We start from the raw sequence: 72,089 nt of genomic DNA on the forward strand, positions 1-72,089 counted from the left end.
TCTTGTAGAATATAAGATGATTGTGTAAATATTATGCAATATCTTTTGTAATTGTATTAATACCTTATTCCATGAATCAGAAAGGCAACTAATTATTCTACCGTTTCTATCATGCTATCCAGAGCTTAGGTTCTTTTTCATCTCCTAAACCCTTTTTCTTTCTTCCTTGCTCCCCAAGACAACCGTCCCCCCACCATTACCACCGCCTCTCTCTCTTGCTTCTTCCTTAGCTTTTCCTAAAATTTATCCCGCCACCAACTCCTCTACGGGTATCCTTGGGCCTTGTCTAGCCCATAATTTCTTTACCAGGTCATCTTCCTCGCTAGACTACTTTTCGACGGATATCAATCAAGCTATGCATACTCTCTCTTTGTCCTCTCTGGATGAACATTTCCACATGGATACCGATGCTACTTCCCACATGACTCATTCTCAAGGTTATTTTCTTAAATATTTTCTATTGAAGCATCATAATAATCATCACATAATTGTTAGTAATGGTAATATGATTCCGGTTCAAGGTCACGGTGATTTACCCATTTCTCCTTCTAATCTTTCCCTTACTCTCAAAAATGTCTTACATGCCCCAAAACTCATTAAAAATCTCAGCTCTATTCTTAAGTTTACTCGTGATAATAAAATTACTGTTGAATTTGATCCTTTTGATTTTTCTGTGAAAGAATTGGGCACAGGAAACATCCTTCTACAATCTAATAGCCATGGTGATATCTATCCTTTTACATCCTCAACCAGAGCTTCTATCTCACCCACTATTCCTTCGACATTCACTACTCTGTCTTCTACTCTTTGGCATTCCCGTTTGGGTCATCCCCGCGATATTATTTGAGATTCTGTTCGTACTTCCAACCTTATTGATTGTAATAAAACTCGGTTATTTTGTCATTCATGTCCTTTGGACAAACATGTTAAATTGTCTTTTTCTCCGTCTATGTCTTTTAGTTCTTGCTTTTTTGAAATAACACATAGTGATTTATGGACATCTCTTGTTTCAAGTCCTTCGTGCCACAAATATTATGCTCTTTTCCTTGATGATTATAAAAATTTCTTATGGACATTTCCTTTAACGCACAAATCTCACGTCTATGGTATCTTTGTAAATTTTCAAAAACTTGTTAGTACACAATTTGGGCTTGCCATTAAATCTTTTCAAACTGATCATGGGGGTGAATTTGATGATAATCTATTTCATTAATTTTGTGTCCAACATGGCATTGTTTCTTGTTTCTCTTGTCCACAGACCTCCTCTCAAATGGCAAATCCGAGTCCAAAATTCGCAGAATCAATTATGTTATTCGTACCTTACTTTGTCATGCTTCTCTTCCTCCCATCTTTTCGCGTCACACCTTAAATACCGCTCCATATCTTCTCAATATTCTTCCTTCTAAAATTCTTAGAAATTTAACTCCTACTCATCTTCTTGATCACAAAGCTCCTTCTTATACACATCTTTGAACTTTTTGGGTGTTTATGTTTTCCTCTTATTCCCTCCGTTAAAATCATAAACTTTAACCTCGTTCATATCCATGTATTTTCTTGGGGTATCCTTTTACTCATCGGGATTACAAATGCTATGATTTATCTTCTCACAAAATTATTATTTCTCGCCATGTTATTTTTTATGAGTCTTCTTTTTCCTATTCATAATGTTTTTCTCATCCTATAAAATGATTAAATTTTTTAGATGATCCATTGCCCATTTCAATCACCCAACACATCAGCTCCTCCCCTTCTAGGCTTGCTGAACACGACCTAGAATCCATCAGCCCTAGCCTCCCTCATTCCCTTCCTTCCAGCCCCATACCCCAACCTCTGGGCCTGCTAAACATGGCCCAGTACACGAGCCGAACCACCTACTACTCCCTACTAATACTTCCCCCCATCCGTATGCTACTCATGGTCCAATTGCAATTCACTCACCCTATCCTTGCCCTATTCCAAACAACCCCATATCCTTCACTTCTAGACCTGTTAATGTAACAAAGTTGAGTCAAACTCTGGGCTTGTTTGTTGGTAAACAATCATTTCATAGCTCCATTTGTGTACAAGTAAGAAGTTTGATTGGTTAGTAAGGGTTGGTTATTGATGAGCAAGGAAAGTATATTGCTATGGACAACTATAAGAAATTGTTTGGATAAAATGGGAATCAAAGGGATACATAGAAGAAGTAAAAAAACATTAAGTGTAATAGACTTATTTTTAAGCCCCTTTTAATCTTAGCTTAAATAGCCTTGAGTATGGATTAGTGCTAACTTATACAGTTCTTTATGCTTAAGTGCCAAATATAATGAGAGTATAATATTTAAACTTTTAAGTTTGAATAAACCAAGTTTTGTTTTTTTTTAAATGTTATCATTATATTAAATTAAAGATTTCAATGTACTTAGTTTTATTAAAGTTAATTTGATTTACTAAAATAATATAAATTTTCTTCTAAATATGGTTGATTTTATAAATATATTTATTTGGTTTATTATTATAAAACTTTATAGTATTTGCAAATAATTTCATAAACTATGTTGACAAAAGCTTATATTAAGTTCTTTAATAAAAATACTTATATTTGAATTAAAATATATATATTTATGTAAATAGAATAGACTATCAAAAAGATTTTTAATGATATTTTAGTCTTTTTGGAATTTTAAAATATGTTTTGGCGATGGTTTTATATTACTTTGAAAAAAATATATCAAGCAAGGATTTCAGAATTTTGCTTAAAACTATCAAGTTACTTCTAAAACCCTTTTAAAATTATAAATGAGTATATTTTAACCCTATCTATTACCATATCATCCACATTCATGTTACTAAAGATACCTAACCACTAGATTGAGGTAGCTTGGGGTATAATGAAGGATAAGAGTATAGATTTGTACAAGTCAGATTGAATGATAAATTTACATAGTCTGAAAGATACACTAAGTTACCTAAGTTATACCTCATATAATTGAGTGCTAGCGCTTGTAAACTTTTCATAACACTCCAAGATTTCTAGGGATAGATACCTTACAGGCCTTTATATCCTTCTCGAAATAAGAGATTCCTCTCCATCTTCTTACTCCTTCATCTTAAGCGTTTCCGGCAGCTTACATGCCTTCAAAAAATCATTCTTTTTCTCCTAAAATTTTCCTAATGAGTGTCTCATATTTTAATACTCCCTCCTATTCACCTTAAGAGTCCCATTTGACTTTTCACGGATTTTAAGGAGAGTCAAAAGTGGAACCCTAAGGGTAGGAAAGAGAATGGTATTATAGGTTTTTAATGTAACGGAGGAAAATTAGTATGGGTAATGGAGGGTATAATTGAAAATAGGATAAAGCTACTAAGGGCATAAAAGTCAAGAACCCATACCAAAAATAGAAATGGGACAATTAAGGTGACTTGACCATAAAAGGAAATGGGACACATAAGCTGAATAGGAGGGAGTACTATAATATTGTAGACATCCTAAGCTTTTTATTGATATCTTAGATGCACATATAAAAGCTCTATAAGCCCCTCATCTTCAACCAAACATTCATAACTTTTTGTTCTTTTTTAATCAAATGTATAATTGAACACAATTTAAACTAATTACCCATCTTCCTCTTCATGCATGTATAAATAAACCTTATATTGGTCTTTTATGCAAAATTTCTCACATTGTAAATCCAAGAATTGCATTAATTGGAACATGAAAGTTTATACACATTACCTTCTTATTAACTCTAGTATCTACACATAAGAATTCATAAAAATAAAGAGAAACTAAGTAATACACATTACCTTCTTATCATAGCTAAAGAACTAGATTTGTTCACCTTAGAATTTTAATTATCTACATCAAGAATACTTAAGTTAGAAGTCAAGATATGCACAAAGTCAAGAATACCTAACGATGAAAATGATATGTACAATCTCTAACTAATATGTACTTGGTATGTTTAAGTGTGTTTTACATTAAAAATGATATAACAATAGTCACATATTAGTACAATGCCTTATTTCTGCAAAATTTGTAGGATCGGTCGATTTTATGAGCTGATCCTACGATCCGATTCTGTGAGCCACTTCCAATCCAAAGTAGAATCACGTTCATGACAACCTTGCATACTCATTGATTTTGATTCTTAAATTATCCATGTCATTGAAAAAAAATTAGTAATTATTCTGAGTTTGTTTCTCTTAATTATTGTTCTTTGACTTTTGCTATTGCAGAAAAAAACATTTCTTATAGTGGAATAAAAGGTAAGAATGAGAATTGCTATCCTAAGAATCCTATATTCTCTAATTTGGTAAGTGGCTATTAGAATTAAGTATGGAGTAGGAATGGGATTAGAACCCCCTTAATTCCCAAGAAAATAACACAAATTCTTGTATGAGATGGTCTCATTGCGAGATATGTTTCATATTTGGGTTAAATAGCTCAATAATAAAAACTTTTAACTTATGTGTTTCTTATTTTGAGGTCGTTTCATCGTGAGACGGTTTCAGACAAGACGGACTGAGAATATAATACCAATGAGGAGTTTGTTATAGGTGTGTGGGAATTGAAATTGATGTAAAAAGAATAATTTACCCATATTCAATAAAAAGAATCTAAACTTGTTATTTTATTTAAAAAGGCAAAATTTACCATTTTATAATTTATTACCATCTCATTATCACATATACCAAGTAAAAACTTCAGTTATATTTTAACAATTATCAACAATCAATTTCCAACCGTAATCTGTTATACGACAAACAGAAGAGCTCATCCAAAAGATTAGCCAATTAGGTGTGAGAGCCCATTTTCCTATAAATCCCACACAAATTGCACTTTACAACTGATGTGGGACAAGTCCCATACCTTGCAATGGACCATAACAATTGACCCCCCATAAGGCCAACGTCCTCGTTGGGTTACGACTAGCTTTTCCAAGCTACCTACTCCGCAAGCCACCCACTCTGCATCCCACCAACTTCGAGTTCGGCTCTGATACCATTATTATAAGACAAACAGGAGAGCTCACCCAAAAGACTAACCTATTAGGTGAGAGAGCTTATTTGTCTATAAACCCCACACTAATTGCATTTTACAACCGATATGAAACAACTTGCAATGGACTATAACATAATCCCCTACTTTAATTTCCAAATTCCTACTCCTATGTACCAAACATCCCTCGTAGGCTCATACTAGTACTTGTTGAGTTGTTTCATTGATTATTTGTTTCGTATTCGTCACCCAGAACCGGTTTTTACTATAACGTGTGTAAACCCGGCTCTTTTTACACAGCTCCCAATCTTAATAACAGTACACGACAATCTCCCGCTTCTCTTCTTCTCTCTCATCCTTCTTTATCTGCAAATTCATCATCATCAACCATGGAAGACGAAGAAGCAGAATCTCCGTCATTGATAAACCTTGATAAAGACACTACTCTTCTCTCAAAAGTAGCTGCAAACCACTTATTCCTCACTCAATTCGAAGCATTCAGAGCAACGATCCTTAGTCTCCGTCATCGGAACCCGAATCTTGCACTTTCTATACTTCAAACTATTGTCATCAATGGCGGACACTTTAGCAACATCATTTATTCTATCAATTGTTCTTCTCCTGCTCTTCTTACTTGGCTTTCTTCTCTCGAACTTTTCCAATTCGAGAATTCTACTTCGATTTGGTCAAATTCTTGTTCGTCTGCAGATTTTCTTCGTCTTCGCGTGGAGTTTTTGCTGTACATTCAGATGGTCATTTCTAGGGTTTCTGAGAGTGTTGATAGAGTTGGAGTAGAAGAAGAGTTGAAAGAATTGAAAAGTTCATTGAGGTTGTTGGATGAGGTTATGGAATCAGGTTTTAGGAGGTTGAAGGAGGATTCTGTTATTAGTTTGAATGATGATAGAGTAAATGTGGTGATTGTTAAGGAAGAGGAATTAGGATGTTTAAGAAAGGTGATTCTGGAAAATGCCGATATTTTTATGTCTTTATGCGAGAATATACAGGGACAAGTAGGAGTGGAGCTGGAGCATGATGATGATGAGCTGGCTATTACATTGAGGAGGGAGAGTAGAGCAGGGATGGTTTTAAGCAAGGAGGATCAAAGGGTGTTAAAAATAATTCAGAAATATGTTCAGATTGCTCATTTGGATGAAATGAGACAGTGTGTGGATAGGGAAGACGTGAACGGGGCTGTTTCCTGTATTCGGTATTTGCACTTTGGTTATGGAGTCCCGCAGGATGAGTACCGGTGCGTGTTTTCTGGTGGTTTGATTCTTGTAATATTTGCATTGTGCTGTATGCTTGTGTTACATATCTTTAGCATTAAACATGTTTGGCAGTATGAATTAGAGTACAAGTTTAGTATTGTGCGATCAGAGTGGAAAAAGAAGGCCATATTGTATCGGTCGTATCGTAAAGGTTTTTAAATTTACTTAAATTTACCGAACCAATATTACCCCTAGCGTAGAGGTGTGGCCATTTCCAGTGATATTTCATGGTTTAGGCCGAAATTTGATGATAAAATAACTGCATCACTACCGTTCCTGTATTACTGTATCTGTTACCGCGACTGTTACTACATTTTTGCATCATGCAGTTCGATGTTTTGTTTGATGAAATATTGGCATGTTATAATGTGAACTTTGGATGATTTATACTCTTTTGACAACATGATAAGGCTTCCTTTTAAGGAATTATTGTCTCTCGAGTCTTGTATGTCTAACGTAGGGTAGACAAATGAGGGGGATTTTGGTGAGTTTGATAGAGGCAAGCATTACAAGGGACTTATTTGGGATGTACTTTTTGTTGGATGGGAGGTTCGGTATCAAGGTGATCATTCTGTGTGTAATTAAGCTCTAATGTTCTCTCCAACCCTAGGAATTTCCTACATGTGGGAATTTGATCTCGATCTACATAGTTCTTTGTTTTCCTTTAAACTTTTATTTTCTCCTCCATCAATGGTATCGTAAATATCAATTTCAAGACCAAGAATTATTTATAATAATAATAACAATAACAATAACAATTTTGTTGAATTATCTGGAAACCATGGGTGGCAAGACCTCTTAAGCTGTAGAGGTGGTCCTATTAACTCTAGAATTAAGTAATTATAACAAAATTCCACAATTAAAGACATATGAGCCTGTGGCAATGATCATTTATAATCACAGAGTGTGGAATGGAGGAATTATCCCAATGCAAGGAGCTAAGGATAAGTATAAGCATATGCCAATGTTAAGTTGATATCTAGATCTTTAGAAAGTGCATATTTTTTTTCAACATGGTCAATCTCATCTTGAGAATGCTCCATTATTGCCATTAGAGTATGGCTAGGACTTTAATCCACTTTACTTCCCCTCATTACCACATTGTTACCGTTAAACATCAATATATTCAGATGGTTGTACCATTGATGGACTTATTGAAAGAAGTGTAAGAAAGTCACTATGGCATTACTTTATAAACAATTTCCCTTCTAGCCACATTGGATCATGATCAATGAAAAAGAAAGTTTGCTCTTTCTGTCGAATATCAATGTCAAAGTTTACTAAGCTAGTTATATTTATTGCTCCCATTATTCATCTAAATGGCTTCTAGCATACACCTTATGAGACTTTTTGAGTGTAGGTATCCCTAGTCTTATTACTTCACAGCTTATATGATAAAAATATTCATTTATGAGTCAATTTATTATTTAAGCTAGTAATTGCACCAAGAGGCTATGCTCCATTTCAAAATAAAGTAGTGGACAACAAATGCTAAAGCATATTCATGCTAACAAGTTGAAAGTGTCAGTAATGAAAATACTCTCTACATTCATGATAACCTTCACCTTAAAGTATAGACATCTAAAATATTGGGGTGATACATGTCAAGAATATTATGGAGAGTATTGTAGAGAAGGAGACTTTAAGTGGTTTTATGTGAAACATCGTATTCGCTTTCATGTTAGCATGGTTAGTGTTTTGGAAATTTAATTTGTCCTTCTCCTTCTCTTTTATCATTAGGAGGCTGCTTGAAGATGTGTGATATGTTTTTTGAAACAAAGCTACTTGAGAAATGAAAAGGACATCAACAAGGGTTCGAAAATTTTTCATTTATGTTCACTAGTTCCTTTATCTTCAAAATGACGATGGAGCCCAATTCTATTAGTAGGAGAGGGCTTGGATCTCAGTGAGCTTGCACAATTCTCGGATTCACAAATGCAACAAGTACATCGGGATGAAAATTTCTTGAGTAGTTATAGGTGATGGGCTTTTGGATTCTGGTAACCTGGATGTTGATGAAAATCTATAAATAAGGAGTCCATCAAGCGTTTAAGTCTTAAGGTGTCAAGTAATCTTTATTTGTAGTTCGTCTCTGACCTTTCATATTTAGCATGCCATGATCTTGATGCAACGTCTTACAAATATTTGAGTGCCTTTGATTTTTAGAGTTAATGGATTGGATCAAATCGACAATTAGATTTAGAAGGCATTTTGTGTTGAAATAAATGCATTGTGTGTTTAAGAGCTACAAGTTTTTGCTTAGGGTATTATAATGCATATTAAACAGGATGGCTAGAGAGAATCAGGGTTAGAGGTCAGCAAAGCTTGCTTGGATTTTGTGTAGGACTCTAGATTTATAACTTGTCAGTGCAGATACTTTCAAATTGAGAGAGAAGGGCATTTCCAATAAACATAACCAGTGCTTGGTTGATTATCAACTGATGAAACATACTCCGGTCTATTCATAGTTTTCATTTGAGTCCGCTTCATGATCGTTTTATAGCTCATTCCTTATTCCATGTTTTTGTGTTGTTCTTTTTACTCTTTCCTGACCTATTACCCACCATTTTCTCCTTACCATCTCTCTCCCGTCAATTGTGCCAAAAGTGACCTAAAAAGCTAGGTAACATAGAATGAGAAAGTTACATTCTTTAAAGCAGTATGATGACGAGTTTTGGGTGTTTCCTCTTTGCCATAGGACAGGGATGTAGTGGACTCTGTTTGGTGTTTTAGAATATCGCTAGATTGTCTCAAAGACGCAACTTATAAAACACAAGTACTGATGAGCTAGCTCTTTCTTGCCTCTTGGTGAATCATGAGACACGACATACGAATGACCTTCAATAGGTTGCCTGCCTCAAAACCCATTAAAAAGGAGAACTAAAGTTTTGATTGAAGAGAAAACAACTCTTATATTAGCTGCCCATGAAACATAAGATGAAATGCCCTTAATACACAATGACATGCTATTACCCTAATGCAAAGTGGCTTGGGGTTGTATCTACGCAACCTTACGCACAATGCATTACTAAAATATTTCAAGTTTGGATTTCTGAAAAATGGGTGGATCTGAACCAGTCACTAAAACTGTAAAATTGTTGAATAGGTTTACATTTTTGTCTTCCATTTTGCTGTGTTATGTTTGTGTTGTTGGTTAGTGTTTTCTTGAAGTAGCCTATGTTTAGAACTTTCAATTTCAAGTGGTTAGTTTCATTGCTGTGTTAGGGTCATTTGAATTTCAGCTTATCGATATTACTTGTCCTGTATATTACTCTTCATCCTCTAACGTTCAGTCAAAAACCATGTTTCTTTTGATTTCTCTGGTAGAGTGGTTCTTCAAGATTTGCTCCAAAAGGTACTTTCAAGAGAAGAGGGATCAAATGTTGGTTCGCGCACAACACTTGATATGTTATTGTATATTTATCGAGAAGCTTTATCATCAAAATGCACAGAGCTTGTCCAAATGCTACAGGTTTAGATTTGTCATTTCTTTCACCTTTATATGTTATGTGTTTGGATGATTATAGTTTTCTTGTTGGTCGATCATTTCAAAATTTTCAAGATGGCTTGAATATATGATTTTGTGGCGCGCTACTGATAGGTTATATGTGAATGGTACTTACAGATGTGCTTCTGCTATACTCTTTAATGTTGTGAAGTGTGAATGATAAAGTTGTGTGAACAAAGGATCAACTTTGAAGATGGGGTGTTGATATTGCTCGAATAGCTTCATTCTCAAGAGATATGGCTAATTGTTGACTTACATTAGTAGTGCAGTTTTTTTTGCAAACTTTGTTTATATTGTTTACTTTTAAACCTTATCTCAATATCTTTTACCTTCAAGGACATGTGCAAATTTGTGTTGAATTTCTTTGTCTTATTTGATGAAGTTGACATGCCTGTCATGATTTTTCTCCATCATTGTTTGAATTGAGTCATTAAATTACGTGCACTTTTTGTCTAAGTGAAGTTGCAAATCAGGCCGACTTTTCTATATGGGATGGAATGTTGACCTCTTAAGAAGTCCTTGAAATAAAAGATAGATGTAGCAGAGAAGCGTATGTTGAAGTGGATGTTTGGGCTTACGAGGATGGACTGGATTAGGAACCAGGAAGTGAGAGATAGGCTAGGGGTTGCCCCATTATCTGCGAAGTTGCACGGAAATAGGTTGAGGTGGTTCGGATATGTGAAGAGTAATGACACACCCGTAAGAATGTTGGAGAGCCTCATAGTAGAGTGTAAGAGAAGTCGGGGTAGAGGAACAATTAAAAATTGACAGGGGTGGGCTGCACCTCTCCGAGGCCCTGACGAGTGATAGCAGTAGTTGGAGGCGTAGAATTCGTGTGCCAGACTTTTGATAGTGTCCTTTCATTAAACTCTTTCTGCCCAATGCAATTTTGCTTATTTATGTTTTTGTTTTTATTTTCTAACGGCCTATCTTAGTCCAAGTTGTTTTGTGCCTTGCCGATTACTTCTCCTACGCTATCTTGGTGCTATCGATCTCTCATGTTGTAGGAATCTTACTACCTGGGGCTTTCATTTGATTGCGCACATTTCTCATGTCCTCTCCCTTGAGGGGATACGAGTATGATTTGTTCGCTATCTCTCCCTCAGACCTCGACTTTGTGTGGGATGTTGGGTTGATAACCATGACCATGACCAAGTAGCAAATGATATTCGCTACTAAGAGTCAATTGGTTTGGTTGCAACCTCTTTGTTTTCACTAGCAAGGTTAAGTTTGCGTACATCCGAGCCACTAATGATATCGTGTTAATGAAATGTTGTTGTCCGTAAATGGGGACAATGGAAACTGGATGGTGCAAGTTATAGGGATGATAGGTGAAGTGATATCAGTTTAAATTGTGGGTTATGGGCTGCCAAATTGTGTATTTGTGAATTCCTACTTTGGTGCAGCTCTTGAGAAGTATAAACCACTTGGGTCCTTGAAGAGTTCTATTGATGAATTAATTGTCAGATAGAGCTCTTTACCTTATTTTGTATTATTGGTCAGGCTTCAGGCAAAGCAATTATCTTTTATGATCTTTTTAGCTATGTAAGCTAGAATTAGCTTTATATTATTGTATACCTGAAAAGAAATTTTGTGCAGCTTGTTTTCTCGGTTTCTTTGACTTCATTTTAGGTTAACTTTGTGAGCTGCATAATTTTGGGACAATAGTTTTCTTGGTAGTGTAGTCTATGAACATAGTTTAAAGTCTTTTTTATTTGAATGCTACTTGCTTAATTTTTCGTAAATTTCAGCCTATTTGAGGCATGAGTGTTGTACCATTTTATCAATGTTTGTGATTGAAAAGGTGGAAAGTATCCCATGCAAAATGGTGTTATGCTATCTTGCTAGTTCAAACTTGGGTCAGATTCTAAATCAAGAGTTCAATTAAATTTTAGGTTTAAGGTGAGTCCCATAGTGTAAAAATGTTCAAGGTAATGGAACAGCGATGCGGTTATCTTAACACCTAAAAATATTGGTCGAAACCATAAGATTCCCTTGATACTGCCCAAAACGCGGTCGTTTTTATAACTTTACAACGCGGGACACATCGGTTCATTTATTTTTGAAAACCTTTACAACACGACCAAGGCGATGCAATGCAGCCTTGTTTTGTTGAGTCATATTGTGATTGTGGTAATAGTGGAATAGTGATTTAAAATCTAAAAAGATTTGTATAGAACAGAGTCCAAGACAATGATAATTAAGGTTAAAGGGGTTTCGTTGAACTGATACAACTCAGGGAAAGTCAATTGTGAATTACATGAAGATATGTTGAGGTCTGCATATGCATCATTTAATTTTGTTACTTTGTCAAGTTTTTTTTTGGTGGTACTCACCACTCAGGTGTAGTAGATGAGTAATTTGATGTTTTTCCCTCATTTAATAAAGTTGCATTATTTTTCCTGGCATGTTTGATCTTGTAATGGTCTGGAGATATGTTAATCTACTGCAATCTGCTGCAATATATTGCAGGTTTTATGTTACTTGGATAGTGACTGATGCAATTTAGTTTTTCATTGTGAATTACTTTTCCCTTTACCCCTTTCAACATATTTGTCTTTGTTATTGGAAACGGGTTCTAGCCTTTTACTTTAATTTATCAAGCTTTTCTGTATTGGCTACTATGCTTGACAACTTGAGTAATCTGTAGGTGCATTTTTATCCTAATAGGTGGTGTGTTTTATCGAGACTATTACATGATATTTAGAAATCTCATCAATATTACTATTTTTCCAGGCTGTTCAAGATCAACTTCTGTTAGAAGAGATTAAAGTGCTCAGGGCTTCTGGAAACCAAATTCTGCCTCCCTTAAAGCAACTTAAAAACCGGATGCAAGAGAAGAAGCAAGGGAAATACAATCATGATAATTTTTTATCTTTTAATTCGGACATAACTACTTGCAGACGAGATCTATACCATTATGCTCGTGTTGCTGGACTCCATGTTTATGAGTGCATAATGGAAACTGCTCTGTCTGCTATCAAGAACCTGCAGCTGGAAGAAGCAAGTTATGTAAGCTTTCTATATATTGTATAGTTGAAATTTTTTTGCTTGATTGATGGGAAACTTTTTGATTAATGTTTTGGCACCTTTCGCATATTTGTATCTTCTATTTTTATTTTTCTTCCTGGCTAAGTTGCTTTCTTACTTTACAGGTTGTGTCATTGTTTCCACGGCTTCGACCTCTAATTGGTGTCATGGGCTGGGATTTATTGCCTGGTAACACAGCTGCTCGTAGAAAACTAATGAAACTAATTTGGGGATCTAATATGTTCCGACTTGATGAATCCCCTTTTTGTGCAAATGAATGGGATGAGGTATTATGTTCTACTTGTATATCGACACACTTATTGTCCAACTTGTGTCTTTTTGAATTTATGTTAACTTATCTGATCTATATTTCTCCATTTTTGACAGAGATCTTGTGTGACATTTCTTTGTGACTCCTTGTGTTACCGGCTTGACCTTGCTTCTTTTGTTGCTTGTGTTAATTCCGGTCAAGTGTGGGATATTAAGTCCTCTTTGTTCTTTTCTGGTAATAGACAAGTAGACTTCCAAGAAGCGAATACTCATTTGGATCCTTTTGTAGAGAACTTTGTTCTAGAAAGGTTATCATCTCAAAGTCCTCTACGGGTAAGATAATTTGGGTTCAAGCGTTCAATTTATATTTATATGAAGTTTCATGATTCATCAATTTCAACCTCAGCTTGCTGTTGCTACGAAGTGATGTGACAGACCTTTTAGTGTTGTTCCTTGTCTTCTACAATTAATGTACATGCTCTAATTTGTTGTATAGGATTCCATGGCTCCCTGTCCTATAATATACATTTTTACCTATCGTTTTGTCCTCTAAATGTTTTATGAAATGAATATTCAAGTATTCTGGCATATGTTTTATGATTGCAATTTATTAGTTTTTTTTAAACATCATTGTGTATGAACATCAATGGTAAAATTCCTTATGTATTGTGGAATGTCATCAAGTCATAGTCTAGACCATATCACTTAGACTACATTTTTTTGTTAAAAAAATAGGTAAAATATGTTTTCCATATGACCATTGTTCTGTTACCTCATGACCTTTTTATGCGATAGGGTGGTAAGTGTTTTTCATGCTAACAAATACAGATTACGGGGGACTCCTAGTGTATACTGTGTTTTATCAGAATATGAGGCAACTTCAATATCACTTTCTTATATGTATAATTTTGCAGAACTACCTTTGGAGTTCTATATATTTATTTTTATCACCGTATGCCATGATCAGATTGTGAAAGTGGCCTACAAATAAGTTGTCAATTTGACTTGAGTCTTTTACATTGATTACCTTATCTGGTTAATTTTGCTTCTCATTTTGTGAAAAGTTGTTCTACATAAGACATCACAAACTCTTCTTACTTGGCCAAGTATAGATTTATTTTTAGGAAGAAAGTGAGTGTTCAATCTGGCTGATTTAATATTTATATTTTGCTTATGAAAATAATCACCATCACGTGAAGTATCACAACTCTTGCTGCTAGTTTCATTAATTTTTTCCCATGTTCTTGGGATCCTTATGAATTATATTTTTATGTTTATTTAGTGATTTTCTTTTCTAAAAAAATAAGAAATAAATAAATGAAATTGCCTTGCTCAGCCTACAATGACATGGCTTCTAACTAGAACATCTTTCCTCAGGTCTTATTTGATGTTGTTCCAGCCATTAAATATGAAGATGCCATTAAATTGATTAGCATGCAGCCTACAGATTCTACTGCATCAGATTGGAAAAGGTGTGGCACCTTTATTTGCTGTATTTAAATTGTGAAGCACATTATATAATGCCCTGGCCTTCCAGAAGTAGAACACAAAAAGATAAAAAATGGCACAAGCATGGTAGAGGAAACAATAGTGTTTCTTGGTAAACAGTAGTTACTCTTGCTCCTTCATACTTTGTTGCATGACATTAGATGGAAAATAAATTTCTAGAATTACATATACGCGTTACACATATGATACTCTATATTCAGTTATAACTTAAGAAAGTCTATTGCTGTCAAACTTGCTTTTATCGTTACACACCTTAGTAATAATTGTTTTGGCCAAAATTATCTAGTACTTTTGGATTATGGATCTTTCCGATTAACAACTTAATAGAACTTTTTTCGAAAACCGCTACCTATTAGTCTAATGTGAATTTTTCTTTTTTGATAACCATACCAATTGTCGGAGATGGTTGCATATGCCAATGAGAGGGATCGCTAGTTTGGCTCTCAAGTTGGCTAGTTTCACAATTTCCCCTTGGCCCAAAAAAAGAGGAAATCCTTCTTTGTAAACCTTTAACATTGTTTCACTACTCTAATTTAGGTGGGGTTGGGTGTGAACTCAAAAAGTTGATTTATGTTGCTTTACCTTGTCAAGTTATTTCTCCCCTCTTTGAAAATGTCTTTCCTTGTAGATCTGATTTGACTTGAAGAGGAATAGATTATGCGGTGGAAAAAACTTATAGGATTATTTCTATTGGTGAGGTATAGATAAATATTAATACAAAATAAAAAATTTAAAATATTTTGGGTAACATTTTTTAGGAAGCATGATCTTGAACTTATTCACATGCGCTATGGCCTTGACTATGCTGTCATGGCATTGGGAGCAATGGAAAAGAGCATTTGTGATGATCAAATATGCTACCCTCAGTTGTCGCTAAGCTTAATGAAAGAGATGAGGCATCATCTAGAGACTGTCAGTAGTGTGGCACGGAAGGTAGGTTCCTGATTTCACTCACCTCTGCTTGTTCTTTTCAACATTTGTGCTCATTTTTTTTTATGATCTCTTATATTATTAATTGCAACATAGTGACACGATTCCAAATGATGCAGATTTTCATGGTGAACATTATAATTGCACTTCTACATGTTGACAGCATCCCTGTTGATTTCGAACATTGTGGCTTAGTGAGCAAGTATGAGTTAGAACAGACTGGCACGCAGCTGAATGAAGATGTCAATTTTGATGAAATAGGAAACCACATGGTCGTTTCTGTCGTAGAATTTTTACTTGATACTTTACGCGACACTCTACCATCAGAGCTTAAAGAGGAAGTTATCGACTGTAGTGGTGAAAGAGAAGCCTTAGAGTGGAGAATTTCAAATGCTAGAAGTTTCATTGAAGATTGGCAGTGGCGCTTGTTAGTTTTGCAGCAATTATTGCCCCTACCCGAGCTGAAATGGAGATGGAAGGAGGCATTGGCTATACTACGTGCAGCACCATCAAAGTTACTCAACCTGTAAGCTTCATAAACGCATGAAATGCTATTAGGTGTTTTAACAATTGCTTTCAGATGAAATTTTCTTGTCTGAACTATGTTCAATATTAGTTGTTACTGTTACTTATTATTGGCTTTCTAGACAAGTTTTTGGATGGCTATTGTCATAGTGTAGCTCCTCCCTCTATTGTACATTTTGTTTTTAGCATTAATCATGGTCTATCTATCTGCTTTCATTTTGATGTTTTTGTTTTCTTCTAGATGCATGCAAAAGGCGAAATATAACATAGGGGAGGAGGCGGTACATAGATTCTCCTTGTCGTATGAAGATAGAGCTACTCTTGCACTAGCTGAATGGGTGGATGATACTTTCAAGAGAGCATCTGTAAGCAGAGTTCTCATCTCCTGTAATACGGGTTTTACTTGTGAGGTCAAACACAATTTTTATGCTTCCTCTCTCTGTCGATATAGAATTCATTAACTTGTTATAACATTTATAACTTTCAAGTTCACATAAGTTTCGGATTACACCTAATGTCACCTAATGTCACCTAATGTCACATAAGTCTCCTATTTCGGGTGAACGCAAATTAAAAAGGTGAATTAGCCAATTAGTTAACATTGGTTTCACCAAAATAAGTACAGGGATGAAAATGGCATTTCTAAAATTAAAATTAAGATATTTCATTTTTTTTTATTATAAACAAAGATTTTTCAAAAAATTGGGATATAAAATTAAAGCAAAATACATGACGAATACTCAAGAAAAGATTTTTCTATAAATTGGATATTGTTAGTAGTTGTATCGAGGAACTCATAAAACTTAGTGAGTGTTGACTGGTGCCAGCATGTTACCCACACTGGAAAATAGCCATATAGGTCAAAAGGGTATAGGCTTTAGGAGTGTAATGACCATGGAAAACAATCGCGGTCGCAGATGCGTTTGCGGAAACTATCACGGTGTCGCGGAAAACGGGTATAATGGAGTAACAATGTGAATTGCGGCCGATGCGGTGTGATTTTTGAAAAAAAATCACAGAGGATTTTAATCTTACAATTACATTTTTGTTGTTGAACTACTATCATTATGCAATAATATGGGTATAGCTATTATAATTGCAGTATATGAGGTACTTTTAATGTGAACTAATTAAATTATTTGTTGGTAAATTATTTTGCTTGTCAACTAAAATTATGAGTGACTATAATTTAAGCAATCGTGATAATTAAAGTTAATGGGTAGTAATGAAATTTATTACGCAGACAAATAACATTGTAAAGGTTAAATATCATTATAGGGGTAAAGTTATGAGTAATGCGGCATTCTGGCCATGAAAATTCATGTAATGTTATATAACGGGATGTAACGTCGCATCGACCCTCAAATATCTCACATAATGTGTTACGTAATGTAACGGGAAAGTTTTTATTCCATGGTAATGATACGAATTAATAGAAACTTTGTATTAATGCTGTTCCCCTTTTCTTTTGTTTTGTATTATAGTCATTTCGCTTTTTTTTTTTCGCTGAAATGTATAACAATAGAGCCGCTGAAATGTATAACAATAGAGATATGAAGATTTGTGGAGCCAATAGGCTTAAAAATGGCATTTCCCTTTTTCAGAGAACTATTTGGGTTGGGGTGAACATGCAAGTTTTTTTTCCGTCCCTAAAATGTCCATGAAATAAATTTAGCCACCTCTTGTTTGTATCTGTGTTATATGAAATGTTTCTGGGACGTTCCCAAGGTATCCCCATGTTGTCTCCATCCCAGACTCCGTGCTGCATATCCTGTGATGGTGCGTGTGTGATGAAGAGAAGTATAGAAGGAGGTAGAGTATTACAGAAAAGAAGGAATAAGAAATACAGGAAAAAAAGAAATTACAGGAGAGAATTTAGAGAAAGATAGAGAAGAAGAGAGAGTATATTTCACTTTTCATGCCCAAATCAATTATTACATACTGATATTTATAGCTACACATGTCATATCTTGCTGCTACTAAGTTGGTTATAAAAAGATTCTCTTTCTAGAATATTGTATAACAAATTTCTACATCATGCTTATTCATTCCCCCTATAATATTCGGCCACCTCAGCCTTTTTCTTACTTTTGTGATAGACTAAAAGGTCCTTCTTGGTATTTCCTTCAAGTATGACAGCGTGTTTCATAGGATAAAATGTACATGCGATTTCTATTGGAGTTTTATGGAATCTTGTTCATGTATAATGTGCACCCCATTGGGAGATATTGCTCCTACACGCATGAAGGTCTTGCATAATGTTAATAGTAATTGAGCAACTGGTCTTGGACGAGACGACCTCATAATAAGACTGCCAATTTGGGTCGGCCCAATTCGCACGTGTAACAACCTGGGCATTTTTTTCAATTTCTAGGCATTTTTCAATTTTGATCTTAAAGGTATCAATTTTGACCTTAAAGGTATCATTTTTCAAAATTGATACCATTAAGGTCAAAATTGATAAATGTCTAGAAAATTGAAATGTTGTTACATGCGCGAATTGGGCCAGCCCAAATTGACGGTTTCATAATGGGACCGTCTCGTCTAGTTTTTGTGGTTATTGAATTATGCCTTCTATACAAAGCTGATGGCTTTATTCTCTAGTTCACATTTACTTTTCCCACATGGTAACATTGAAGCATTTTTGCATGTTCTATTTCATGGGATTGTAATTACCTTTTTTTACAGCTGGACAATACATGGCTGATGCCTTTTTTTTTTCCTCCCAACCTTGTATCTTGTTATTCTTTCTCTTGCAGTTTTTTTCTTCCTTATTTCCCTCGTTTGTTAGGGGTGTTTTTGGAAAGCAAAAACATATTTTCATTCTCCTGAGTCAAAGGGTCAGGGTCATGTCTTTCCATTGCTATGTGAGCTATTGCTATTGATGCATCTCATTATACTTTTTCTAAAGTTTTCTTTTATGTCAATAAAAAGCAATCGCCAATGTGTTTGTTACTTCTTGCTTGATCATACTGATCAGTGATAATTCAGTTGCTTTGTATTATCTTACCGCTCCTTGAAACACTTTCTTCCTAGGTTGAGGATGCTGTGTCTCGTGCTACGGATGAAACAGTGACACTGCAAGAGATTGATTTTTCATCTTTGCGTTCACAAATTGGTCCTATCGCCGCAGTGAGTACAAAATTGTGCTTGTTCTTGATAATGAATTTGCACATGGATGAGATTCATATGCTTGTCCTTTAATATCATTTTTAATTTTGCCTGCAGATCCTTCTTTGCATTGACGTTGCTGCTGCTTCTGCAAGGTCTGTAAACATATCTGAGCGGCTTCTAGATCAGGTATTTGTAGGTTGAAATGGGATGTAACTATGATTAAAACTGAAATTGCTTATACTGAGTTGGCAGTTTAGCCTTTGAAATTCCAGTTTTGGTTGCTAATGCAAAACCCATGACTGTAAAATCATGTCCTCTAACATGGGATTTGGACTAAAATTCCTTCCAATTTCTACTTCATCTATGGTTTCTTTAGGCCTGCTGCTTCGTCGAGCTTTTACTAACCTGAGATTGTTTGTACTGAATAACTTGATTTCATTCATAAATATTAGTTTCCATTGACTGAGTTGGTTTCAAGAATTCTCTAATTATTTAATAATTGCAGTTTATTGGTTTGTAGGGATTAAAACCTTAAATCTTAATTTGCTGAACAAGTTTGTTTCTTTAAGGATCTTTCTCTCAGGAGTCAAAGAAAACTGGACCATAAATTGGCATGTATCACCATTTGTTTAAATACTGGTGACACTTTGGGTAAAATTAACACATTTATGTTAGGTTTTGAAAAGCTCAGATGCCTTTTCTCAAACCCTTATTGGGAATTTATAATAAACAAGTAAAGTGCTTTGAGAAAAATTTCATCAAATTTGTAGCTTTAAAAAAACAGAAATTTTCAATGTCTATTACTCTCTCATATTCATTGATTTAGGGACATTTCCCTTTTGCACTAAAAACTAGGAAGGGTGGGGGACCACTTAAAAGTGGGTGGAAAACTCACTTTTTCCATAAAGGGCATTGGTATTATGTATTGTTATAGGAAGGGTAAAAGGGTAAAAAAGAATGACAAAAATATAAATGGGACATAATTAATGAATTGACCCAATAAAGAAATGTCCCTAAATCAATGATTAGGAGGGAGTATTAATTTTAAAGAAGCCAACAACAATGCCATAACGTTTATCCTAATGTATGACATCAGCTACATGAACAAAACAAATCAACTTGTGGAGCTTATAATGTTATGCATGAATTTTCTTGGTAAGAAGTCAATAACTAGGAGGGAGTATTAATTTCAAAAAAGATCATTTGTGGAGTTGTTGCCGTGAAGGTGACAATTTTGATCAAAGTAGATTGTTTTGCGGTTATCACAGCCTAATTTACGGTCACACTAACCTCAAAAATTTTTATAATATTGTCATACTGAGGTGATGCAACCAATATTGTTAGAAGGAAGAATTAAAATACAAGCTTCTATAAATCAATCTTCTTTATGTGATGTGGCTGTTATGTCTCATTCAGGGCAGTATACCCTTGGCCTAGTTTTAGGTGAAATGACTTTGTTACATCTAGCATGATGGATGAATTTGAAGGATTAGTAGAGGCATGTTAGGGTTATTAAATTGTGTTCCATGTCATCTTCTATGTTTTTCCTTGAACATAATAATTGATAAAAGATAGGACAACAAAAAGAACCATGTTATAAAAGACATGTCACTAATCATAACTCATTGAGCCAATTACATTGACTCACTACTGTTTTGTGTTGTTTTCCTGCAGAATAGGAAAAATGGGAAATGCGAATTAGATAGAACATGAAAGTTTAGGAAAGTAAATAGATTTTTATGATGGGGAAGGCGAATATATGTTTCCTGAATTCAATATTGAAAATAAGACAATATAATCTATTTTTTTTTCTTGAGCATGGTTTTAGAATTAATCATAATTATAAACATTTCAAACGCAAATTTCTCATATCATATTTTCTGATGACACTTTTAATTTCAAAATTTTTTGAATATTTAAACTTTTGGATGAAAAGTTATCTGGTGGGAGTCGAGGCGATGAGCACTATCTTCGCACCATTTAGTTGGAGTTTCATATGTGTTGCCCACATGGTGGTTATTGTTTCTGTTGGGTCTTATGACTAATTTTCTTAAAGCATTATCTCCTCTCACCTTAGATGAGCTGTATTCCTAGGCTTGAAAATTTCAACTTTAAAGCTTCATAATTTTTGTATTATGCATTTTTCAAGGGTTTTGCTATATGCATCCTATGGGATATATTTAATTATTGAGTGTAATTTGTTTATAAACAAGATTGCATATAAATGTGTTGTCAATTCTTTATATTCCACTTTTGGCATCTTAATATCAGCCTGCTGCATATAGCATTACCTTTTTGAATAAGGCAAGAAGAGTAGGAAAGCATTGGGTTTTTTGTATAACATCCATGAACATAGGAGTAAAGAAAAACAGCGTTTTCATTTTGTGAATGACATCCTTCCGCATCAGCAGCTAGTTTAATAGATTTATCACATTCCTTATGTACAATCAAGAAATGCATTCTATATTTCTCTATTCTGAATGAATGATCTTGAGTTAAAGGTTTTAAGCCTAACCTTTCTAATTTTTGACAGTCAAGTTTAAAGAATTTTTATTTATAAATTTGAATTTGTACAAATTATTCATTTATATGATCAGTCACTAAAGAGAATTTAGAAGTGATATTTGTGAAAAAGCACCTTATAGAACATATACTGAAATTACCCACCTTTCATCATAGTTTAGTTTAAATACACTTTGTTTAACATCTTCTTTGTAAAACACCACTATGAAAAGAATCCCTTTTGACTCTCGATTGGATTCATACTGTTCTAATTGCACATAAAGGGTATTTCACATTATCTTTTTTCCTTCAGTTGACGAAATGGTGAGAAATAGTGACACATTAGATTCTGCTGTGGCATAGAGGTGATGGTTTACCAGTTAATTTTCTTATAAGGTGTATTTGGTAAAAAGATGTGAAAGGTTGTTTTCAGTCATTGAATATAATAGGTTGACATTTTGATTTTGATATTCATATTTTTTCTCTTCTATTTAGAAAAGTCTTATTTGTATATGTAGGCTCAAACCATGTTGTCTGAAATATATCCGGGAGGGTCTCCAAAGATTGGGTCTACTTATTGGGATCAGATCCAAGAAGTTGCATTGGTTTCTGTTGCAAAACATCTTCTTAAGCGTCTACATGAATGCTTAGAGCAGGTGCGCTCCTCTTTAATAAATCGAGAATCTATTATTCACTCATTGCAGGTACATGTTGAAGGTTCAAGGAACATTTTCTGAGTCCATTTTATGATATTTAAGTTAAAAGAAAAGTGATGCTAGAACTTTATTAAGTTCCTTCTAGAAAACACTGTACTTTGCAAATTTAATTGAAAATGTGGAATTAAAATCTGTCAGAGATATATTTTTTAGACCACGGGTGGATGCTGTTTATTTTATTTGGCCTAATTTTATAGACTGAACTTCATTGGGTTTGGGTAGGCTGTTTTTTTCCGTGATGCTAAGCTTGATTGATCTTGTACATTTTTTCATTGCATTGTATTCGATAACTTGAAGAGCACTTTAGGATGATTAGTAACAATAAATCAGCAGTCAAAGCCTGGACCTGAACGCTAAGTACTTCTGTGGCCTCAAGGATTACCAAGCAAGGTCTTCTTTGTGACGCCTTTGCTTTACTTATTGAGAAATCCCTATAACACCTACGGTGTGAAAGCAAAGGTTTAGATTGAATGCAATCAATTACGAAGTACTAGAAATAACATAGGCTTGATCTTTATAACAGCTACGGTGTGAAAGCAAAGGTTTAGATTGTTGTGGTACATTAAGGTTGGATAGTATATAGGTGCTTCAAGAATTAGGTATGAAATATAACTTATTCATAGTAACAGAGAAGGGAGGTCTATAAAGATTTGCAAAACTGTGATAGACAAGATTTTGGTGATTGGAGGTAGCTAATTTGACTTCCCCAATAAAGTTATTGAATTACGTCTTCTTGCAAGTTGGTCTAGTTTAAACGTGAAGCTGTTGGGCTGAGGAATTGGGTGCGTAATAACTCGTGGAATCTTGATGGACGTTATGCCCTATATTGAGGATTTAACTAGCCAAGTTTTTGCTGAAATTAAGAGTTCTACCACTGTGTTTTTCAATGTTGCTATATCTTGATTCCAATGACTGTATTTTTCTGCATAATGCATTTGTTATGGTCCATGAGGGGTAGGGAGGAGAAAAAAGATTGTGAAAGATTAGTAATAAAAAAACATAAATGCGTGGAACGTGAGGTGAGAAAAATGGGTTTGGGGATAGATGTATGACAGAAAAGGAAAAAGGTAAGAAGTGGTCATAGAAAAGAAATGGATCTAAATGGAAAGGACAGGTGTATGAACAATAATGTAGGGAGGCAGAGAAGATGTACAAATTATAGATTCTATTGCAGTGCTTATATAAGAATTTAATTACAATAAGCTTTCATATGAGGGGTAAGCCTCTCCATCAAAAAAGGTAAATGAAGTCTCATTCTCTCAATGCTTATTCTGCTTTTCCATGTCACCTTTTATTATATTTTGTATTTCTCTTGCAATCTTTTTTGGTACTTTTTCCCTTTTGCATTTTTTTTTATCATATATGAAGTCTCATTCTCACAAGCTATTTTATACATTCAACAAAATATTTTTTTTTGGTACTTTTTCCCTTTTGCATTTTTCTACCATATATGACACATAGGAGTTTAGGATGCTGACCCATAACAGGGGCCAAGTCAAAGCAGATTGTGAGAACATTGTTGGGCTAAAAACATACAAGTTCAAGCTATTTTCCAATTTTGACCACTTATTTCAGGACTCTGGGCTTGATCTCCTGAACTTACTTTTAGTTCTATTCTATTATGTTCCATTCCATTTAGCATAGTTTAACACATCACTTCCATTCACATTGTCACTACTTTTTCAGTTCACCCCAGTTCCATTCAATGGGGCTCAGTTCCCTGTAGTTTAATTTAGCTCTGTTGAGCTGGGTAGAACAACTCTTCAATTATATTGGGATTAGATTGACTATTGAAATAGAATGTTTTCTATAAACAGTTAAACTTTATCTTTTATTTTCTGTGAACTCATGCTTTAGTAAGTTGGCTGATGCATATGAATGTTGGCATTGAGGTTAAGGAATGTTGTGTTGTTATGTTTTACGAAGATAATTGGATGTTGTATTTTTACTTGTCTTGGAAGTATCTAAGGAGTCTCCTTATGCTATTTAGGGCGTTGAGGAATTTGTCCATCAAATCTACAAGTGTTACTGTTCCAGTAGCTTTTAGATTTTTTTTTTTTTTGTTTTTTTTTTGCCTAATGTAAGCTGTACGTAATAGTAATCTATTTATGGCTGGCTTTTTTTTTTGTTTTTTTGTTTTTTTGTTTTTTTTTTTTTTTTTTTTTTTTGTTTTGAGTTTGCAATCAGGCATGGCTGGTAAAAGCTATGGAATATTTCCTTGTGTCTGCTTTATATGAATGATAACTGCTTGAAAGACATACTTAGCTCAGTCTGTGCGTTTGTTGCCTAAGTTACTTTATTATATTGTGTTTTGAAAATGCATCACTCTTCTTAATAACATTGATGTATTCTTATGCTCTGTTTCGGAGATGTAGTCTGTGTAACATATATTTGTACTTTCATTGAACAGTTAAAAATGATTGGGGTCATTTGGTGTTTTTTTTGGTGTATCCATAGTTTTTTCAGTTGACTGCAGCTCTTGTCTTAACTGTTGTATCCAATAATGAAAATTTTCTTTATATGACACATTCCTCGAGTAATGATAAACTGAGCATTTTGAAATAAAAATCTCTTTTGTAGGCTGTATTTTGGTTATTAATTATTGGCCATTTATACTTCCAGGAAAATCCTGCTACCCTTCAGGCTATTTTATCAGGGGAGATAAACATTGCTTCTTCTCATCTGCAAGGACACCGTGATCGTGCCCTTGCATTGCTACACCAGGTGATTGAAGATGCTCATATGGGAAAGCGACAGTTTTTGAGTGGTACAATATTCTATGCTAATACGTTGATAAACTTTTATGTTTAAAAGTGCCTGGATCACAATTTGTTTTGTATCTAGTACGTAATATCATAAATGATTCTTGAGCTTATGCATATGCTGTTGTATTAGGTTCCTTAATATCTCCGTTATGCTTGGGCTATTATAGGTGTTTGAGTGATTCATGGCTGTCATACATTGCTGTTTTGAAATTTTATATGTGGAATAGCGGCTAAAAGTCTTGTGAGCAACTTCTAATAACTCATCAATAATTAAAAAGTGCTGCAGTTCATAATAGTACTATTGGTAACGAGAGGGAATCTTTTATCCTGTATTAAGCAAACTTTTATCAAATGAATTACAATATGTTCTGAATGGACCACGGATCCTTAAGAAAGCCGATAAGAACACTCAAATTTTTTTATCAGGCAAGAGAGAGAAAGAGTTTGCTAAAAGGACCTTCTTCACTTATAGCTTTTGTTTGGTTTTTGGAATTTAGAGATCAAATTTAGTTAATTAAATTATGTACCATCTCTTCGTGTCTAGATCCAAATTCTGGGCTGTGTTCTCTTTTCTTTTTGAAAAATGCTCTTACCTAATACAGTGTTTAAAACTCCAAAATTATGGACCATGAGCTTCTAGATACCCAAATAAGGCGCACACACAAATGCTGTAACTTATCTTCTATCCTCTAGATTATTATGAAAAAATATTCGCTCGTATAGAGAGTTAAGAGTTTGAGACTTGAGATATTGTAGGGACTGGTTCAAATATTTATGTTGTTTTTGTGGTTGTAGATTAATGTTATGTCAGTTTAATTTGAAATTTGTCTCAGGTAATATTCATAGTTGTAGATCAATGTTATGTTATTTCTATTCAAAAACTGTCTCAGGTAAGCTTCACAATCTTGCAAGAGCGTTAAATGATGAAGAAACAGGGATAGACTTTCAAAAAGTTGATGGCTGGGAGTCGAAATCTCGTTTAGATTTAGACAGGTATAGTTTCGTGGGTCTTGGGCTCAAAACTGCTAAACAGGGATCCTTCATTTCTGCTACTGGAGAAAGCAATGCACAACCTTTAGCGTATGACACAAAAGATGCTGAAAAGCGGTTGTTCAGTCCTTTAAGTGCGAAACCATCTACTTATCTATCACAATTTATTCTTCATGTTGCTGCAATTGGTGATATTGTTGATGGAACGGATACAACACATGACTTCAATTACTTTTCTTTGATATACGAGTGGCCTAAAGACGTAAGTCAATTAATTTTTGGCTTGAATTGATTTGTCTTTTGTTATGGCCATGTCCAAAAGGTGGCCACTTTTCAACCTAAAGAATCGTGTGGGGTTTCTACGATGTTAATTAATGTGAACAAGACCATTTTAAAAATAATCTTCTGAAATTTGCGTTCATTTATGATATTTACTATTAGCTTACAAACTTTTAGATGTTATCTAGCTTTGTATTAGTCACCAAAAATGGACCCAAGTTTTTTTCATAGTTTTATGGAATTTAATTATGAAGTGGAATTAAGAAAAATTGCAGGAGTTTTGTTGATGAAGTCTCAGATTCTAACAGCCTAGTATTATGCTAGATCACTAAAAAGGGAAAAAGCTTGAATATTACAACAACAATGCCAAAATCTTAATCCTAATTACATTAACCAATAAAATCAGTTGCAAACTTCCACATGAATTATTCTTCTCCATTAACTTTGATTTTTTGTCATCTTGACCTTTTTGTCTAAATCTTTGATATCATTTGCCAATCCTACCCTTTGCATCATCATCTGTTTTCCTCGCCCTCTTTTTAGTCTTTCATGTTTTAACTTTTTATCTTTCTTACCTATCCACTAATAGTTTGTCTTTGCACATGCTCAAACTACAATTGTCTTTCATTTTATTCTCAATATTTGTGGCTTCATTTTGAAATTCTAACCCTCAAGGTATGGTCACTCGTCCATTCAAGCATTTGCATTTTAACTACTCCCATCTTCCTACTATGATCCTTTTAAAAGCCTAACGTTCTGATCCATGTAGTAGCGTTCATTTAATAGTCATCTGATACTTTCCCAACCTAATACCCTAACTAGTTTGATTTTTGAATTCGCCAACTAAATTAAACCAAAACCAACCATAATCTGCTTTTCCTAATTCATGATTAGTGAGGAGATTAGAGAATTATGCGACACTATGGACTGAATCCGGGGGTAAAAACAATGATATTATCAACAACGAAGAGGCCTATCAAGAACTCAGGCTATAGTCTTGAAAAACCCCCAAACAATCACCCAACGTGTGTTCGTATTGCAAATGAAGAACATGACTATGGAGGATTGTTTCTTTGAATTGATTGACTTGAATGATTAATTCAAAGCAATCAATTCCCTTCCTATAACCAGATACTACTCCCAGTTATAACGAGGTTTTTGTTCTCGTGATGCCTCACAATAACACTTGAATGATCACACACACTCAAGGAGAAGAAAGGATAAATCCAATACTTGTTTAAAACTGAAGACTCTTTTTACAATGGAGCCTATGCCTATTTATAGATTTTTTTGGGGGAACAAAAAGGCGGGAAAAACGGGGTACCTGAACATCAGGTTAACAAAACTAAAAAAAAGACAAGAGTTACAACTAGGATTATTACATGCGTTTTTCAGGACGCATCGTCCTGATTCTTTCATCCTGCAGGGTCTTATTCTCATCCTAAAGGGACTTCTCTTCAACCTGCAGGGATTTCTTCGACCCGCAGGATTGTTTTAGATCCTTTAATTTGCGGCCCATGCAACTTGCTCCAGTCCTGCTTGAGCTCCTTGTCATCTTTACATGGCAGGGTGTCACTTCTAGTCCATGATCAGCTTCCTCTATCACCCTGCTGAGCTCTATGTCAGTTCCCAGGGCGACCTGGTAAATATTTATGCGTCCTGTCTCTGCTGATGCTGAGATTATGCGTCCTGCTGGAGCTATTACCCGACCTGCTGGTGCTGGATTCTTGTCCTGAGTTGTTGTTGCGATCCTTTATCATGGGCTTAGCATTGTTTTCTTGTTTAGTGTTCTCTGAACCATTGGGAATTGGTTCACACTGCTTTAGGGGCATATCTCAATCACATAATATTCCTGTACCCGCTCTCTATTTTGTTACCCCACACTTATTTCTGTGACCCATCTTTTTTGATATCCCCATTAGTCTGAAAGATGGACTCAAGGTATTTAAAGCATCCATTTGGAGCACTTTTCTTTTTCTTCAAACTCTATAGTGTCTCTACTTATGTCATTGTTGCTAAAGTGACACATCTTGTACGCCGTCTTACTCTGACTTAGTTCAAACTCTCGTGACTCCGACTCTTGTCTCCATCATTCTAGCTTTAGCATTTACCCCACGTGCGGTCTACCAAAATAATGTGTCAGCAAAACACATGGATCAACGAACATCTCCTTAAAACGATCGAATTATCTCATCTAGGATCACTGTAAAGAGAAAAGAGCTTAGGGTCAAACCTTGGTGGAGGCTAAGTGTAACTTTAACCCCTTCACATGTCCTAAAATTGAATATTGTTGATACAATTGTGAAGTTTGCCACTTGATGGCTATTAGTCTTTTCATCTTTCATGAGCTCTCGCTCTACCAGATTTCTTGCTGATATAAGTTATAACCCCCATAAATGACAATTAGGGGTGTAAATTCGGTTTTTGGTTTGGATTTGATACAAATCCAAACTAAACCAAATTAAATTCGGGGTTAATTTTTCCAATCCAAATTCAAATCATATTTTTAAAAATCCAAATTGAACCGAACCAAATTAATATTTGACAATCCAAATTGCACCGAAAAAACCAATTTTACTGAAATTTCAAATTACACTAAATTCCAAAATGAACCAAAAATAAAATAAAAAACATGAGTAAACGAAAAAAATGCATTAACAAAATTACACTAAAATGAAATAGAATAAAACACTAAAATAAAAGAAAGAAAAAAAAATCAAGAACTAAAAACTAAAAATTCAGAAAAATATAATAAAACCAAATTATTAATTTGGTTTGGTTCAATTTGGTTTTCCGTTATTCATCAAATTACTTGCACCCGACAATGATAGCTAACTCTTCAGTTCCAAGGATAAATGGGAAAAATTCTTCTTGAATATTGATCACTGTCTTCAAGTTGATTTTTGAGCCTTTATAAATTACATCTAGCTCGGAAATTTCTGTTTTTAGCATTGTTTGAAGGAAATATTATATAAGTTAAGCCATTATAAAAAAGTAGAATCTGTTTTCATGGAGTTACAATGGCTGTTGGAAATAGTCTCACTTGCTTATAATTAGTGATGTATGTTAAGTTGTAATAAAGTTATTGACGGCTATGAACCAATCTATGTCTGCATTTCATGGCGCTTCTATACTTTTAAGCTATAACGTCTTACTTGAAAGGATCATAGTCTTTCATATTCAAATAAGATTTGGAAACTCCTTATAGTTTAAGACAAAGTTTCAGCAGCTTAGTATTGTGTTATTTTTTCTAATGAATCCACCTAATGCTTAGAATTATCAACCATTGATTGTTATCTCTTCCCAGTCATCAGAAAATCTTGGTACAGTGTGGTCAAAAATACTTCTAATTATTCGAAAGGATCATACAATCTTAATCAGATTCTAAAACTCCATATAGTTTAAGACAAAGTCTAAGCAACTCAATATTGTTTTTTTTCTAATGAATCCACCTAATGGTTAGACTTTATCAAGCCGTTGATTGTTTTCTCTTCCGAATCATTAAAAAATCTTGAAACAGTTAGGTCAAAAATGCTTTTGATTGATTTCTGCAGGGATATCGTCCTGTCTGCTTAAAAGTTGCACATTAAGCAGTTGATGGCCGAATTTCAATCATACTTGAAGTGATTTCTTGTATTGTACTTTTGTGTCTCTCAAGCACTTGATAATTGGTACTTTCATGCTACAGTAGTGAGTAGACTTCTTAATAAAATCACAATAGGATGATTAAGCTGTACTACACCCAAAATTTTACTTTCAAATTTACTACGAAGGCCCTCTTTAATATCACTAACAAGTGTATAACAAGGATATGGTTGCGTACATCCAATCCCCCACTCCCTAGGATTCTTCATGCCTAATGCTCAAATCAAAGGAAATTGTAATTATGCCTCATGTGAGCAATTTGGTTTTGTTGTAATGACACCTCTCTTCTGTCATGATTTTAATACAGCTTGTAACTCGTCTAGTTTTTGAACGAGGCAGCACTGAAGCGGCAGAAAAGGTGGCAGATATTATGTCTGCCGATTTTGTTCATGAAGTGATCTCAGCTTGTGTACCTCCTGTCCATCCTTCACGGTGTACCCATGGTTGGGCTTGCATTCCTTTTGTTGCTTCTGGTGCTAAGCTTAGTTCTGATGGTCATTTACCGACATCTATTGGAGGGATTTATCAAAGTCAAGTCAGCAGTTTGGTGTCTTCTTCTGGCATTGCTCAATACCACCTCCAGTTGGACATAATAAAGCATCTTGTTAAAATTTCACCAGTAAGAGCTGTACTGGCATGCGTCTTTGGAAGCAATATATTATACAGTAGTAATGAATCATCCATATTGAATTCCTTGAACGAAGAATTATTGCAATCACCTGATGCAGACAGGATGTTTTATGAATTTGCTCTTGATCAGTCGGAGAGGTAAGCTTAATTGTTTTATCCCAGTGACAGGTGCAGTTCCTTTCTGGCACAATAGTGATTTTTTTTTTCCAGCAGATTTCCAACTTTGAACCGATGGATACAGATGCAGACTAACCTTCATCGGTTTTCTGAGGTTGCTGTAACATCCAAGGATACAAATGATGCTGAAGAGATACAAAACAACAGAAGATCCTTTAAAAAAAGACCTCGAGAACATGACATCAACACAGAGTCAGAAATTGATGATTGTGTTGGAGGTAACCCTGTAACACCTATACCAGAAATCGCTCAAGCGACAACTCAAGCTGTGGAAGACAGTTCTACTACATTTCTTACTTTTGACTGGGCAAACGAAGAGCCATATGAAAGAGCTGTTAAACGGTATCTTCCAGCATTCCCTGAAAAAATCATTTTAATTGTTTTTATGGTTTTTCCTTTTTTTTTTATAATTTGGGATAGGCTAGAAAGTTCCTACTGGATTGGGTGGGGGATGGGGGGAGGGGAGGAAATTAACCTTTCGTGTAGATGGTGGGAATCGAAGCGTAGTCACAAGGATGAAAGAAAAAGCTCGCAACCTCTAGGTTTTTCGAATTAAAATTGTCAATGTGTTAAACCTGATTAATTAATTGTTAACAAACGGTCTATCTCCCAAGACCTTTACTTACATTTTGCTGCTTTATTGTATCTCTGTAGTGTAATTATTATATCTTTCAGTTTCTTCATCATAGTATGTTGCTTCACCTTTTTGTTTCCATGTAGTGCCAAATTTGGTCTTTAATCTAAGTTTTCTTTTTATAGATTGATTGAAGAAGAAAATTTAATGGACGCGCTCGCTCTCTCTGATCGTTTTTTGCGTGGTGGGGCATCAGATCAGTTGCTTAGACTTCTTATTGAACGTGAAGAAAGCTATCAAATCGTTGGAAGTAGTAGTTGGCAATATTGTCTCAGGTTGAAGGACAAACAATTAGCAGCCCAGCTAGCCCTACGGTATGGTATTCTCTGAAAATGTGTAGCAAGCCTTAATCTTAGGTTTAAATTGGAACCTATCTTGTGTTAGGAATGCGGTGACTGCATTGCTACCGTGATATTTTCCAGGATTGACCTAACATAATAAAAGCGTGAGAGAGGGGAATAGGAAGAAAGATGAAGTAACAAAGAAATTTATTAAGCAAAGAAAGAATAGGGGAATAGGATCTAAGTTTTCTACTCGTGCACATGCATACATTATATGTATATATTTGTACTGATGCATATATGTGGAGTGAGAGATTATGGGGATAGGAAGAGAGCTGGAGCAATGAAAGAAATTTATTAAGCAAAGAAAGAATAATATCTGTAGGATACAAGGATTGTTAAAAAATTTATAGGAAGAAAGGACACTTATAAATAGTTGCTAAAAGAAGTGTGGACTTGTATATAATGAGTAGAAAATTTCATTGTAATCAGAAACTTTTTCCATTATAGCTGACTTTTTCGTTTTGAATATCACTATTCTTTGTGTGTTGCGTGTGTGTGTATGTTTGTGGTTGAAGATGGGGGGGCCTTTGCTATTGATTATAACAAAACTAGAGTCTTATTTTTTTTTGTGGTATTCATTCTTAGCTGAGAGGCTGAGACTGATTTCTCGATAAAGGCCCCAGCATTGAGTATATCTTGTAGTTTGATCCAACTGTTTTGTTTTTTCCTTCAATAAAATTTCTCACTTATTCTGCAGGTATATGCATAGTTGGGAATTAGATGCTGCCTTAGATGTGCTCACTATGTGTAGCTGCCATCTGCATCAGAGTGAACCTATAATGAATGAGGTAGTTTCTGTCTCTTTTAGTTTATGCAGTCCTCCCCAAGTATATCAATATGTGTTACTTAAAGGTATTTTAGAACCAGAGTTAATCGGTGAACATAAAGAGTGACCCTTTTGGAAGTGTTTTCATGGAAGCTGGAGATTGAAAGGGTTTATTTCTCTTCATGGAATCCTATGACTATGCTTCAATAGCACCCTCGAATTTCTCTAAGGTTATGGGACTTGGAAATTAGGTCGTGCAAGCCTGAAAGCAAATACTCTGAGAAAACTAGGGCTGTAAGTGTTGTATTCTAATTAGTTAGCTAGCAAGACTACCATCCTCCCAATGCCACTTAGTGGTTCCCACTTTGGCAAGCAAGACAAAACTTGAAAAATAGAATACAAAAAAACTAAAATAAAGGTAAAGGAAATGAATAAAGTGGAGAAAAGGAATGGTTTTTAACTCATTCTCTTTCTTCATCAGAAGTGTTTGGTTTAGAAAATTCAAAGGGTAAGGGTAGTAAAGCTAAGATTTTATTTCCATTTCTTTATCAAAGTTTTGGATCTCTTGTTCACAACACAAAGGTCTTCTTCATTATCTCTCTCCATCTTGCAAACCACCAATCACACTTTTCTCTCTCCACCTTGCAAACCACCAGGTTTGTGGCATTTTCTCTTCCCGCTTCCTTCTGCCCTCTTCCAACAATATCTATTATCTATCATTAATTAATGAAAAACACCTTTTAAATGGTCGATTTTGAGATAAATATACTAGCTAGATCTGGAATCTTAGTCCTATAATTTCCCATAAATGGTGATAATTGTGGTCAAAGTCAAACACCTTAACTTGCATTTTTTTTTTATCATTTCTAATAGTGCAAATTTGGTCAAAATTCCCATAAATGGTGATAATCTGGAATCTTATTTCTTATTTCTAATTATTGTTGGTTGATGGTGTTCACCGGTGGTGGAGGCAACGATTTTGTGGTAGAGAATGTTGAGGTGGTGTCACAGTGGTGGTGGTCATGAGTGATGGAAGTGGAGTGGGAACTGGGAACTTAACAACAATGGTGTTGTATTTTTGTCGCGGTAAGTTTTTGCAAATTGATTGTGAAGCTGGTGGTTTGTAGGGTGGTTGATGGTGAGAGAATAAGGCTGATTGTATAAGGGATAAAGATTAATTGTTTCACCGACTCACAAACCGTGAGTTATGGCCGGCTGTATGGCGTGTGGAAGTTACCACATGTGACCGGTCATAACCACTTGGTAACTACCCATTTCGTGAGTAACTTCTCGTGTAACTTCCGTCCTATTATTGCCAATTACAAAACCAACAAATAACTTCCTAAATTTCAGAAATTAACTCCTAATTACTAGCATAAAAACCGAAAAGTAACCACCCTAATTCTGAAAATAACTCCTTAAAACCAAAAAAACTACTCTAATTTTTCCGATTTTTTTGATTGCTTACATGAGAATAACTACCTAGGTACTTGTACTAAAAGGACTTCAAAGACGATGACCTTCTACGTGCCTAGATTGGCTCGACTTTTGTTGAAATTAACTTCCCTGCTTTGACTTGATATCCGTCTTTGATTTCTTCTTGACTTAAATGACTTCCGTGCTTTAACTTGATTTCCGTCTTTGATTTCTTCGTGGCTTGTACTTCCATAGTTGCTTATTTCATACGTGCTTACGATTTTAAAATACTTAAAATACATGACCTATTTTTTTGTTTTGTTTTATTTTAATTAAAACACTAAAACATAAATGGACCGATCGTAATAAACATAAAATAACTAGAAACTAAACATTAAAATTCAGATTTGAAAGAAACAATGCTTGACTACGAATGATCTTTGAAAGGTGGATTAAATAGTGCTTATTACATGAGGGTGTGGTGCCAACAATTGCAAATAAGATTGAGTTATGGCTTGTTATAATCCACACGAAAGTTGCCCTTGTATGATGTTGATGTCTTTGGTCAAAACAAGCCATGAATAAAATTTCCCCCCAATTTTGAAATATCGGTAGACTTTGATTTGCAACATTTTAGAGGGGAGGGACAGTGAGATGTCTGCTCTTGTGACTTGAGAGTTGATACTGATTTTTTTTTTGTTGAAATTGCTTTCAATGGCCCACCTCAATGTCCTCGTCAGTTCTTTTATATAGAAGAATAGATGAAAGTTTAAGCTTACAAGTTCTCATAAATAATTAAAATGTGTATGAGGAATTTCTTTCTTTTATATACTTGCTGGATTTTCTTCTCCTCTTTTAAGTTGCCAGTAACTTTTCATTTGTTGTGGGGTAGCACTGATATGACAGCCCCCCTATTAGGAAAGTATTGACATTTGACCTTTTTATGATTAGGTCCTGCATCGTAAGCAGGCAATACAAAAGTACAAGCATATATTGTCTGCAGATGACCAATACCAAAGTTGGCAGGAGGTACCCAATACTTTGTTGAATTGGATTGATGAGCAAAAGAACACATCCAAAGTTCAATATTCTTTTCTGTTTTGTTTAATTTCAAGGTTGAAGCAGCATGCAAAGATGATCCCGAAGGATTGGCACTTAAATTAGCTGAGAAGGGAGCTGTTTCTGCTGCTTTGGAGGTCGCTGAAAGTGCTGGTTTGTCCATTGATCTCCGGAGAGAATTACAAGGAAGACAGCTTGTCAAACTTCTAACGGCAGACCCATTAAGTGGAGGAGGTCCTGCTGAAGCTTCATGTTTTCTTTCATCTTTGGGTGACTCGAATGATGCTTTACCTGTTGCAATGGGAGCCATGCAACTTTTACCCAACCTGAGATCAAAGCAACTTCTTGTAAATTACATTTTCATTTCTGGTGTTTTAATATTGTTGTTTTGAATCTCTTTAAAACTCGTAATAGCACATCTTTGCTATATTTTAAATGCCATTGTCTTATTGATCTTCCATTTCCGCTGTTGGTATTTCTTAAGGTTCACTTCTTCTTGAAGAGGAAAGATAGTAATATATCTGAGGATGAGGTAGCTAGATTAAATTCTTGGGCCTTGGGTCTTCGTGTGCTTTCTGCATTGCCATTGCCATGGCAGCATAGATGCTCATCCCTCCACGAGCACCCTCAACTGATTCTTGAGGTGCTGTTGATGAGAAAACAACTTCAATCTGCTTCTCTGGTATGTCTTTGCTCAAATTTATGATTGTACATGCTAAACTTCTGTTTGTCTTTCCTTGGTCTTTTTTGTTATAACAGTGGAGTTTATGTTGGTCTACTCTTGTACTTCAATTCCATTGATGTACCAGATAAATCTTGTGACCTTGTTTTAAGCTTTTATGGTATGCTTTCTAATTTCTTATGCAGATCCTTAAGGAGTTTCCATCACTTAGGGACAATAATGTAATTCTGAAATATTGTTCAAAGGCCATTGCTGTCAGTATCAGCTCCCCACCCAGAGAAACCCGGGTATCTGTATCTGGTTTTAAACTTAAACAGAAAACGAAAATTGTGACTCCTTCAAAACCATCTTTGACAAGTAGCTTAAGTAACTTACAAAAGGAAGCTCGGAGAGCATTTTCTTGGACTCCACGTGGAGCTGCAGATAAAGTCCCACCCAAGGAGCCACATAGAAAGAGAAAAAGCTCGGTTTTGACACCATCTGAAAAAGTTGCTTGGGAAGCAGTGACAGGAGTTCAGGAGGAGCATGCTTCCTCATTATCTTCTGATGCACAAGATAGACTCCCTACTATGTCAATAGCTGAAGAGTGGATGCTCACTGGTGACCCAAAGAAGGATGATGCTGTCCGACTTTCGCACCAATATGACAGCGCTCCTGACATCATCTTGTTTAAGGTATAATGTGTGATGGCACCAGAATATCAGGCACTATTATTAACATAATGTTTCTAACATAGTAAGAAGGGTTTAATTTTTGTTTTAACTAATTGGGGCTTCCATTTTAACTGTGTTCCTTCAATAGAACATCAATTGGTCTTTAGTGGCAGGAAGTCACCTACACAAATTTCTTTGATTTTATGTATATTAGGTCCTAAAATCATTCCTGCGTTGTTTCTATTGGATCAATTGGATGTAAGGCTATGTTGGATGAACTGATCACTTTTCCTTTTGGGGGACAAAGCTTTAGGGTTTGTGATATGAGATTGAGACAATATTTCTTTTCCAAAGATTTCCCTCTCTGCTGTTACAAGTTTCCTTAGGTTGAACTGTTATTCTAGAGTACTTTAGTTCTGCCAATTCCACTTGGGCTGTAGGCTTATAGCTTCTATCGAGGCTTTTATTTTTGTTGCAAATTTAGTCATCATTAACTACCTGTCTGAGTTTGACTCACTGAAAACAGAATTTAGCAGAGAGATGAGTGTGCAAGAGAATCTCCTACCCACAAGATAATAGAAAATGACCTACATTATATTTGGGAATGTCCTTATGTGTTCATCCTTCACTTGTAACAGTTCATCAATCCAGACCAATTAAGCTATTTAATCACTTAATTCAATTTCTGATGTAAGACTTGGTGAATTTATTTGTTTTTTCGCCAAGTATATCTGTACTACCACTTTATATCCAATTAACAAGATGAAAGTATCCAAGAAGTGTATTTGGATATGGTTGAATGGGCACACACTAATGGGGTGTTTGGATAGCATTTTAGAAAGGAAAGGAAAGGAAAGGGAGGGAAGAGTAGGGAGGGATATTATAGAGTTTACAGTCCAAATCTTTCCAATTTTGGAAGGATTTGTTTAGTGCAAAATGTAAGAGACTTCTTGCGAATTGTGAATCGAAAAAAGTAAATTGTGGTCAGTTTTGGGCTAATTTTTTGACCATTTGACGAATCGCAATTCAAAAACGTTATAGTGGTCCGAGAGTACACAAGAAGCCTATAAAAACCAATGTTGACTTAGCTGGAGTAAACAATGATATGGAGGAAATTAGTTTCCAAGATTGAGGAGTGAATATAAAAGGATGAGGGTTGTAGAAATTCGAACTAAATTTTCTCTTTTGACTATGTAGCCAACCTTGACCTTTAAATTTCAGGCTTTGGCATTGTTGTTTCTCATCCTTTTGCTTTTTGTTTTTTGGGGAATCTTTTTTTCCTTCTGTATTGTGCTCTTCGAAAATCATATTTGATCAATTGGTTACACAATATACATCTCATGCCTAAGTATGATCTTTGAAAGGAATTACATCTGATCAGTGATGTAGAATTGATGCTGTATCTTTTTTTGTCCTTGTTTCTCTATCTCCTTTTATGAAAGGTCACTTGTTGGAGGTAATTACACCAAAGCTTGTTTAATTGGAACTAAGAGCAAGCTACAGGCTTTGATCTTGTTCGAAATTTTCTCAAAGTGTGGAACGACTCATCATTTTATTGGGTGAAAATTATACTCTGAACTAGGAATAGTGACTGCCAGGAGTGAAGTGTGAAACAGTAGCCATTTGGTGGGTTGAGTATTAGCATGTCCTTTCCTTTTGCGCTCATCTCTACTTTAATTTATTTTAAGCTTTGTATTGTCTAGATTTTAGGTGTACTTTGTTTTATTCTTATTGTTTTTCCATAGATTTGATTTTTTAGTTGTAGATTGGTATTAAAATATTTTTCGCATCAGATAGCGCTATTATAATCTTGTTAGCATTGATTCATCACGCTAATTTTTTTTCTATTATGTAACCGGCCCTTTATTGTTGAGATTAAGGGTGACATTGTTATTGTTGTTTTGTTTTTCTGTAAATTACAGCTTTTACACTAATTGTTTCTCTTTTTTTCTGTAGGCACTTCTTTCCTTGTGTTCTGATGAATCTGTTTCTGCAAAAGGGGCCATAGATTTGTGTGTCAATCAAATGAAGTGCATTTTAAATTCGGAACAGCTTCCCAAGAATGCTTCCGTTGAAATTATTGGACGAGCATACCATGCAACAGAAACATTAGTAGAGGTATTGACCTTAGCATATTTTTTAGTTTTAGTGGGCTTTCCTCTCTTTAGTTCCATTGATGTTTTTGTTCATCTGTTAGCTTATATCTTATGTGGATGATAGGAGAGGGGCAAGAATTCATTGTGAAGTGTGCGGCTGTATGCTGCTCTGACCTATATCCATTTTCTGGGTATCATGGAATACTTCACCTGATGGTTGTGGTGCAATGTCTGCAGGGACTGCTCTATGCTAGATCTCTGCTTAAGAAACTTGTTGATGGTAGTGATGCACCTAGTAATTCTGAAAGAAGAAAAGATGCAGATGATGGATCTTATGAAGCTGGAAGCTCTTCTGCTGGTAATCAGATTGCAGATGAACTATCTGAGCTCTTGTCACAAGCTGATGTCTGGTTTCGACGTGCGGAGTTACTTCAGAGTCTTCTTGGATCCGGAATTTCTGTTTCTCTTGATGATATTGCTGACCAGGAGTCATCCGCATGTCTTCGTGACAGATTAATTAGTGAGGAACGTTATAGTATGGCTGTTTACACCTGCAAAAAGTGCAAGGTATTCTCCTCTTTTACTTGACAATTAACGTCCTCTCCATTTCAGCTGGATTCCACAGCTGTAAGGATTTGTAGGGGCCAGAATTTTGTAGTCTTACCATATAATAAATTAGTAAAAAGATAACTATAAAAGTGAATAATAATTGAACCTTTTGAAAAGAAACTTTCTTGTACTCATCAGGTAGGGAATAAGTTGAGAGGACATAGCAAATATATGAAATCAAGACTAAACTATTGGAGGGACTCACATCAAGTATACACCAAAATAAAGAGAAAATCAGGTAGCTTATAGGACTATAGGTTTATTGCCTAAAACCCAAGATAAAGAACAAATAGTGGCTTTCGTATTTGATTCACGGTTCACCTGCTCCTTGTGTATCCTAAAGCGCCACATATACTTATGAAGGGCCATGAGGTGGTATATCAAACTGCCTCAAACTTGCTTTAGACTTCTGTTCTTCAGTCTGCCTGTTATCCTCTTATAACACCAATACAATGATCTGTTTTCATTGTGTTTACCCTTAATATGGTCCTACATGCTAAGGCCTTAGATGATTGTTATATCTTATTGTCTATAGAGACCCTTCTTCCCTTAATGTCTAGTAAATTTGATTTCAAGCTTGTTGTAATGCTTTTATCACCATGTGTAACAACAGTGTTCATAGATATTTTGGTACTAGTTATTCTTTATCTTCTCAGTTTTTGTAGAGTTGACATGGGTAATACTTTTAAATGAAAGGATAAATATTATCTCAAAGATGGCATGAACTGTTACTTATTCCCTTGAATAAGCATTGGTTGAGTTCTCTTTCATTTGTTCTCCAGATTGATGTTTTTCCTGTGTGGATTGCATGGGGGCATGCTTTACTTCGAATGGAGCATTATTCGCAAGCCCGTGTGAAATTTATGTATGTTATTTGTATATTACTTAAAGTTCCCTGGTTTGATTATTTTTTTCTATTGAATGTTTTTTCTAGCATTTTTTTTGCTTTTGATGATATTTCCTTTGCTCAACCCTTTATTGCTGACTTGCAGACAAGCTCTTCAGTTACGAAAGAATGATCCTGATTTCCATGCCACACCAGTCATTTTGGAGATCATCAATACAATTGAAGGTGGTCCACCAGTGGATGTGTCTGCAGTTCGTTCCATGTAAGTGTGCTGGTTTTTTAACCTTTTTTTTCCCTCTCAAGGGGCTGCAATGCTGCAAACTTTTTCAGTTGATTATAGACACAATGCTTGCTAAAAAACTGATCCACTGTATTAGTTATGAGTTTATTTTGTATTTTGTTTAGAACAAATAATGTGTGCAGTTCAACACTTGATTTCTATAGTATGGTGCAGGTATGAGCATTTAGCCAAAAGTGCACCAACCATTCTAGATGATTCTCTATCAGCAGATTCATATCTCAACGTCCTGCACATGCCATCTACTTTTCCTCGTTCAGAAAGGTCAAGAGGGTCCCAAGAGACTGCAAATAGTAGCTCAATGGGTGGTACAGATTTTGATGATGGACCGCGCAGCAACCTGGACAGTATTCGCTACCTTGAATGTATTAACTATCTCCAGGATGTAAGCATCTCACATTGTTTTACCGATTAAGTTTTTGTTATGATAGGTGTGGTTTGAGTGAAAGAAAATTGTGCTGCTTTCCCCAATTTGCAAATATAATACTCCCTTCTATTCATTACAAGTGTCCCATCCAATTTGCTTTGCACCCTTGCCAATGCACTAGCTCAATCCTTAGTATTTCTTATTGTGCATGATAAAAATTATAGAGACGAATTAAACAAGATCCCAATTGACAATGTTTTAACTTATAGATTAAGAATAAAATACAAACTGAGTAATTGATTATTGAATTGTTCAAAATCCCAAATGGGACACTTGAATAGTATTTTTATCTTTTGTTAATTCTTCTATGGGTTATGATTAATCACTTCTACGAATACCAGTATTTGATTCTATGATTTTTTCTTATGGTTATTAATAGATCACACTATCTTCTCACAATTCTTTAAAGGTCTCTGCAACCTTGCTCTGCGTAGGATGAGTAATCAACAATATATTACATCTTCTGGGGCTTATATATTTTCAATCTCTTGCTTTCTTGTTGTTTTTCACAGTTTTTGCTATCTACTTTCACTTTTTGCAAACTATGGTGGTGTATATGCAACTTATATCCTCTCCTTTGCAGTATGCAAGACAAGATTTGCTAGAATTTATGTTCAGGCATGGACACTATAATGATGGCTGCTTGTTGTTTTTTCCGCCTGACGGTGTGCCTCCACCTCCTCAACCATCATCTGTCGGGACAGTCACGTCATCTTTATCTCCACAGAGACCAGATCTTTTGTTAACTGATTACGGGACCATTGATAGTTTATGTGAATTATGTGTCGGATATGGTGCAATGTCAGTTCTTGAAGAAGTTATTTCTGTAAAGATATCATCTTCTGCCTCTATAGATGATGCTTCAAATAAGTATTTGGAGGCGGCATTGGCCAAGATTTGCAGCTACTGCGAAACTCACAAACATTTCAATTACCTCTACAAGTTTTTGGTAAATGAGACTTTCATATATAATTGTTAGATTTAGAATTATATCACATTGAAATAGTGAATGGCTTTTAATTCTTGTAATCAGTTATCACTCAGTCTTACATAATCAATTAATGTTTATGTGCCTTGTAAGCTAATTATTTGTCCTGACAATGCCAATTTCAATGTTATGTCTCATAAAATATAGAATATTCAATTTTTCATGCTCATGCCTTTTTAATGCTTCCTCTTTTCCTTAAAAGATCTCTGATTTGAATTTGGGAAAATATTAAGGATATAAAATTACAAATAAAATTGTTCGTGGATAGACTAGGGAGAACAAAAAGTGAGAGAAAGTGTTGTGATAGAGATAAAAGAGAAGGGTTTACTTGGAACTGAAGTCTGTTAGTCTGAAATGTTTTTAACTTAAAATCATAAAAGAAAAAGTGAAATAAGAGATGGCCAAAAATATGGAAAACAGTTTTGTTACTCTAAGAGGCTTTGATTTCGTCTTGCTTCATTTAGCGCTCTCCTTCTTTGCTACCCGAACTCTTCACTTCACCCCAAGTTTGTCGGACCCTTGATACTCAGACATGGATATGACACTTACACTTCCATTTTCGTTCAAAGTTTTGAAATTTTTTCATAAAATAGCCAAGTCGTGCATTGGACATGTATTTGAGTCGGACATGTGCATAAGAGTCCAGGTAACATAGTTCTTCTATGTAATTGTACAAGTCTTCAAATTCGTTTAAAGCTTAAAATTGATAACTTCTGAAGTCAGAATGCTTTCTCTCATTTTGTTTTCATATTTTATTTTTCCCTTCATTCTTACCTTAATTTCGCTATAAATTGGTCGTTAATGTGATTTGTGTTTTTGCTTTCTACTTGTATATTTTTTCAAGCAATGCAACCTCTAAATTACCGCCATTTGTAATTGTTATATTATTTCAGGTGACTAAAAGAGATAATGTTTTTCATATGATTTGTGTTTCTGCTTTCTAGCTGTATTTTTTTTTAAGCAATGCAACCTCTAACTGGCCTTCATTTGTCCTTGTTATATTATTTCAGGTGATTAAAAGAGATCATGTTGCTGCTGGTCTTTGTTGTATACAATTATTTATGAATTCTATGTCTCAAGAAGCAGCAGTGAAACATTTGGAGAATGCTAAGGTACTTTTTTCATTCTTAAATTATGGTAAATGCCAATAAAATGTGTATTTCTTCTCTCTGGGGTATATCAAAATCTAACATAATGGTGCTTTTGGTGTTGGCTTATGAAGACTTGAGCTTATGAATTGAGTAGGTTATAACATATATGAATGATGAAAAATTGTATAGCTTTCAGTATGATCACAGTACTCCCATCAGAATTGACTATTAATACTGTTTTGACTTGTGACTACATTTTAGATGACTCCTTTATCTGGAGTTTCTTTTTAACTTGCAAACTAGGGTTTCACTTTAAATATCTGCTTCAATTCTAGATATTATAGTAGTGGATTTCACTTCATGTAATTTTCTGATTGTTTTATTTTCCATTATAGTGCGGACAAACATAGGGCGTCTACTTTTGTGGTCATCTCTTACACTAGATACATGATCGTGTGAGTTCTAGATTATTTCAGTGCTGGATAACCTTATTACTCAGAAATTTTTAAAGAATTTGGAATCTGTTTTATCTACGTATTTCTACCGGAAAACTAGCTATTACTAGTGGAATTCAAACAATAAGAAAAAAAGGTAGTAAATTTGAGGGTTAAGGGATAGGCAACAATGTAGTAAATATCAGTTGGAAACTGTCCTTTGGACAATAATGTTCCCAGCCCATTTAAAGCCTAAAGGCTTTCTCTTAATTTTGCATATTGCTGCAGTAAATATATATATCGGTGCACATTCGACCCAACCACTCCCTCCCTAAACACATGTAGAGTTAAGCTTGCTTATCCATATTGCATGTGTATTTGGAATCCATAATGGAAAGATTATGTGTTGTTACTTATAGTATATTACTATTGGAAACCTACACATCTGTATCTGCATATGTTATAGTCATGTAGTTCAAGAGAAGAATTTGATTGATGCCACATATCAACTTAGCAATGGTACCAGTCAGATTCTCCAAGCAGAGCTCCTTCCTAAGTGTCTTTGTAAAATTGTCCTGGTTCAAAATTATAAATTTCTGTTCTACATGATGCCAACTTTAGGAAGTTCAAAACGTGTTTTATTATTGCAAATTCATCATGTGCTTGTTCAAGTGAAGTTGCTCACTACTGATCTATTCAGAAGGATCGATTTGCAACTACCAACTATCCTCTTTTACAGATAATTCTCTCTTGCTATTCTGTACGAGCTTACTCTTTGTCTTCCTTTTTTACCTTGAATTTTTATTCTTTATGTCTTTTTGCTATAGATCTGAAACATACTTCATAGTTGACTGTATTTCTATGAAGAAATTTAGTTTACTTGCATGAATGAATCACAGTACCATGTCCAATATTCATTTTTTGTGAGCGCAGACACATTTTGAAAATGGGCGACAAGCTCGTCAGGCAACAAAACCTGTTGGCAAAATCCGAGGTAAAAGTGCTTCCGAGAAACTTACTGAGGAGGGACTCATCAAACTTTCAACTCGGGCTGCTCTCCAGGTAATGGCAGGATACATCTGTAGAATTAATATATTCTCTAGAAGTTTTTATGATTCTTAAGCGTCAATCTTTTAGTATTTATCTTTAGAATTAATATATCCTTGTCTTTGATGAGAATCGGGTGTTGTCTCAACTGGAGAGCAATAACCACTCTTCCTGGTAAGGTCCTGGGTTCGATTCTCACCTAGCCCTCCCTTTCCCTCAGCCTACCCTTTAATTCAAAAAAAAAAAAAAAAATCTAGTCTTTGATATATTCATCTTCTAAGTTACCGGGAATGATAAAGTTTCTAACATTTATTTGGCAAATGTTTATTCCATTAAATTCATTGATTATACTGTTTAACATTGCATGGTTGATTCTTAAACTATTCCTTCCATTGAGCTGCTTTATATTTCAAATGCTAGCAAATTATTCACTTGTACTTCATTGTCAAACTGACAGTCAAATATATACAGTCAACGTTGTTGACAAAAAGTACATTGCTATTGCAAATAGAGACCTAAAATTGACCCATAATCCTCAGTGTTTTAAGATTTTCTTTTTTTTTTTAGTTCATTTCTAAGCAAATATTACATCATAAAATGTTGGTTAAAGTCCGATGAGATAGTAAGATTAATTGAAACTATAAAGGTTTAAACTTTAAAATGAATCAAAGAGGGTGGCAGCAGATCATTTTGGTCCAATGATAATGTGCTTTCTTGCAACTTTATCTACAAAGTATTTATAAGGGACTTTTTTTATGTAATTTTATTTGGAATCCTATTTCCCCAAAGCAAGTTACGCTTTCGCGTGTAAGCTATGTTGAGAACTTAAAACTAACGACATGCTGAAGGTCTGCACCCATCTGTTTCTTTATTATATTCTGCCTATTGTTTGTGTATTCTGTTTTTCTTGTGGTTTGGTACGTGCCTCTCATTTTTGCTACAAGTTGATTTCCTTTTGCGGGACCAGCTTCAGGTATATTGCTGAGTCTTAGAGCCATTTTTGAGTATTTTAAGCCAAAATCCAGGGCACAAGGTTTTGCGGTAGTCATTCTATTATGTTATTTCGTGGGTGATTTGATCGAGGACTGTTGAAGTAAATGGTGACTTGAGTGCACCAAATCAAGTCTCTGCATTGATGTGTGCATAGAGATGTGGAATTTGTGACACACCCAAATCTTTGAAACCTGCATACAACAAAATGAGTGCACAAGACCGAATACGAAAGAAAGAAACACACACAAACACGAATTCAAGCACTTTTAAACTCCTGAATGCCTTCTCTTTATTTGATTTCTTGACTAACTATTACAATGTGTTATTTGTCTTTATATAGACTTGTGCAAGGACACCTCAGCATATCAACTAACCAACAAAACAGAAAACATTTACAACCAAATATTTTCCCACTTAAACATAGGAAAGCAGCCTACCCAGACCCCCCCCTACTGTCCAGATCTGTCTACTGTTCAGCTTCTGTCTCCTCCCCTGCCTCCCTTGTCTTCCCTCTTCATCGTCTCTGATATGTCTTGAGTAAAGGTACCACTTTAAGTGTGACTTAAAGTGGTGTTCATGGAGGAATTTAAGTATGACTTAAACATAAGAATTATGGAGCATGATGAATGAGATTAATGAGGAAGTGCAATAGTTTTTTGATTCTGTACGAGGTGCCTTGAACAAGGCACTTAAAGAATGAACATGCCTAAACGAGCAGCAAGATAAGAAGGATCCACAAAGTGCTGGATGAGCAGGAACGAGCAGCTGATATGCTCGAACGAGCACTTAATGCAGAGGAAGTCAGAAGTTGTTGCTTGCTGAAATGTATGCTAAGATCGATAAGGTTCGAAGTACGTTGATGAACAATAATAAATTTCAATGACTTAACAATGTTTGAAAGAAAATAAAATGCAAAACTGACAATAACTCTTACTTGGATGCCTCGTTCAAGGCAATAACTCTTACTTGGATACCTCGTTCAAGGCATCTTTAACTAGTACATGAAACTGTTGCAATTCCTTCATAACTCCGTTCATCAAGCATCATAATTCATCATGTTTAAGTTACATATTCAATTCCCTCATTACTTCATGAATTAAACATAAACTTAAACACCATCATAATCATCTACATTCAACACCATATTAAGTCATCATCTTAATCACCCATTTTAATACTCATAGGATTTCATCCCACAATTTGCTCATGAATGCACAAATCAATTGATGCACTGAAGTCACCATTAATCTCAACACGGGGCTGCTCGTTCGTTTCTGTCAGAAGCCCTTGGATTCTGTTTCTGAACGTTTCTTGGTCTTCAATAGCATTAGTGTCGTATTATTTTGTGGCTCTTCGTATTTAACTCATCAAGGTAATTAGCTCTATAAATAGAGAGGTTATATGCTGATGTGTAATCATCAAACACAAACCCCTTAGCCTAAACACATAGCCTATAATCTCTTACTCTCAATTGTAATTCTTTGTTGTAAGAGTTCTTGAACTCCATTTTTCTAGTATAAACAAAAAAACTACACACCTCCGAGGACGTAGCCTACATTGGGTGAACCTCGTAAATACATGTTTTCATTGTTTGCATTGTTGATTTCCTTCAAACATTGTCATTTTCATTGAAATTATGATTTGTTCATCAAATTACTTCATACTTTCGATCTTGTGATATTAGAGTTTGAGAATTGTTTCTTAGACTTAATCTAGCTCTCATTAAAGGGACGAATGGTCAAACATTCCAAAATTTCTTAGATGGGTGATACATTTGGTCCTCTATTAGTTTGATGCTTATAAAGCTCTCTTAGAATTTCTGTTAGGTCTTAGTTGTAATATGGGGTTCGACCGTGCTAGTCTGCAGCTGTACTTGATAGTTTCTAGAAGAATTTGTGGTCTAGTTGTGATAATCAGCCGCAGTGAGCCAGAGTTAGGGTTTTTTTTCTCAGCTCAGCTCATAACACTATAATGAGCTCCATCATTTTTTTGTCTGCTGCCTGCTGTACTTCAATAGTTTCTAGAAGGCTGATGTTGATCAACTTCTGGATTGTTTTATCTCATGTTCATTATGTGCTTATATATTTGGAGCATCAGAATTTCATGTCTTTGCTTTGTTGTGTTCTGTTTGGTATTTGTAAATATGAGTGTAAATTAATGTGCTCCTGGTGATTTTCAATCCTGGTAGGTTGATATTGTGAGATGCTTTAATGATGCAGAAGGTCCACAGTGGAAGCATTCTATGTTTGGCAATCCAAATGATCCTGAAACATTCAGGTCTGTGACAGTTTGGTGGCAACCAAATAATTATTTATCTGTTAAATTAAAGTATTAATTATCCAAAATTTACTCACTTCTGCAATAACCAGCTCTATTATCCCATTGTATAACCACAAGTACCTGATACTCTGGAATAAATATGTCAATTTTGATTCTTTTGCAGGAGAAGATGTCAAATTGCTGAAACACTTGCAGAGAAAAACTTTGGCTTAGCTTTTCAAGTTGTCAATGAATTTGATCTTCCTGGTAGCCTTTTTATCTGCTCTCATTGATTAAAAGCATATTGCTTTTATTTTTTTTGGTTGAGCTTCTAATGTGAGGTTTTAATTCTACCTCTTAAAGCTGTGGATATATATGCTGCGGTTGCTGCATCACTCGCAGAAAGGAAAAAGGGTAACCAGTTGAATGAGTTCTTAAGGAACATCAAGGGGACCATTCATGACGATGAGTGGGATGAGGTATTTCTTTTGAATTACACTGCTTCAAGATCAATGACTTGATTATAGTGCCTGTTATCTTATCAAAAAAATTGAGTGTGCGTTTCTTGCTCTTTTCTAAACCTTGATGTAGAATATCTTCATTTTGAAATCTAAAAATTACCCAAAATAATCCAATTTTTCATTGATTTCATTAAAATAATCCCTACTTTTGATTAAACATAAATAATCTCATCTATAGGGGATGCTTGCTAAGAATGCACTACTATTTTTCATAATAAATCTAAAAAGTAAATACAAAATTAAAATATAAAAAAATTGAAAAATTTTTAAAAATCAAAAAGAGAAATCAATTTAGTTTATTTTATTTTTTTAACTTTTAATTCTTAATATTTTTGGTTTTTTTTTCTTTTTTTGGTAGCATCTACTTGCAAAAACTAGTCACCATTTGGGTAATAATATTCCTGCGTAAGTGATCCTAAATTTGGGATTATTCATGTTCAATCAAAAGTTGAGAATATTGTAGGAAAATCAGTAAAAGGTTGGATTATTCTAGGTAATTTCTTTTGAAACCAATGTTAGAAGATGTAGGCCTCTAGAACGGTGGACAAGAGCTTATAGAAGTTGGAACTTCAAGATTGACATTAGTTTCTTTTTCTACTTTTGAACTTTGTATTGAGTAATCTTGGATCAGTATCTGAGTTTATTCACTATGTTAATGAGTAATTCATTTCCGGTTTAGTATTTTGTCCAATCGTTTGGGAAATCCCAAAAGTTTGGAAACTAATTCCACCTATTTTCACGACATATTTAACATGGCATAGATAAGGAATTTGAAATCCTAGCCAAAATTATATCATTTTCTAGTTCTATCAACCGCATCTTTTTTGCTCTCCTTATTTAACAATCTCTCTTTGCCATCCTACAAAATCATCTTTTTATAATTTTAAGTCGTCATTGTGTTTTTTATTTCTCTTCTCTTACCTCTCATTATTGAACTTTTCTTCCCTCCCTATTGTTTCCCCAATTCTTCACACTTTCGTCTCTTTTTCTACATCCTAACAGTGTTTGTGAATCAATTACTATTTTTAATCTTTCGTCGCAATATGTGCTCCTTCAACATTCCGATAAACTAACTTTAATAAATCAATTACTATTTGTTGTTGTAGCTAAATTGTTAATTTTTTTCGTTTTAGAAATCAACAAATTGAAAATTAAATTTTGGAACTCCTAATTCTTATGGAATTTGCGAGTAGATTCAAAACAGGGATTTGAGTTTCCAAAATTTAAATCATGGAGCTGAAATTGATTAACCGCATTGGGGTAATGGAATGTTATAGTTGAAATCGATTGCATGATAGATTGTCAATGATTAATTTGCCGTTGGTCCTACACAAATAGGTCCAACAAAGAAGATTTTGTCCACATAAAATTGATGGGTTTCCATTCTGAAAACCAATTGTTAAGATGGAGTAGTCAACTAGATTATACATTGTTCATACTTTCTACTTCTTCTATGTCAAATGAGTAGTTTTCTAATAGGTGAAAACATAATATAATAAGCTGGATCAAACGACCTGTGTTATTTTATTCTTAATGAACAACAATTGGCATAAGGAAATTATTCGTTATGTTTTTTTTATAGCTAACCCCATCTCTTACGATTGATTTCCTTGGCATTGTTGTTGATTTTTTATTTGATCTTTTCATCCCATGAATAAAAGTACGAACTAAACGCCATTTCAAACAAGATAGAATTCTGACCTGTTACTTAGTTAGAACTTGTCAACTAGCACAGAGATCTGATAGAATTAGACCTGTCAGGCTGTCACCTTTTAAGAGCTTTTAAAGCAGCAAGGTGATCTTGGATCCTAAAATTGGTATCTACAAAATTTTGTATGCACGGTTATTGCTGTTCATATCAATTGGTTCTGAAATAAATCAAGTGGATTGGATTGATTACGTTGGATTCTTCACAAGTTAGAACTTGTCAACATGCTCTTGATTATGTATGCTGAATGTGTAAGATAGATACCTTGTTATCAGACTTCTGATGATTACCTATTTATTATGCAATCATTGCTTTATTAATCGGGGGTATCTGGTTGCCATTGTTCTCGTTCATTTAATATCTGTCTTTTAAGTTTTTACTATTTGATTTTTAACTAAATAGTGCTTAAACTTTATGGTGCTTCAGGTTTTGGGGGCTGCTATAAGTGTCTACGCAAACAAACACAAGGAACGTCCTGATCGTCTAATAGACATGTTGATTAGTACCCACAGGTAATGAACCATGAGCTTCATGTTTGTTACATCTGATGTATGTAACGGTGTATTGGCTACAAGCTTCACACTTTTTTCTAATGATTGTGTGGTATCGGATATGATCCTTTTACCCAATGGCTCTGTCCTCGTATAATTGTATGCTGTGCTAAACAAATCACAATATGGACCCTTAGTCAACTCAAAATCTAAGTGATGTTTGTAAATGTTAGTTCAAGATCTCTTTTAAATGATGCCTACCTGATTCAAGATGTGTATACAGTAGAAAAGGCCAAAAGGCTCTTGGTCTTCAAAATTTTTTTATTGTTTACTGTAGCATGTTTCTGTTAATGATGTGTTGTGCTAAACAAATCATAATATGGACCCTTAGTCAACTCAAAATCTAAGTGATGCTTGTAAATGCTAGTTCAAGATCTCTTTTAAATGATGCCTACCTGATTCAAGATGTGTATACAGTAGAAAAGGCCAAAGGGCTCTTGGTCTTCAACATTTTTTTATTGTTTACTGTAGCATGTTTCGGTTAACGATGTGTTGTGATTCAAAAGAGCTTGTTCCTCTATCACGATAATGGTATATAGATTCAAGAAGATATATAGATACCTTAATGTGGGCGGTTCTCATTTTTTTCTTGGTACTTGAGCTGTTGAACGATGCATAAAGGTGGCATTCGATAAATAACAATTTCATTATTTGATTGAAACCCGCATAATTGACGAGACTCTAGCAATGTATGAAGGTGGCGTGTAAAATGAAGAGACTTTCTATCGAAATGCGTGTAATGAGATATGTTTGTAAATAAGTGGCGGATTTTTAAATTGGTGCTGCAGTTTTAGGTTTTTACCCAAAGCATCCAGAGTCATTTCTTTTATTCTTAACAATCTTGGTGTTGCCAGAGTGTTTATATAGTTGTTCACTGCAAATTTAAATTTGGAGTTCTTTTGTTATAGGAACAGTAAAGGAATGTGAAACCTTCTATGGGTAAGGTTTTGCAGTATCCATTTGGATTTTGAAATGCAGTTTTCCTTCCTTTTTGAGGGAGCAGAAGTATTTTCTTTCGTAGCTTTCATCTACGCCAATCAGTCTCAACTCAAGAATAACTAGAAACTTTGTTTTCTTTTGGTATCAGATCATTAAATATGGACTTTGTCTATGCAGGAAAGTGTTGGCATGTGTTGTCTGTGGTCGTCTAAAAAGTGCCTTCCAAATTGCCTCTAGAAGTGGTAGTGTTGCTGATGTTCAATATGTGGCACATCAGGTTTAATTTTCTCGAAAGCCTATTTTATCTGATAAAGCATCACTTACTTTGACATGTGTCTTGTCATTCTGCAAGCCATATCTAAATACACTTTTCATCCAACATGCTATTACATCTGCGGACAATGTGCCTAGCAAATGACTTACATTTTCTTGTTAGTTTACATGTATAGATTCTGGGTTTCCTCTTTCTAAGGTTACAGCTCTGAAAATCGGACTGCCTCCAAGCCCACCTAGGAGGGAGCCAATATAGTGGCATCAGTGTAATGTGGAGAAAACCGAACATTTTACTATTCTAATTTGTGCATCTTTTGGTCTGTACTAAAATGACTCTCTCCTAGGTATAACTTATTAGGAGCACATGATAAATGGAAAAGAATAGAGAAGAATACATATAGAAGTTTAATAGAATTGATCTTCTTAGTTGCAGCCATGGTGTAAAAGTGTGGTCGCAATCGTGAACATGGCCGCGATTGCTGGTTGCAAGAATGGAAACAATGCGGTTATCACGCAACCGATCATGATTTTATTATATTTTTGAAATATAACTTTCATGTATAAATTGAAAGAATTTAGAATTAAAATTTATCTATTTACATAAACACCTTAGTATTTTCTTAATGACATTAAAACTCTAGAATGCTAGGAGTAGTAGTGAAGTATTGTACTTCCTAAATTGTAAATTATAATAATCCCATTAATACTCTAGAATGCGGTTATCCTTCAAGGTATGCCCATTCATCCATCAAAACATTCTCATTTTCTTTATTTTCGTCTTTCTTCTGCGATCCTTTCTAAAAGTCTAACATTTTGATCCATAATATAGTAGGTCTGATCTTATGTCGTTAAATAAAACTTGTCTTTTAACTTTAAGGGCACACCTCGTTCACTTCAGTGACCGCTCTCTATTGTTGCCGTTCACTTAATTCTATTAGTCACATCTTATTGATTGTCCCACATGGAGCAATTTCTTCAGCTCAAGTGTCTTGTTATCTTTTTTGTGCTAACGTTACGCTCCAAATACTTTATCTTGCTTGGACTTAATTTGAAACCTTGACTCTAACTCTTATCTCCATCGTTCTAAGTTAGCATTTACCCCTCACCCCCGCTTGGTCTCATCTACCAAAACAATGCCATTAGCTAACAACATGCACTAAGGCAAATCTCATTGTATTGATCGAGTTATCTTATCTAGGACCGCTACACAACGAAAGGGGATTAAGGCTGAGCCTTGATAAAAATCAATTGAGTTTGGAAAACCCTTTGTTGCCCCTCCACGTGTCTTAACATTCGTCTTTACTTCCCAATATATATCTTGTTAGTATTTAACTTAAATTAGTATTCCTTGAAACACATGTTAAATCCATTAAATAATATATAATAATATCATAATCAACACACCATGTTTATATGGGACAAGCTTTGACAGCCCGGTCCGGTCCAGCCCGGTCCGGTCCAACCCGGTCCGTTTTCATCACTAAAATTTATTGTAATCCCCATTGATCAATTTACAATGATTAAATTATCATTTAAAATAATTTAATTGTAGAAATGTTAATATCCCCATTGGCATTGGCATTTATTATAATTAAATTATCCATCAATTACGCTATTTACAAAGGCCTGTTTTTGACCCTTATTAAGTCTTTTTATGGCCCACTTCATTTAAATTATAGTAGAGCTCGTTCATCCACTTCTTTTCTCCCAACAATAAGCGATTAGCAGTTAACATGCAGAGTTTATTTTTTGTGTCAGATTGCTTATATAAATTACTACTTATCTAAAGAAACATTAAATTTTGGCCAAATTTAAATTTGACTGTCAAACGACAATTTGACATTTCTAAGTTTTGTATATTCACCCTATTTATTGATGGCAACTGAACATAAATTTACTAATTAAACGGTGTATATTTACTAATTGCTAAACTTTCGTTTATAGGATATTGATTTTGTTGATTCTGGCTTTTTTGAACCGGCTTAATATAAAGTCGAACGTGCTAGTAGTTGTACTTGCTCAAATTTTTTATCAAACAAATTAACATTATCCTACACATTTGCGCAGGCTCTACATGCTAATGCGTTGCCAGTTCTTGACATGTGCAAACAATGGCTGGCTCAGTATATGTAATTCTTCTGGGTTGATCAAACTAGATGGAAATGGCAAGTGTCTTGATCATCCGTTTGCCGATTTCCATTTGTAACTTAACCTTACAAGAAAGGTGATATTTGGCGGCTGGCGCTATATCCTTGATGAGAACAAATGCCTTACAGCTCATTGTGGATGATATTCTTTCAGTTAAAACTTTGATCGGCATGCTTTATTTCAACACAAGACAGACTTTGGAATATTCACAAATTTGATTGGCATGTCTTCTGGAAGCAGCAGGCCTCTGCATTTTGTTCTAGTCACTACAAATTACAGCATTACAAACAACAGGTTTGTATAAATACAAGAGCATAATAAAGCAATTTTGTATAGAACACTTTGAGCTTGTACATAATCAGCCGTGAGACTAGTACCTTTTGAGGCCTATACATAGGTACAAATAAGAGTAAAATACTATTGGCATGTACTTTTTTGTTGGCAGCCAGAAAGAGAGGTTGCCCAAATGTTTTATTAGATTCTCATTAAATGTAACATTGAGGGCGTATCTAAAGGAACAGACGAATAAGTATGATACAAATTTGCCTTGTTAGTGAAAACTGACAATTTTGACCGTTGATCCTTGCATTTGTGCTAAAAAAAAAGGGCATTGTAGTGTTGTATTATTCTCTTATAGACGACTACATTAAATGAGAAGCTGTAGAAGCTGGAAAAAAATAATTACGGCAATAGTTAAGTTCCAAACATGGTTTCATCTTATTGGTTCAAGGATTGACTAAATCTGATAGAAACTAGAATTGCTATGAACATACAGTGAAATTATTAACTACTTCTGTATATTAATTATCATATACACAATCTTAATGTATAGTTTCAATTTCTTACAGAGTTCGTGATCCCAAACTATCAGCAGCTCCGCCAATTATATTATATATATCAATATCCATATTACTATGTTGCACTTGCGAATTCACATCAGTACTCGGAGCCACTTTCCAGAAACATCCTGTTGCATGCAAAAATCAAGTTTATGTAATCTTGTACTGATTTAGTAATAACACTTGCACAACCTACCACTTCCTTTACTTTTTTATGTGGTTTTACATTCCCCTAATAAATGGAAAATTTTCAGGAAGTACTCATGACACATTTATACAAAATCTAATCTTCAATAAAGCAAAAGTTTGATGCTAGGATCCTTACTGTTTGTTGTCTGCAATGTTGAGCACATCTAAAACAGCATATGCAGCTTTCTGAAAACATTCCTTCTCCTGCTCAATGGCCTTCCTCCTCTCCATGGCAGATTGTTTGCACCTCTCCATTTCTTCAGTTACTTCTGCAGATTGTACATCGATTTCTCTGTACAAGTAATAATTGTACATTAATATGGGTATACTTTGTAGCAACGACTTTCATATTGCAGCTAAACAAAAGAATGATATTTTAACACTGTCATCCGACTTTTTTTTCATAGTTCCTATGCGATTATGAATTTACTTAATCGTATTAAGCAGGTCTTCCATTGTTCCTTGTACTTGCTGGGAAAGATCTGCATCGGAAATAAAAGTTCAATTTTAGGACCTCAACATGAAAGTAATCAGAAAAGTTGGGTATTGCTAATTTAAATGAAAGTAAAAAGCATAATCTAGAGTGCAAAGTGTAGGAAAGTTTGGATTATCCTAGTTTACATTGATGATATTTTGTTACCTAGTTTACATTGATGATATGAGATAACTATTAGCGTGATTTTAGTAGGCAATCTTTGTCTGCTTAAAATAAACATTCTCGCACTTGTATAAATATTGGATGTAATTCTTCAAGTCATTGAACTCTCAACAGTCAACATGGTTATTTGTTTCTTCTACATAATATTGACCTTAATTTTTAGATTATTGGAAGTTTTTCGGTCCTTTAAATATTTCTTCACTATTTGTTTTTCTAAATTTGTCATTCCTTATAAATTGATTGTTATCAACATGTACTTCTTTTCATACTAAGTAAATATAATTATCCTATTACATTTAATATTCTATAAAACTCGTGGAGGTCGAAAGAGAATCAATTCGCAGTGACAACTTTTACGGTCCCTTAGAGCAATAACAAGTTCAAATTCTCCGGCAAATGAATCTCAGGAAATCAAGTATTGTACTAGCTCAAATTGCGCTTCAAAAATAGCAATTAGGAGAAAACTGTAATATGTAATAATTTCAATTTTAATCAAGAGGAAATTTTTTTTGAATTTTTGAGCGAATTTGAGATTTTATTCAACGTACTACGTAGATGATCGACGAAGCAACTTGAAGAAAAGCAAGTATACAAATATAAAACAGTAAAGCTATTGTTCTAGCATGATATCAAAGTATTCAAGACATATTGATTTGGCAGCGAAAGAAACTAGATATTGATTCAAAATTTGAAACAGGACTTGGCGAAATTAATCAAGATTAAAATATCTAGATAAATTCGGACACTAACTAGCTAAATTTGCAGTTGAAAAAGGAAAAAATGTCGAAATTACAGAGAAATAGTTGATTATATTAATTTGAATTTTAGATTATAACATAAACAAGATCATCAAATTGCGAATAAATTAACGATCGCAAAGATAAAAACAAATTTAAACAATTCCAACAAGATGAAAATCTCAAGATTCTTCCTCGAAAAAACGATTTGATAGCACGCAAACAATTTATTGGAGCAAAACACTTCTACAAGAACAAATTGTAGTTTGAAAAAATAGTGCGATACATAAAATCCTAAATCAAATGTAGAAGCTCAAACTGAAAATTCAAACAGATTAACAGAGTAAGAAAACGAGAAAAATAACCGTAAAGAACAGAAGCGAATTGAGAATCGAATTCTAAAGTTTGATTTCCTTGCGGTGATGTAGCTACAATTGCTTGTTCTGAGGATGCCATTGTTGATGAGTGTCTGAGTGATCAACAGAGAGAGAAAATGGACTAGTTGTGTTCAGAGGTAAAAAAAAAGCAGGGAAATTTTGAATCTTTGTATCGAATCGTCTATTTTATACGCTCAGCAGAAGCCCAACGTTGTTGCTCGGCCCAATATATTATCAAGGGACATTTGAAAATCAGCTCATCTTGCTGAGTGAGAAAATTTGAAATAATTGAGATTATTTATCTACTTAATTCCAAATATAAGATTCGGGAAAACTTATGTCCCAAAATAGGCTTCCGTACGTCTAACCCTAGCCTCGGCTAAGTCGCTGTTACTAATAGCGAATTAGGGGAAAAAAAAATTAAAAAGTAAAAAGTCGCTGTTACTAATAGTGACTATCAGGTTTTTAATTTTCCAGACATCTTCTTCCTCAGTTCATTTCGCGATTTTGTTTTTCATTTGCAATCTCCCTAATTTCTCCTTCTTCATTCCAACCTTGTAAGAAACTTCAATCCTTCAACTAAAGTCATCAAATTTCAAGTTTGTACCAGTAATTAGTGTTGTAGTCTTCCTAGATCAACCTAAGGTAATTTTTTTGTGTTTTTTTTCAATATTCGAAAAATTAGGGTTTGTTGTGTTTTAATCAATTTTCACATTAATGTAGGTTGACAAGCTTGCAATTAAGTAATTCTTCTTGATCTACAGCTAATTGAAATTCGTTTTTATTATAAATTTTTTCATTTGGTGGTGATTTTAAACTGTATGTCATGCGTAGAGGGCATTTACACTTGAGCTCTACGATTATATCAAATGTAGTTGTTATTTACATTTATGCTCATTTTTAAAAGTTTGTTCCAGAATTTGTTGTTGAATGTAAAATGTATAGTGGTCATATATTTATGAACTTGATGGTGATGTTGATTTTTTCTGTGTTGTTGTAGAAATGGCTTCATTTCGTGAGACTGTTGTATGCTTTTGGAATGGTTCAATTCGATCAACTAGTAATAATGTTAAGTATGTTGGGGGAAAACGTAAACTGTTTGCATGCAAATCATACATGGATTTGATTGAATTTAAACATTTTATATGCTCTAGGATTGGCATTGACACTACAAGAAGTACTGTTAATTTAAGTTTTAAATACAATCTGAGTGGAGATTTGTTAGCTTTTCCGGTTGAGGATGAGGAGGCTATAGATGCAATGTGGGAGTATTCAAGGTCTACCCCTAGTCCTTCTTTAGAGTTATATGTAGAAGAGGTACCCCTAGGGAACGAAGATGTGAACGTTGTGGAAACAAATGCATTTATGAATATAACTTCTTCTGCCCCTTCTCATGTTCTTGCCGTTTGCATTAAACGACACTTATCCTATGAGCGTTTTGTGGACTCCTGCTACAAGACCCAGAGCTATGTTAACACATATGAATGCATATTCTTGCCGTTAATTGATAAGAGGGCATGGCCTCAAAACACCGGTGTTGAGGTGTTACACGATCCAGATCACATTCGTGGATTAGGAAGACCTAAGTCCAGGAGGACCGCGAACGAAATGGACGAAGGATCGCGGAGACGCAACGCTTGTCGACGGTGTGGTATTGACGGTCATAACACTAGAACTTGCACGCCAAGGTAAATAGTATCTATATTTGAGTATATAAACGTAAAGATTATCAAACAAACAAATAAACATTTTGAGTACTTCTTAATTATTTTTAGATTACATAAGGCTTACTTATTATTTAATTGCAGGAGCGATGGATCCAGCAGCTCCAGGCCCTCTCGATCCTAGTGTCCTTACGATGCAGGCGAATCATAGGAGCAGTGTGCTATGGGATGTTCAGGTCATTGAGCTTACCCCTTTTGAAATTATTACTTCATAATACTTTAAATTGAGGCTAACATAATATTTGATTTAGGTGTCCGATACGGAAACCATATACACCAGGCATCCCGATTCAGCTCCGTGGGCGATTGACGCACGGATCGTCCCGTACCTTCAGCTTGCGAGGTTGCATGACTTCCACCTGATCGCGTACGGGAGAGTCGATCGGGCGCTAGTCACGGCTTTAGTCGAGCGGTGGCGCCAGGAGACTCATACCTTCCACCTACCTATAGGTGAGGCTACCGTCACGTTACTTGACGTAGCTGTGCTTACACGGCTTCCCATCGAGGGACATGCCGTGTGCATCGATGCACGCCAATTCGAAAGCTGGCAAGACAAAGTCCAAAGACTATTAGGAGTCTGACCTCCGGCTGAGGTAACCAAAGAGAGTAGCCTGCGCGTAACATGGCTTGCACAAAACTTCTCGCAACTCCCTGAAGGTGCTGATGACGCCACCGTTGAGAGATACGCTAGGGCGTATCTCTTTTATCTGATTGGTGCTGTCTTGTTCTCCGACAAGACTGGTAACCGAGTACAACTATTGTACTTGACGTTGCTTGATGCGCCATGGGAGGTCATTTCCGGGTACAGCTGGGGTACGGCAGCCCTAGCGTATCTGTACAGGAGACTTTGTGAAGCTTCACGAAAGAACGTGAAGGAGATCGCTGGGCCCTTGATTATTCTACAGGTAATAATAAGCTCCACCACTCTCGCAAGGGTTGGGAACCCAAGAACTGGCTAGAGGTCAACTGGCGCCATGTCGCTCGTTGGGAGCACAGGCTAGAGCTGCTTGCCCAAGGTGCGCCGATCGACGCTGCAGGCGCACCTACTACGGCGGATTACATGCCGTGGTTCCTCTCCATTGACAGCACGAGGTATCTTGGCGGCATCCCAGTACAATCCCGCAGCACCGACGATGACGCACTTTGTAAGTATTCTTCAACATTGATTATTATCCATACAACTTACACTTTAAACATTTCATTAATAATTAAGTCTTACTGCAGGCACAGGGCATTGCATCAGTCATCGGCTCCTCCCAAGAGGAGCCCGTACGGGAGATTGCCCAAGGCATACTCCTAGGCACGCAGTTTCAACACTTCATTCCGGAAGTGACTGCGCCCCACACCACTACGTACGAGTACGAGTCATCTCCTCATCACCCCGACGTTCATCTTGAGGAGGTTGACTTAACGTGCCCGGACTACGGTGCCGGGTCCTCACAGGGTGCCACATCATCACACTATCAATCCCCTCCCCTACCCGAGCGTCATGCGACTGCATCTTACTATCGTAGGAGGCGTCGTAAACCGTCAGAATTAGACAGGGTACAGGAGGAGGATTAGCATTATACTAGTTTTGTAATTATTGAACATTTGTACATACTCATTTGTAACTGTTGGTCTTTTGTGTGTAAATTGTAACATATATGTAGATGTATATATTTTTACCGTAGTATCACACGTTTATTATGAGTGAATTGATGTTAACTACTCAGACTTTTGGGCGATGAATCATTCCGCGAACAATGCAGCATGAATTTCATCAAAAACAAACATACAATCATATTCAAATAAGGATGTTGCTATCCAACATTCAACACAATTTCAAGCAAGTTCAACAAATCCAAATCCAATTATATACTTCATGCATTAAGTTAAACTAGCGTCCGTAACTAAGAAGGCTTATTTAACTTTCTCATAATTCTTTCATTCTCTTCTTTCCTATGTGCCATATCATCCATTTGTCTCTTTAGATTAAATACCTCATCTTTAAGCTCTTGTTTTCCTTCTCAAGCCGTATTATTAAGTCTCTCTGCCATTTTGTACCCTCCGGAGCAATCCAGTGAAAGTATGTGCATCCTAATCCGTCAGCCAAGTAGAAAGGGCAAGCAACAAATTCACGCCCTGGATCGAAGTCGCTCCAATCAGTATTAATCTCAACTTCATAACCACAATCACAAAGCTCTTCAATACAATGCTCCTTTGACATCTACATAATACATATAATATAGTAACGTAAGTGAACTTTCAAAAATAATATTTACATTTATAATAATAAAACTAACAAAATACCTTATGTTAACTTTAACAATTGATTGAAAAGAAGAAGAATGATGTAGAATGGATAAAATGAAGTATGAGAAATGATGGACCTTTTTATACAACAACATTACAACGGCTATTTTCACATTCCTAACGGCTATTTTTCTAATTAACAACGGCTAGTTTAGTTTTTAAATAAAAAAAAATAAAATAAAAACCTGATAGTCGCTGTTAGTAACAGTGACTTTCAACTTTTTAATTTTTTTTTTATTTCCCCTTATTCGCTGTTAGTAACAGCGACTTACCCGAGGCTAGGCTTGGATGTACGGAAGCTTATTTTGGGACATAAGTTTTCCCGAATCTTATATTTGGAATTAAGTAGATAAATAATCTCATTTATTTCAAATTTTCGCTGAGTGATCGATCTCAAATTGAATCAATTAGAAGTTTTAAACAAAAATAAAAGGAGAAATTACCTAAAATAATTCAACTTATTTATGATTTTCCTACAATGACTTTGAGGGGTATTTTCCTAGAATAAACCCGGTGACCGGATGACTTGCTATAAAATGTTCAAACATTGTTCACAAAAGTTTATGGATTTTTTTATTATTTAGTATTTTTATGCAATTTTTCAAAATTTTTATCTAATTTTAAATTAATTTTCAGTTTACTTTTTTTTTGAATTACCTAATATAGCAGGTCATTGGGTTATCCAAGTTTACTCTAAGCAAATACCACTTAAAGTTGGGATTATTCATGATTAATCAATAAGTGAGATTATTGTAGGAAAATCACAAATAAGTTGGATTATTTTAGGTAAATTTTCCAAAACAAAATATATAAAATAGAATTAGCTAGTCTTGGGAGCGAAAATTTGAAATAGATAAGGTTATTAATCAAAAAAAAGGTAAAGTACGCAATAAGACACAGATGAACTTATTTCCATTTATAAGTGCCTCCATCCTTAGAGCTCAGGTTCGGTACAGTTCACAGTTAGTAACTTCGAACAAAGAGAAACCAGTCAAAAAAAGTTAACATCCTGTTCCCACTTACTAACTACAAACAGAGGAGACCTGGTCAAAATGGGTCAACCCTCTGTTCGCAGTTAGTAAGTGCAAATAGGTGGTTTGATTTTTTTAACTTGTTCCTTTTGTATTAGGGACGATGTTGTTCGCACTTACTAACTGCGAACATGAGATTTGGTAAAAAAAAAAGTCAACGGCCTGTTCGCAGTTAGTAACTGCAAACAACCGCTTTGGTTTTTTCTGGATAAAAACACTTGTTCGTAGTTAGTAAGTGCGAACAACCTCCTACCCTAAGGTTTGTGCATTAGACACTTACATTTGGAATTAAGTTCATCCGTGACTTATTGTGTACTTTTTTGTGATAAATATTCTTATCTATTTCAAATTTTCCTTAAGAGTGACTATCTCGGATTAAGACGGCCCATCTTCCTCCCTAGCCCGCCATCAATTAGAATTGAAAAAAAATAACAAAATATAAATATAATAACTGCCATATTACAACCAATTATTATTAGAAATATTTAAAAGCGCCAAAATTGAAATCTGAAAATTAGGAAAGAAATGAAAATAATCAGCTCATTCAATTCTTCAAAAAATCTCTGTAATTCTTCAAGAAATTATCAATAAAATTGAAATTTCGTCTGTAATCTTCAATAATTAAAGGTAATATTATGAACTACTGTATGTATAATAATAATAATGTTCAAATGAAAATTTTTGAAATTGATGAAGATAATGTTCAAATGAACTACGTATATAAAAATGATAATGTTCAAACGATAAAGATATACAAAATTAACGACTAATAATAATCAAATGATGGTGGTTTATAATTTTAATGATGAAATTAAAGAAGATAATGGCACGATTCAAATGACCGATACAAGTATGTCGATAAAACACTAATCTTCAATATTGATAATATTCAATTCTATACATATAGAATTCAATTTTGAACTAAATGTGTTGATATCTCTCTCTACAATTTCAATGCTTATTTTTAATTCAATAATTAAAACTTATAAGTTTAAAATTGAGTTATATCTTAAAACATCAATTGTTAATTTACATGTCAAAATTTTACTATTAACATATTCAATTTGATTTAAATGATGTATAATATCTCTATACAATTTGAATACTTATTTTTAAAAATGGCAACTGCAACTTATGAGATCAAAAATGAGTTAAATCATAAAATATCAATTGTCAATTTATAATTCTCAATTGTACCGTTAACATATTCAATTTAACCTGATGCCTATACGATATCTTTATACTTTGAATGCATTACACTTATATAAGAGAGACATTTCAATTGTCTAATTATATTGTTCAATTTGTACCTATTATTCTTCAATCCACGTAATAATTTTAAAATTTTAAATGCAGTGTGTGAAATAGAATGCTTCAATCGGATTAACTGAAAAAAGAAAGTTTGACATTAGAAGTTCATGAGAGGGTATGCGGGCAAGTAGTTAAGACGAACTTGAGCTATTGTAGCATGATCATGCTAGAGCAACGGGGTTGAGTGTTCGAAAGTCCACTATAAGAAAAATAGATGGTGTTGTACATGAAAAGTATTATGTCTATTCTAAACAAGGATCTACAAGGATACAAATTAAAGAAATTGAACCAAAAAATTACTCTAAAAAGCTAGTTCCAACTAAAAGATGTGGTTGTGATCCACAGGTAAGGATTAAACTAGATATATTTAGCGGTGACGTGTTTGTAAAACATGTTGAAAAATCAAGTGAGACATGCTCATATTTGAAAAATTACAAATTCTTGTATGAGAGGGTCTCACCGTGAGACATGACTCATACTTGGGGTTAGATAACCCAATAATAGAAAGTTTTAGCTTATGGGCTTCTTGTTTTGAGGTCGTCTCATCGTAACACGGTCTCATACAAGACAAGCTGTTGAAAATTTAGATGGTAGATATATTATTTTACAGTCTCTCTTATATGAGACTGTCTCACCATGAAACGACGAGTCCATATAAAACGTCCATCATGCTAAAAGTTTTTATTATTGGGCTATTTAACCATGAGACAGTCTCATACAAGAATTTGTGCTTATTTTATTGATTGATAAATTTAATGTAGGAATATGAGAGATTATAAACATGAAAAAGTATATTAAAATAAAGTTAGTGAAAAAAATATGGGAACCACTATTATTAAAAAATTATTTTAATAAAGTTAGTGGAAAACATGTGAGAGCCATAGATAATATAAAAATATTAAAATTAAAGTTAGTGAAAAATATGTGGGTAGCATAAGCATTATTAAAATATTAAAATGAGGATGAACAAAGTTAATTATGTATAATATATGTCATATAAATAGAAAATTTCTTTATGGGAACAACAAATAGAACAACCCAAAATAACAAATAATAATAACTTTAAGGAACAGAGGGAGTAAACTATTCTCAAATCACATAATCATATAAATATTATTAAAGGAATAAATACTATTAAAAAAATTATAAAATGACAAAAGATAACACTTAAAAGCTTTAATTTCATCGATGGCATATAGTTGTCCAATTGGCAAATTACCTTTCAAAAATAAAATTAAATATAAGTTGTAATATTATAGGCTTCTTGTAACTGCTAAAATTAATATTAATAATAAATACTATTAAAAGAACCGTAAAACGATAAATGACAACTCTTAAACTTTGCCAAATGTCAGGATTTTACAGGATTTAATTTCATGACATGGCATAAAGTTGTCTAGTTGACAAACTACCTTTGAGAAATAAAATTAAATGTAAATCGCAATATTTTAGGCATTTTCTAACTATTCAAATTAACAATTTATTGAAATGTAAATAGCTGTATAATATTTATTTTAAGAAAATAGAGTATAAATTGTTGTTATTGCAGTTTTACGAGACAAAGAATCAAGTGCACAATAATATTATTAAGTATAATCATACAGTTAACAAAAAAAATTGGAAAAATCCATGTGGCATACTCACAAAGATTTTCCAAATATAATAATCAAATGATACAATCATATAATACTATTAAAAGAACTGTAAAATGACAAATGACGGTTTTTAACAGCTTTGTCAAATGTTATGATTTTACAAGATTTAATTTCATTAAATAACATAAAGTTGTCTAGTTGGCAAACTAACTTTGAAGAATAAAATAAGATATAAGTTGTAATATTTTAAACATTTTATAACTGCTAAAATAAACAATGGATTAAAATTTAAATAGTTGTATGATAATTATTTCAAGTAAATAGAGCAGAGATTGATTGTTATTGCACAATTTTGCGGGGCAAGAATCAAGTGCACAATATTATTATTAAATATAATCCATACAATTAACAAAACCTATTGGAAAATCCATGTGTGGCACATTCACAAAGATTTGCCATATAGAATAATCAAATGATACAATTAACTAAAAGTATTAGAAAATTTAATGTGCCACCCTAACAAAGATTTGCCTCATAAAATAATTAAATAAGTTAATTGTATAAGATAAAGTTGATTTTATTCTATTACATATTATTATATTTTATTATGTTTTTACTACTGATTGTTATTATGTATAAAATTTACAAAATATTAAGACATTAAAAAAACAATAAATAGTTTGATTTATACTCCTATTTTTTTTTATTTTCCCATTTGGAATATGGGAAAAAATCAAGATAAACAATAATTACGCAATAGATACTATGAGAATTGGGTAAAATAATACAAAAAATAAAGATTCTATTAATTAAAGTGTAAGTGTAATAATGTCATCGAATTTCATTGCGTGTATATAAAGTAAATACATTGGAAATAAAAATGTAAGTGTAACAATTTCTTTGAATTCTATTGGTTACTAAAATAGCATGATTCTAAATGAGAACATTTTAAAATTTTCAAATGGGGAATGGGAGAAGAAAAAAGAGAACGAAGGGAGTATATCTTAATATAAAACTTAAAATAGCCGATCTTCTGAGAGACCGTCTCTTTGAGAGACGTCTCTAATGCCCAGCCCATTTAACCTTAATGTCCACTTACTGTAGCTTTAATGCCTACTTACAATATAATTAATGACCATCGAAAAAGTACTTAAAATGCATATTTACAATATTCTTAATATCTATCGAGAGACTTAGCCTGCTAGCCTACTTACCATATTCTTAATGTCTATTTACAATATACTTAATGCCCACCGAGTAAGTACTAATGTACCAACAATATTCTAAATGCCTGCTCACAATATTCTCAATGCTTATTGAAAAACTTACTTTATATTTTTCTTTTTGGGTCAGCCCAATTAAAGATCTCTCACAACAATTTTTAAACTCAAAAAATAAGACTATAAATTTTTATAAAAATACTAGTCAAACGGAGGTAAATTAGTTGTATATTTAAACTAATATTTCTATATTTTTGATTATTTATTTCTTTGTGTTTTTTGATAGTGTATTATAAAATACTCCACGTCGTATGAAATTAGTCTCACGCATATATTTCGTTCAAATCAAGAAAAAAGAGGATAATGATAAAAAAAATATAGGAAAAATTACCATGAATAATATAACCTTTTGTTGATTTCCCTACAATTATATCAACTTTTGATTAAACATGAATAATACCAACTTAATTAGGGGGCTTTTTACCTAGAGCAATACGAACTTTAGTTTATTAACTAATTTACCAATTTTTTCATATAATCTCCTATAGTTTGATTTTAAATATGTTAGAGATATTCTAGTGAAACACCCCCCTAAGATTGTATTATTTGCGATTAATCAGTAGTTGGTATTATTGTAGGGAAATAAACAAAAGACTGTATTATTCCTGTAATTTTTCTAAGAATATATTCCCTTCATCCCACTTATTTAACATTATTTGCTATCACATTCATATTATATTATTTCTATTTTGAAGAATGGACATCACTTTTTTTTTTTTTTTTTTATCTCATTCATACATGGTAATTCTCTTTTGATTTTCTTTCGCACAATGTATTTTCTCTTCAAGTACTATCAAATATCCACATTTTTTTAAAAAAATACTCAATTTCTCTTTGCCACTAATTTAAAAGTACGGTGTAGTATAATTTAAAGGAAAATGAAAACAATATGACTATCATTAATTGGGTATAATTATATTGGTTATAAAATTTTAACGTGTAAATTTCAACTTAATAAAGATAATATATAACTATATCATTATTTAAAAATCATAATAATTCTATTTCTTAGCACTAATAATTATGTATTCCACGAGTTTCTATCTAATTAAGCTTTGAAAGAAGTATTTTTCAAATTAAGTGTCAAGACACAATTTCTGTCAATGACAGAGATTTTGGACTCTCAAGGGCTGCAGGCTGGATTTCAAGAGAAAATGAGAAAAATGCTGCCAAAAACAACGATTTTACTCGAGTATAAATGTTGTCTAATATAGTGACTTTCAATGGCCAGAAACTCATCCTTATCTTGACCTTGGCTTGACTGTAAAAGTTTTTTGTCATTCGCAGCCACTAAAGACAGTGACTTTGAAGTTATTCATTTGAATTTTTATCTCTACAATGGCTTATGATTAAAATCTTGTATTAAAAATCAAATCCATATACCAATTATCATCACAATTCTTATTCAAGCACTCAGCATAAAATAATGTAAATAACTATACTTCCTCAATGCAGAGTCAATTGTCCCATTTTATTTTACTCATAATTTATATTTTATTCTTAATCTAAATGTCAAAATATACATTAGAGATCTTATTTGATTCGTTTCAATGTTAATTTTATTAAGATCAAATTTTCATAATATTAATCATGCACAATTTGAAATATATTGGATTGAACTAATGAAATGAATAGAGTATAAAAACCAAATTGCACAAACAATTGGTATAAATTGGAGGGAGTATATACAAGTTATAAATTAAGAATCAGTAATGGGACTAGGAGTATCGCCCTCATAAATGGAATCTGACTTGGATAAGCTATAGGTTGTGTATGATATCTCTCATAGGACTAATGGTAGGCTTGTTTTTCCTTATGAGATTAAGAGATTTTTTGCAAGTTATTGAAGATGCTCAGTTGATCCCTGCTCATTCTATGGGACATTGGTATTCATGGCACAATAAACCTTAGGGGAAGAATAGGATCTGCTCTAAGATCCATCATGCTTTCGGGAATGATCAGTGGATGGATAAGTTTGGTCAACCATGGTTCATTACCTGAATCATGGTGTGTCTGACCACACTCCTTTGATCTGTCAGTTAGGGCCTAAGGAGAGTAGTAGGGGGAGGCCTTTTCGTTTCAACTATTTGGCAGCTCATAAAGACTTCATAGAGATTGCTCAAGGTGTTTGACAGAGTGTTTATTCGAGGGTAGCTACGGAAAGGGTGTGGCACAAGTTGAAGGGTGTTAAGCAGAAGTTAAAACAACTTCATGTTCAGCAATTTCAGCAGGTGCACAATAACATCCTGAAGTGGCAAGAGGTTCTTAATGATACTCAATCCCAGCTGCAACAAGATCCTCTGGTTAGTGCTCTTCATGCTACTTAGAGTAATGCTTGTGTTCAACTCCAAAAGTGGAAAAAGATTGAGATGTCGACTCTTCGTCAAAAAGCTCGAATTTAGTGGCTTAAGGAGGGGGATTCCAACACTCGTTACTTTCTTAGTGTTGTGATAGCTAGGACGTCTCGCAACAAGATTGACTTTTTGCATAATGATCAGGAGAGCATTATGGTGGATAAGGAGGAAATTATTGCCACTATTTCTGATTTCTATAAGAATCTGCTTGGCTCTAGTGCTTGAGAGCTTTTAAGTGTAGATGTTCAAGTTTTGAGGGTTGGGCCTTAAATTTCTCATGCTCAGGCCTTGGAGCTCATTCAGCCGTCACTATGTTAGATGTTAAAGCAGCTCTTAAAGGCATTGATGATAGTAAAAGTCCTGGGATTGATGGGTTTAATTCTTTTTTTTTTTTTTAAGCAAGCTTGGCCTATTGTTACATTTGATATTTTTGATGTTATTGTTGTGTTTTTCTCTTTTAATTCTCTTTATTACCCTGTTAATATCACTATTATTGTTAATTCTTGTCAGGTGAAGGACTTTAGATGTAACACCCCTGAATTTGCGACCCCTTAAATAAACCAAAACCGTAAAGGACGGGAGGAAATTTGGGTGTTACATAAAAGAAAAAGGAAAAGAATTAGGATAAATGTTTAAATATTATCTTTAAAAAGGTGAGTGGAAATTTCGGCAGCATCTGCCTTAAAACTGTGCGCCTTTGTAGAAAAATAAAAGTTATTTAGAAGCTAATAAAGTAAAGACACCAACGGCCTATCAAAACAATGTCACGGCGGAATGATTCGTGGCTGGCTTCTCAAATCAGCATGTCAAGCATGGATCGTGGTTCCAGTGTCGACGTTTGCGTTTTAAAAAGACTTAACTCCTTAAAACCATACAGAGTTATAAACTGCACAGCGGAAATACAAATATACGAGGGAGGACACAAGGCCTCATAACAAAACATATACAACCAAAGTTTACAAAAGATAACAAGAGCTACAAAATCGAAAGATAGCGGCATGACACAGGTTATGCTTTGCCCTCATCACTCTCCCCAAATGCAATGCAAAAGAAGCTCCAGTACCTGCTACGCCTGTCTATGATCCTCCTGCTGCTCGACATTAGACCAAAGGCCAATGTGTCATAGCAAGACAATCATAGAAAGTAATCAACAATCAAACACAAACACGTACACGTCAGTAAACTAGCATCAAATATAATAAGGCCAACTACTAGATAGCATTATATCATAAAACATCATAAGATGATTTCATAAAACGCAAGCACAGATAGTAACCGTCTATCGGCCACTTATACTTCTTCATTTCATTACGTGCTTTCCAACTCGAACCATGTGTTCTTGGGTAGAATGCAGGTCTTCACGCTCCTCTTTTCAAACATAAACTCTTGCAAAACACGTATAGTATCAACTCGACCAAGGCATTAATAGAATACCTAACACATGACCTTATAGAGCTTGTCTATCTTAAAGTAAGTGTGATCATACACTAGTGGAAAAAACCTCATTTGTTGCGGTTTTTTGGCCATTATTTGCTACGGTTTTGGCCCCAAGCAATAGTGATAGCAGCAAATGACCTAATTTAAATGCTGCGGTTAAAAACCGCAGCAAAAAAGCTCTTTATTTGTTGCGGTTATACCCCAAAACCGCAGCAAATAAGTGCCATTATTTGCTGCGGTCATCCCCTAAAACCGCAGCAAATAGCTTTTTTTTTTTTCTTTTTTCGTTTTATTCTAATAATAATCCAATAATAATGTAGAATGTAATAACAATGATTAATCCAATAATAATCCAATGATAATCACCAATAATCTCTTTGTAATAAAAAACTGTCGATTATATAATATGATATGTACGTACATATATATACAAAAATATACATTAAAGTCTTAAAAAATCTATACTAATTACAATTTATCAAGGACAAAAATTAGCAAGATACGCGGCAATCTTGTCTTTTAATTCTCGCATCTTTCCACTTCTCAGAGGGCGTGTTTCCCTCGGAATGTCTTATAAAACCTATAATATAATATAAAATTAAAAGATTAATAAACATTAGATTTTACCAATAATAATAATTTAAGAACGTAACAAATACTTACGGCATCTATGTTTTCGACTCCAACCTCCTTCACGGATATTAATATATCGTCCATGTATTTGAGAGTGTAGCCGCAATCAACGGAATTAGAAGATTGTCGAAAGCACTAAGAGAAAATAAATGTTAGAGCCAAAGAAGCATAAAAACGCATAAAATCGCAACTTAATACGTAATTTCTAGCATACGACTATGATTTTCAATTCTAACCACTTCAACGCAATAATATAGACCAAATAGTGTTGAGTGACAAGTTTCGCCAAAATCAAACCAAGTTTGAGCTACTTTATGCGCAAAACTGCCAAAAACGCTTAAAAACGCATAAAATGGCAACTTAACACGTAATTTTTTGCATACGACAATGATTTTCCATTCTAACCACTTCAACACAATAATATATACCAAATAGTATTGTGTGCCAAGTTTCGTGCAAAACATACCAAGTTTGAGCTACTTTATGCGCAAAAGTGCCAATAACGGTTAAAAACCCTTAAAATCGCAACTTAACACCTAATTTCTACCATATGACAATGATTTTCAATTCTAACCACTTCAACAAATTAATATATACCAAATAATGTTGTATGCCAAGTTTCGTGCAACATCAAACCAAGTTTGAGCTACTTTATGCGCAAAAGTGCCAAAAACGCTTAAAAACGCATAAAATCGCAACTTAACATGTAACTTCTAGCATACGACAATGATTTTCAATTCTAACCACTTCAACACAATAATATATACCAAATAGTGTTGTGTGCCAAGTTTCGTGCAAAACATACCAAGTTTGAGCTACTTTATATGCAAAAGTGCCAAAAACGGTTAAAAACCCTTAAAATCGCAACTTAACACCTAATTTCTACCATATGACAATGATTTTCAATTTTAACCACTTCAACACAATAATATATATACCAAATAGTTTTGTGTGCCAAGTTTCGTGCAAAACAAACCATGTTTGAGCTACTTTATGCGCAAATGTGCCAATAACGCTTAAAAACCCTTAAAATCGCAACTTAACACGTAATTTCTAGCATATGACAATGATTTTAAATTCTAACCACTTCAACACAATAATATATTCCAAATAGTGTTGTGTGCCATGTTTCGTGCGAAACAAACCAAGTTTGAGCTACTTTATGCGCAAACGTGCCAAAAACGCTTAAAAACCCTTAAAATCGCAACTTAACACGTAATTTCTACCATATGACAATGATTTTCAATTCTAACCACTTCAACACAATAATATATATATATCAAATAGTGTTGTGTACCAATTTTCGTGCAAAACAAACCAAGTTTGAGCTACTTTATGCGCAAACGTGCCAAAACGCTTAAAAACCCTTAAAATCGCAACTTAACACGTAATTTCTAGCATATGACAATGATTTTCAATTCTAACCACTTCAACATAATAATATCTAACAAATAGTGTTGTGTGCCAAGTTTCGTGCAAAACAAACCAAGTTTGAGCTACTTTATGCACAAACGTGCCAAACACGGTTAAAAACCCTTAAAATCGCAACTATGATTTTATGTTTCTGTTTTAAGTGCCCATGTAATAGCACGTGCTTTTTAATTAGGCATGTGCTAATATAGCCATTATGTTAGTTGACAGATCTATATAAGGAATGTTGCACTTGTGTAATAAACAAGAACAGAAGACAGCAGCTGCAGAGTAACATAACACAACAGCAGCAGCAACAGCCTAGCCCGCTGACCAGCCCACCTTGCAGCATGACCCAAGCCTTGACCATGGAGATCTGGGCCTAACATATCATGGGGACGTCATCTCTATACATAGGCCTAGCCATAAAGGTCCAAGAGCCATGCTGATAGTGCATACAATCGCCTAGAACACAAGCACAAGAGAACCTAGTTGCTGATCCTAATCAGAACAACACAGCAGCACAACTTGCGACCAGGCCACCTTGCACGACACGTGGAGACAAAACCTATGCACCTAGGACCTGAGCTACAGTAT

The 72,089-nt window shown here is 34.4% G+C and overlaps 2 protein-coding genes across 5 annotated transcripts; one reads left to right on the plus strand and one right to left on the minus strand.

The window, feature by feature from the left end:
• Positions 1–5,244: 5,244 nt before the first annotated feature.
• LOC130803870 (uncharacterized) lies at positions 5,245–54,204 on the plus strand. Of its 4 annotated transcripts, none has more exons than XM_057668083.1 (36): positions 5,246–6,230; positions 9,577–9,721; positions 12,494–12,769; positions 12,913–13,074; positions 13,175–13,390; positions 14,435–14,529; positions 15,325–15,499; positions 15,616–16,022; positions 16,263–16,431; positions 19,058–19,153; positions 19,250–19,321; positions 22,156–22,293; positions 24,976–25,120; positions 26,009–26,370; positions 30,340–30,800; positions 30,876–31,181; positions 31,599–31,787; positions 32,515–32,605; positions 34,951–35,028; positions 35,115–35,405; positions 35,543–35,740; positions 35,926–36,414; positions 38,350–38,511; positions 38,727–39,056; positions 39,881–39,963; positions 40,091–40,207; positions 40,400–40,628; positions 41,254–41,619; positions 42,669–42,770; positions 44,117–44,245; positions 47,412–47,500; positions 47,667–47,749; positions 47,846–47,961; positions 50,138–50,223; positions 51,379–51,478; positions 53,542–54,204. In XM_057668083.1, the coding sequence occupies exons 1-36, from the start codon at positions 5,371–5,373 to the stop codon at positions 53,605–53,607; spliced, it is 7,479 nt and encodes a 2,492-aa protein (XP_057524066.1). In that variant the 5' UTR covers positions 5,246–5,370; the 3' UTR covers positions 53,608–54,204. The 4 variants fall into 4 exon arrangements, with proteins under 4 accessions (XP_057524069.1, XP_057524066.1, XP_057524067.1 ...); XM_057668084.1 differs by having other exon boundaries at positions 16,263–16,386; XM_057668087.1 differs by lacking the exons at positions 5,246–6,230; positions 9,577–9,721 and having other exon boundaries at positions 12,628–12,764.
• Positions 54,205–54,469: 265 nt separating this feature from the next.
• Positions 54,470–56,565, minus strand: LOC130803871 (uncharacterized). The gene is made up of 4 exons (XM_057668088.1): positions 56,411–56,565; positions 55,081–55,132; positions 54,787–54,942; positions 54,470–54,589 (listed from the first exon to the last, which is right to left on the minus strand). The coding sequence occupies exons 1-4, from the start codon at positions 56,499–56,501 to the stop codon at positions 54,559–54,561; spliced, it is 330 nt and encodes a 109-aa protein (XP_057524071.1). The 5' UTR covers positions 56,502–56,565; the 3' UTR covers positions 54,470–54,558.
• Between the last annotated feature and the right edge of the window lie 15,524 nt (positions 56,566–72,089).

The sequence above is a fragment of the Amaranthus tricolor genome, chromosome 17, assembly GCF_026212465.1.
Source record: "Amaranthus tricolor cultivar Red isolate AtriRed21 chromosome 17, ASM2621246v1, whole genome shotgun sequence".
NCBI lineage: Eukaryota > Viridiplantae > Streptophyta > Magnoliopsida > Caryophyllales > Amaranthaceae > Amaranthus > Amaranthus tricolor.

What these genes read in the sequence shown, in the direction of transcription:
- LOC130803871 (XM_057668088.1), bottom strand. Translation starts at nt 56,501, where the DNA reads ATGGCATCCTCAGAACAAGCAATTGTAGCTACATCACCGCAAGGAAAT. An exon ending in ATTCGCTTCTGTTCTTTACG is followed by an intron (nt 55,133 to 56,410) that starts GTTATTTTTCTC and finishes TTTCCGATGCAG; the next exon opens with ATCTTTCCCAGCAAGTACAA. An exon ending in GACCTGCTTAATACGATTAA is followed by an intron (nt 54,943 to 55,080) that starts GTAAATTCATAA and finishes TTACTTGTACAG; the next exon opens with AGAAATCGATGTACAATCTG.
- LOC130803870 (XM_057668083.1), top strand. Translation starts at nt 5,371, where the DNA reads ATGGAAGACGAAGAAGCAGAATCTCCGTCATTGATAAACCTTGATAAA. An exon ending in CTGACATCATCTTGTTTAAG is followed by an intron (nt 36,415 to 38,349) that starts GTATAATGTGTG and finishes TTTTTTCTGTAG; the next exon opens with GCACTTCTTTCCTTGTGTTC. An exon ending in CAAGCCCGTGTGAAATTTAT is followed by an intron (nt 39,964 to 40,090) that starts GTATGTTATTTG and finishes GCTGACTTGCAG; the next exon opens with ACAAGCTCTTCAGTTACGAA.